We start from the raw sequence: 65,012 nt of genomic DNA on the forward strand, positions 1-65,012 counted from the left end.
ATCACATCTTCTTAAGCTAGTCATCTGTTGATGGGTACTTGTGTTGTTTGAGTGTCTTGATTACTGTAAATGGTGCTGCTATGAATGACAGTTTCTCTTCTTCTGGCTATGTTCCCAGAAGTGGAAATGCTGGATCCTATGGTAGCTATATTTGTAGCTTCCTCAAGTACTTCCATACCAATCTCCATAGTGGCTGCACCAATTTAATTCCCACCCGCAGTGTATCAAGGTCCCTTTTCTCCACACCCTCTCCAGAACTTATTATTTGTAGACTTTCTGATGATAGCCAGTCTGACCCATGTGAGGCATAACCTCATTGTGCTTCTGATTTGCATTTCCCTAATATTTACTTATGTTGAGCCTCTTTTCCAGTTCCTCTTGGAGATCTGCATCTCTTTGGAAAAATATTTAGATATTCTCCCCATTTTTTTCATTTTGTTGTTTACCTTTTGTTTTAGAGTTGTGCATTTTGGATATTAAATCCTTGACAGCCACGACATTTCAAATATTTTTCTCTCATCCCATAAGTTGTCATTTCATTTTGCTGATGGCTTCCCTTTTAAGTTTAGTTAGGTTCCATTTGTTTATCTTTGTTTCAATTTATTTTGCCTTGGGAGACTGATCTAAGAAGATATTGCTATGATTGTTTTGTCAGAGTGTTTGTTGCTTCTGGTCTCAGAATTCTAAGAGTTTATATTTAGGTCTTTAAACCATTTTGAGTTTATTTTGTATATGGTGCGAGGGGGTGTTCTAATTTCACTGATTTACATGTAGCTGTCCAGTTTTCCCAGCACCACTTGTTGGAGAGACTGTCTTTTCTCCATTGTACATTCTTGCCTCCCTTGTTGAAGATTAATTGACCATAGGTGCATGGGTTTGGGCTTGCCGGGTGGCACTAGAGGTGAAGAATCCTCCTGCAGTGCAGGAGACGTGGGTTCCATCCCCGGGTCAGGAAGATGCCCTGGCAGAGGGCATGGCAACCCACTCCAGTATTCTTGCCTGGAGAATCCATGGGCAGAGGAGCCTGGTGGGCTACAGTCCATGGGGTTGCAAAGAGTCAGACACGACTGAAGTGACTTCACACGCAGGCACACACTCGTGGGATTATGTCTGGACTCTCTACTCTGCCATTGATACATATGTCTGCTTTTGTTCCAGTATCAAGTTGCTTTGATGACTGTAGTTTCCTAGTATAGCCTGAAGTCTGGGAGGGTTATGCCTCAAGCTTTGTTCCTTAACTCAGGATTGCTTTGGTAATTCTGGGTCTTTTTGTAGTTCCATATAAATTTTTGAAATATTTGTTCTAGTTCTGTGAAAATGTAATAGGTTTTTTTTGATAAGGATTGCATTAAATATGTTGATATCTTTGGGAAGTGTAGACATGTTTAAGTGTTCTGATCTAAGATCATGGGATATCTTTTGAATTCTTTGTATTTTCTTCCAATTATTTGATCAAGGTTTTAGAGTTTTTATGTCTTGGTTAAGTTTATTCTTAGGTATTTTTGATGGCATTTTAAATGGGAGTGTTGTTTTTTTGTGTGTTTTTTTTTTTTTTTTTTGCAATCTCTTTCTGATATTTCTTTATTAGTGTGATGGAATGCAATAGATTCCTATAGATTAATCTTCTATCCTGCTACCTTGCTCCGTTCATTTCAGGGAACAGAATGTAAAAGTTAAGTAACATGACCTAGGAAACAGCATTATTAACTACTACTTCAGGATTCATAAACGGGAGTTACAAAAATGATTCAGCATTTCCCATTTTATACTTTAACTGACATTCGACATCCCAGGAAGCATCATTATTCAGTTGTTCTTTTCAAAACAATGTGAAGAACATGCAAAACACTAAAACTCATTACAAAGTATTGGATACCCTCTGCATAACAACATTAAAAGCTGTGTAAACACCTGGAGATATTATATTCACATATAGATTTCTTAAGCTATAGAGTAGGTCAATGATATCAAGAGCACACAAAAACACTTGAAAAGAAAAAAAAAAAACTATGTAAATAAGTAAGAATTAAATCATATTAAGTGAACAGGATTGTCATGATGTACCAAAAATATGATGCTATTTTTTTGCAAAGAATATATATCAGCATGGGTGTATGAGTGTGATTAAATATGTTAGTGCATTACATGCAGAGAAAAATCTGGAAAGTAGGCACCAAGAAGTTAAGAGAAACTCATGTCTCTATTTTTTCCATATGTGTTAAACAAAGAGAAGTATTAATTGGTGACTTATCAACATATTAAGAGAAAGTTTTGTAAAACAGGTTTATCAACAGCTGAGTCACAAAAGAATAGTGTAGAAATACATTCATTGACTTAGGTATTAAACAGATCTCTGTAATGATTATTCGGTGAATATGCATTGTCAAAGATAGAGGATGTTTTTATTTTATAACGTTGCCTTTCTAGGGTGTTTTCAATATATAATTTACTGAATAAAATGTTGAAAATACAAAAAATTGCACCCTGATAAAGATACAACATTCATATATTCATTGTTTCAGAAGGCGTTGAAAACAATGTATTTGACAGTTTTCTATATGTGTGTGTATTTATATGTGTTTTTTGTCTCAAATTGTTTATATCAATTATCCATACACTAATTCGTGCAGCTTTCTACTCAATTCACTAGGAGGCTGGATTTCCAGTCCCGGGCTTGACGATCCCAGCATGGGCATAAACACAGAAGGATTGCTGCCAGTGTGAAGTCTAGAAATCTTGGCCTGTGGAGGGGAATCCGTTCCATTCCACACCAATACCACGGCTCTTTCCGTCCCCCATCCTTTGCCAAACCCCCAGTTCAGACATTCACACCTGCAGTTCTGACTCTGTTCACCAGGTGGCAGCACTCTCCATTTTTCTACATATTTTTCTTTCTCTCCCTCAAGGAAAAGACATTATTTTTTTTCAAAGTAAAAAGTTTCCTAAAAGACAGAAGTAGGTACAACGGGCTTTAAGTTTCTTTGAAAATTCAGACGTGTGTAAAAAGACTAACAGGATATGCGTGTAGTTTCTATCCTGCTTCTCACTGAGGTATTATGTATACCGTGTGTGTACTATGTGGAGGGACTGTCGGTCCAATTCCTTATCTGCACCTCAGCCTCTCTGTCTTCATCCGCAGACCTGCATAACTGGAAATGCCTATAGGAAACATGATGGACGTTAGTGGCCATCCCTTGGGGATGGGGATACAACCCTCATCCCTTTGACTTCAGACTTCATTCTAAGCAACAGTAGTCCAAGCTTGACCCTGAGTCCTGGAAACTGTCATGGAAACAAGAAATGATGTAGGTGAGTGGGAGAGCTTGTAACATGGGACAATGTGGCACCTTCTAACTCAAACCTCTGTCCTTTTGCATAGGACTAATACCTACTTATTACCTTTTCTGACTGGGCATTGCTCAGAGAGTCAAGGATAAGGTGGTCAGTGTTGGTTTCAGTTTTGCTTCTTCTCACCAGATCCAGCTGCAGGTTTCCCTTTCTTTTGTTCTGTCAAAATGGTACACTTTGGAATTGGTTTGGAATTTATTACCCCTGAGGAGATAAGAGGGTGGTTCTATCCATTTAGTCATCTGACATGTCCATTTGAGATGCCATGGAATTCCTGCTTTATAAAGATGTTCTCTGCCGGTCAGGGGGAGCCTGGCATGTATCCACAAGAGATGGAAAAGAATAGAGACTGAGCTATCAAGACAAACACAGGACAGAAACTCTGGTCCAAATGCCCAATTCTATTGACTCAAAGAAATGGTTTTCCCAGATTTCTCCCATGATGGTCACTTGTTTTCTGGGTTCCTCTTATACCTGACACTCTAATATGATCCTTTGTTCTCTTTCTCCTGTCCACAAATGTACACCCCCAGTCGTTTCCTCTAGAAGCTAGTAGTTGAGAAAAGTTTTCCAAAGATGACTTCAAATCCAGAAATAGGAAGGGAAAACCATGGTAACACTCGATTCCATTAAAAATTGCATGGCAAAAAATCACATAAGCAAAGTAAAATGAAAAATTACACATTGGGGAAAATATACAACTTATCTAACCAACGAAGTTTATGTCCTTGTACAGAAAGCTTATGAAAATAAAAGGCAAATTAGAACATTCTGGAGGAGATAGTGTACTACATACAAAGAAATATTTCCAGAAAATGTGTTCCTTAAACATGTTAAAAACTATTTAACCTAACTCTTGACTAAGAGATGCAAAGAGAAAAAAAAAAAAAAAAAAACAAGATGCCTCTTCTCATCATTTACATAGTCTGTGAAGTAATATGGAGACATATACGTTGCTGGTTGTAATGTGACATGGTACAACTCCTAACCAGGGAATTTGTTATGATTTTATAAAATTACCAGGAGACTTACCATTGGAATCAGCAACCTCTTCTAAGAAATTACCCTAAAGTAACAATGTAAAAAGAAAAAAAGATTTAAGTACAAAATCATTCCTGCCAGAATAATGCATACAGCAGAAGATAAGAAACAAGACACATACAACATATATATTCAACCAGCCCCCTGTTGCGAGGGTCTGGTTGAATAAACTGTGGTCCATCTACATCCAAAAGGACTATGCAGCTATAAAAACCAATAAGAGTAAAAAAAACCAATAAGACTCTCCTTCTCTATTGCTATGGAGTCATTGCCAGGATATAATGTTCAGTGATACTAAACAACAGGTGTAGAAAAGTGTGTAGAGCTGCTGCTGTCCCATAGGATAGCCACTAGCCTCAAGTAACTACTTACAGTAAGTTAAATTAAAATTACATGGCATTAAGAATCAATCACAGTTGCCACGTTTTAGTAGCTAAATGTTCAATTCCTGAATAAAATGTTAGTTAATGACTGCCGTGTTGAACAGCACAGATACAGAATATTTTCCTCGGTCCACAGAAATTTCTATTGGATAGCACTGGTATAAAGTATGACAACTTTTACATCTGAAAGGAGAAACAAATGTATGTTATCTGTTCTTATATTCTCTAAACTGGGCAGTAAATACAATTGATGATAAAAATGTGTACCTATAAGGGGACAGAAGAGCAACCCAGGATGCATGACAATGATGTAGATTTTCTGACTATGAGATCTAGGTTTATTAGCTCTATTCGCTGAAAGGGGCAAGAAACATTGACCAATCTAGTAGCAATCAGCAACTGTAGTCCCTGCACTGAATTTTCTAAACACATTTCCCACTGAAAGGCACCAGGCTTCCTGGAGAAATGCCTGATTTCTGGTCTAGGTAAGGATTGTACAAGGTGGGTCTGGACTGAACTCTCGTAACAGAAATTATATCAAAAAGAAAAATAACCTGAGGGGCTCCCACTGACCAAAGATAGAACAATTGGACCATCAAAAACATTCATGCTTATAATGGGGACTGCAGCCATGAAATGAAAAGACGCTTGCTCCTTGGAAGAAAAGCTATGACCAACCTAGACAGCATATTAAAAAGCAGAGACATTACTTTGCCAAGAAAGGTCTGTCTAGTCAAAGCTATGGTTTATCCAGTAGTCATGTATGGATGTGAGAGCTGGACTATAAAGAAAGCTGAGTGCTGAAGAACTGATGCTTTTGAACTGTGGTTTGGAGAACACTCTTGAGAGTCCTTGGACTGCAAGGAGATCCAACTAGTCCATCCTAAAAGAAATCAGTCCTGAATATTCACTGGAAGGACTGATGCTGAGGCGGAAGCTCCAATACTTTTGGCCACCTGATGGGAAGAACCGAGTCATTGGAGAATCCCCTGATGCTGGGAAAGATTGAAGGCGGGAGGAGAAGGGGATGACAGAGGATGAGATGGTTGGATGGCATCACCAACGTAATGGACATGAGTTTGAGTAGGCTCCAGGAGTTGGTGATAGACAGGGAAGCCTGGCGTGCTGCAGTCCACGGGGTGGCAAAGAGTCGGACACGACTGAGTGACTGAACTGAACTGACGTAGGGAATCCTCAGGCTCCCAACACGGGAGTCATCTGCTGTTCCCACTCTCAGCTTCCCTCCACAAGCCTGGCCACCTGCAGCCTGTGAGAGGTGGGCCAGGCCCAACTGCAGGGAATGGGTCTTGAAGGGCAGCCTGGGGGGCCTTGCAGAAACTTGGGGTGCAGAGGAAGTTCTGGGGTCTGTCCTTTGCACTCAGACATTGAAGGTCCATTTCAGTGCACCCCTCCCCAATATCTAGAAGCTTAAATGAGGCCAAAGATCGAGGGTGTGAAGGTTTAAAATATCCCAGCTGGCTCCAGATGGGGTGGACCACAAAATTGAAGCCAGCAAGCGGGCCTAGGGGGCTCATTGCCTAGTAGCGGAGCTGTGGGGGTCTTCAAAGCCTTCAGCAGGCCACGATTGGCTGCCCCAGCCCAGGAGGCTTTGCCAAGGAAAGCTGTCACCAGCCCCCCAGTTTGAGCCTCACCTTAACACACCCCACTAACCCCCTGAACACCTGATGCCACAATTTGTTCACACGTCCCCTCGGGCCCCCAGACCACAAGATGACCACATGCTGCATGTGGGTACATTCAGCCCAGCACACTTGCCAGGAGGATCAAGCACGTAGGAGGTGCCCCAAGGAAAGGGGACACCAGGGGTCAAAGATGAGGTATACCTGCTCACACAGATAGGTAATAGTTGTGGACCCAGGAATCATTTATGACTCTGCCGTATGATCATCCCAATTGAGCAGCCTCAGGGAAATCACATGGCTAAGAGAAGGGAATCTGTCTCTAAACAAATGTTACATTCAACAGTTAGGAAGGGTCTCCACTTCCCAGCATTTTAACTAAGGTCTTGAGTTGACAGTAGTTTCTCAACATGCATCACTCTGTCCTTTCCAAATAAACTCTCTTGAAATGAAGGCAAGCTCGTGGGTTTAACCACCCAGTTAGCAAAGCAGTGAACACCACAGAGACAGGAAAGGTTGAGAGCCTTCATGAACATCCAGAGGGGCAAATGTTCAAAGGGCAGGTTTCAGGGAAAATTTAGTCCCAGGATCATTCAAAGTCCCCATAAACAGTCAACAGAGGTAAATGAAAGCACCTTTGAAGTACCTTCCTTGTTGTTGTTCAGTAATTGCTCATGTCCAGCTCTTTGCAACCCTATGGACTGCAGCACACCAGGCTTCCGGTGTCCTCCGCTATCTCCCGGAGTTTGCTCAAACTCATGTCTACTGAGTCCATGATACTATCCAACCATCTCATCTTCTGCCATCCCCTTCTCCTCCCGCTTCAATCTTTCCCAGCATCAGGGTCTTTTCCATTGAGTTGGCTCTTCACATCAGGTGGCAAAAATACTGGAGCTTCAGCTTCAGAATCAGTTCTTCCAGTGAGTATTCAGGGTTGGTTTCCTTTAGGATTGACTGGCTCCATCTCCTGCTGTCCAAGGGACTCTCGTGAGTCTTCTATAGCACCACAATTCAAAAGCATCAATTCTTTGGCGTTCAGCCTTCTTCGTGGTCCAACTGTCACATCACTGCATGACTACTGGAAAAATCATAGTATTATACGGACCTTTGTCGGCAAACTGATGTCTCTGCTTTTTAATACGCTGTCTAGGTTTGTCATAGCTTTACTTTCAAGGAGTGAATGTCTTTTAACTTCATGACTGCAGTCACCATCAGCACCAATTTTGGAGCCCAAGACTATAAAATCTAACACTGTTTTCATTTTCCCCCATATATTTGCAATAAAGTGATGGGACCAGATGCCATTATCTTCATTTTTTTGAATGTTGAGTTTTAAGCCATTTTTTTCACTCTCCTCTTTCGCCTTCATCAAGAGGCTCTTTAGTTTTTCTTTGATTTCTGCCATTAGAGTGGTATCATCTGCATATCTGAGGTTATTGATATTTCTCCCTGCAATCTAATTCCAATCTGTGATCCATCCAGCCCAGCATTTCACATGATGTACTCTGCAGATAAGTTCAATAAACAGGGTGATAAAAAATAGACTTGATGTACTCCTTTCGCACTTTGGAACCACTGCTTTGTTCCATGTCTGGTTCTAACTGTTTCTTCTTGACCTGCATACAGGTTTCCCCAGAGGCAAATAAGGTACTCTGGTATTCCTGTCTCTTTATGAATTTTCCACAGTTTGTTGTGATCCATACAGTCAAAGGCTTTAGCGTTACTTATGAAGCAGAAGTAGATGCTTTTCTCAAATTCCCATCTTCTTTCTATGATCCAACAGATGTTGGCAATTTGATCTCTGGTTCCTTTGCCAATCCAGCTTGTACATCTGGACATTCTTGGTCCTCACACTGTTGACGCCTAGCTTGAAGGATTTTGAGCATTACCTTGCTGGCATGTGAAATGAGTGCAATTGTGCCGTAGTTTGAATATTCTTTGGCATTGGCTTTCTTTGGGCTTGGAATGAAAACTGACCCTTTCCAGTCCTGTGGCTGTTGTTGAATTTTCCAAATTTGATGGCATATTGAGGCCAGGATTTTAACAGCATCATCGTTTAGGATATGAAACAGCTCAGCTGAAAGTCCATCACCCCCACTTGCTTTGTCTCTAGTAATGCTTCCTAAGGTCCACTTGACTTCACATTTCAAGATGTCTGGCTGTAGGTGAGGGACGACATTATCGCAGTTATCCAGTCATTAAGATCGTTTTTGTACAGCAGACACCTTCTTTCGGGCACCTAAAATAATCCCAGGAAAGGAAAATATACACATGCCCAACACTAGTAATACAAAATTGGGTCACCTTCAAAATTGAGGCATCCATAAAGTGACCAAAAGTCTGTGTGTTGGTCTGGATACAGGAAAACACACTCCTTTCAGTCACTGTCTTCTTCGACCAGATTGTGGCTATCAGATTTTTGCTCTGCAGAAATGGAAAATGCAAAAAAAATATGTAAATGATAGTGAAGGTGAATATTAAATTTGGAGTTACCTTGGTGTTGGAGAAGACTCTTGAGAGTCCCTTGGACTGCAAGGAGTTCCAACCAGTCCATTGTAAAGGAGATCAGTCCTGGGTGTCCATTGGAGGGACTGATGTTGAAGCTGAAACTCCAATACTTTGGCCACCTGATGCGAAGAGCTGACTCATTTGAAAAGACCCTGATGCTGGGAAAGCTTGAGGGCAGGAGGAGAAGGGGATGACAGAGGATGAGATGGTTAGATGGCATCACCGACTCAATGGACATGAGTTTGGGTAGACTCTGGGAGTTGGTGGTGGACAGGGAGGCCTGGCGTGCCGTGGTTCACGGGGTCGCAAAGAGTCGAACACGACTGAGCGGCTGAACTGAACTGAACTGTCACGGCAGTGCTGTGTTGTGATACACCTCACTGAGCTGATGAAAGGACTTGAGACAACAAAGGAGGAGAAAAGCCTGAGTGATGTCAGCGACGATGCAGAGATGGAACAAACCAGAGAGCTAGCAGGTGGACAGAATGTTCTGGCCAGGAATGTGACTCCAGGAGGCAGGTAGGACCTCACTGGCAGATGGAGTCCCTGGGGTCTGGGGTCAGAGAGAAATTAAAGAGGGTGTATATTTTCCAGATGGCATGGGGCATCTCTTACTCATGAATTCTTCCCCTTTAGGTCTGCTTCCTACTTTCAAGGAGGTTCAGGGAACTGAGTATCAGCACAGTTTCCCTACTCTCAGTGGACCTGGTCCCTCTCTGCTCCGTGGACCAGTGACAGACATGTGTCTGTCTTTACTCCTTACCATTGTTGTGACTTTTCAGTGTATGAAGGGGCTGTGTAGTGTCCATGGAAGCAAATATGGTCCTTCCCCAATCAGTCCTACACCCAGATAGCCTCAGTGCCCAGGAGTGTCCCATCAGTTACCTCTCAGCCTTATCTGTTTACCTGGGAGCCCCCACTCTTCACCCCAGGCAGTGTGGACTCCCCATCTCTTCCCTTCCATCCACCCCTCCTTTAGTCTTGCCCACTGTCCCAGGCCTGGGTCCTCTTTCAGGAATCTCTGATGGCTCCAGTGAACATCAAGATTGTTCAAGATTGTTGTCTATTCAGGATCTTTTGTTCCTTACCGATTTTAGAATTATTGGATTTGGTTCTATGAAAAATGTCATTGTCATTTTGATAGAGGTTGATTTGAATCTGTAGATTGCTTTGGTGTTATGGTCATTTTAGCAACATTAAGATTTTCAATCCATAAGATGCACTATCTTTCCATTTATTTGTGCCTCTTTCATTTTCTTTCACCAGTGTCTTACTGTTTGCACTATAGAGGTGTTTCACCTCATTTGTTAAACCTGTTTCTAGGTATTTTATTCTTCTTTATGCAATTGTAATGATATTGAGCACCTTTTCATATACATGTTGACCATTTATATATAATCTTTGGGAAAATATCTCTCTAGGTCATTTGCCAAATTTTACTCAGACTTTTCTATATTGAGTTGTGTGATTTCCTTACATATTTTGAAAATTAATTGCATGTTATATACACAGTTTACAAAGATTCTCTCCAATTCCACAGGTTACCTGTTTATTTTGTTGACTGTTTCTTTTGTTGTGCAAGATGTTTTGTTTTGTGGTCCCACTTGTTGGTTTTTGCTTTTGTTACTTGTGCATTTGTAATATATCGAAAAATCACTGCCACGACCAATGCCAAGGAGCTTTTTCTTCTATTCATAAAACCTGGGAGTTTTATGGTTTCAGGAAATAGCAACAGAACTAGAAATAGAAAAGGGACCTGAATACCTGAATGCATTTTTGCAATCTCATGATAAAACTTTAACCCCGAGGAGCTGTTTCTTATGGGAGTGAAGAAAGTGGTTTCTTGAAAGGAATCTACCCTTGGTGGAGATGCTGTGAAGATTTTTGAAATGACAATGAAGGATTTAGAATATTCCATGATTTAGAATATTAGATAAAACAGTGGCACGTTTTGAGAGGATAGACTCCAGTTTTGAAAGAAATTCTTCAGTGGGTAAAAAGCTAACAAACAACACTGCATGCTAGTTGTTTCTGAAAAAGAAGAGTCAATTGATACAGCAAACGTTAGTGTTGTTTCATTTAAAGAAGTTACCATGGCCACCCCAACCTTCAAGAGCCACCACCCTAATCAGTCAGCAGCCATCAAAACACATGCCTGACCCTCCACCAGCCAAACGATTATGGCTCTCTAAACTTTCAGATATTTGTTAGCAAGTTTCAGCAATCAAGTATTTTTAATTAAGATATGCACTTAGTTTTTTAGACAACGCTATTGTACACTTAATGGCCTACAGTACAGTATAGACATAATTTTTATAAGACATGGAGAACCAAAAAATTTATGTTATTCACTTTGTTGCCATATGGGCTTTCTTGCAATGGTGTGCAACCAATTCACAATATTTCCAGCATATACTTGTATCTATAATTGAGGCAAGGTTGAGTGAATTGGTAGGAAGAATAAAGTTTAGGTTCAGAAGACGTGGGTCCCAGTCTGGAACCAGCCAATGAGTAGGAGCATGCCGTGCGGCAGTGTAGGCCATTAAAGTAGGTCCCGAACCTCAGGTTCCCCATCCAGGGAGTGACCACTCTCTCCTTCATACGGTCCTTGTCAGGATTTACTGAAACCACAAGACAGTAAAGGTCACCCAGAGCGTTGAGTCTCAGTCAGGTCTGGCTGAGGCTCAGTTTTGTCACCTATAAGGAATGCATCACAATGTAGAGTTTGTAGTTATGTCAAAAGGATTAAATGTTATATGTAGATTAAAGATAAGCCAGTGTCATTTTATGTACATAATTAATGAGAATATAAAAATGGTGATATCTCATCAGAGGTTAATGGAACATTTTTCTTCCTTCTTTAGTTTTTTTTTTATTACTTTCAAAGCTCATTTAAATATTTTGAAATATATTTAAGAGTATTCCACAAAACAAATTATTCAAAAATTTTAAGACTTGCAATTCTACCTCAGGAAGATTCATTTGGTTTTTGCCACACAAAACCAATCCACTAAAACTGACAGACTGTCCATACATTGCTACCATGGGCTCTTTTACAGAAGGAGAAACAATCCCCAGCTGCCACAGGTTCTCAGAAATACAGAGTCTGATTTTTGTCTGAGGAACGATGCTGCAGTTCCTTTGCTGAAGTGTCCCCAGCATCCCCCTTCAAAGTGGAACAGTGAATTTTCGGTGACTCTTCAGACAAGATATTTGAAAAGTTCAGCATCTGAAGTCCACTATGTGATGCTACAGCCTCTGAAAACTGGTGCGCTCACAGCCTTCGGTCCCCATTCACATGCAAAGTGTGTCTGGAGATGACAAATGTGGTGGAGTCGTTATATGCGTGAAGTGAAGTGAAGTGAAGTCGCTCAGTCACGTCCGACTCTTTGCGACCCCATGGACTGTAGCCCACCAGGCTCCTTGGTCCGTGGGATTTTCCAGGCATGAATACTGGAGTGTGTTGCCGTTTCCTTCTCCAGGGGATCTTCCCGACCCAGGGATTGAACCCAGGTCTCCCGCTTTGTAGGCAGACGCTTTACCATCTGAGCTACCAGGGAAGCCCCCCATTATATGCCTAGTGGTAATCAAACCAGTAGGGTGTGTCTGGGACTTCTCACATGAGGTGATCTTTAAGCTGAGATCTGAGCTTAAGGAGGCTTTAGCCAGCAAAAGGGGTAAGGGTGGAGACGAGCCAAATATAACAGCAAGGACATACCCTGTAATCTGGTTCATCCCTTTGGAAAATCCAGAGTGGAAATCCCTTACCCATCAGTCTATCACTCAGGGAAAAACTTTGTGAACCTTAACAGGACAGCTGTAGAGAGATGTACATGAACCCCTTCTGCCTTCCTTGCTCCCACCTCAGGCATATACTAACCAGTTGTTCTCTAAGAGTCATATTATTACTATGATTTCTATGTGGGAAACCACAGAGAAGAAAATTGTTAGGCAAAGCAATCTGAGCATGAATTTATTTTATATATTCTCCCACTACTCGCAATGCAAAGCAACTTTTACAACATTTTTCATTCCTTTTCCCAAATAGCACTTCTCACTGGATAAAATTCAAAAACTGGAGATCTGTGCCACCTGGTGAACATATCTGGAATAAAAGCCTTGGAAGGAGGAAAGGAGCAAGATGCCCATCACTAGGAAATATCTGGTAGGATTTTATGGTAAATGAATCAGTAAGGGTGAGTCAGAGCCCATGTACATTAAATCTACTGGCAAGAACTTTTCTTCAGCCTCTCCCTCCCTGTTGTGACAGGAAACTGATATACATGTGATTAAAAGAGTAAAGAGAAAGTGTAGTGTGAAAAAAATTATCGACTCATATATAAACACAGTTAAGCCACATAAATTGTTTTTTGAAATGAAATTCACAACTAGTTCTATACTATAATGTTATAAAAATTGTCATTAATTACTTTTCTGACTTCAAATTAATATCTTTCTTTTCAAAACTAATGAAATGCAGGGATGTGTATACAATAGATAAAGTATATTTTTATGTTTTATTAATCTTTTTCCATAACACGAAATGTATTCTTGATAATTTACTTTGTTCCCCAGATATATTTCTCTGTGTACAGTATTAAATAAGTAAATTTACATGAGCATATCCGTTCTTCCACATGTTGTTCACAGTATGTATATATACTAAGTTCTGTATCTATATATCTATGTTGATATATGTATGTATGTTTATGTAAATATACATATGTAAATGTATGTACATTCATATATACTTCCAATATAACTGCTTTTGTATTTGTTTGATCTTTATATGTTTGTGAATCATAGTTCTCATTCAAGTTTTTAAGAGACTTTAAATGACCCTCTTTACTGATCAGATTTATTTGTATTATATAGTATAAACCATGTGCTCTAAAATATGTTCCTAATATTTTGCCAATAATTTGATTTATTTTGTATGTGACATTTTTGTTTGGGAGAGACATGGGCTTTTTATCACTTCACTTCAATTGCTCTAATTAATTTTGTAACAGAGTTCCAAGCTTTTCTTGCCTCTCAGATCTAGTTTTGGTTGTCCTGGTGTCAATGCCATGTTGATAGGGTCCTCAAACAACCTTCTCCCCCATGTCTTGGTCTTGAAGATAGGTGAAATCCACTCCCTGGATATAGGGCCCCAGGAATTGAAGTGTCCTGAAGGATTTGTGTGAGGCTCAGGTTGAAGCAGAGGAAATTAGACTCCATGGAGGGAAGGAAATGGTCCTTTATGGAGTTATATTAGGCCAGATGCACTTTACATGGTATCTTGTATAGGCAAACACAGATTCAAATATTTTCCCCATTATTAATCAATGTAGATTTTGGGCTAAAGCTCTTTTCCATTTTGTCATGAGGCCCTCAAGTCTTTGGATCTAGAATTCCCAGTGGACTAGTACTCAATGCAACCCTATGCATTACTCACTTTTTCAGTCATGCACGCTAAATTGCTTCAGTTGCATCTGATTCTTTGCAACCCTATGGACTACAGCCTGCCCATCTTCTCTGTCCATGGGATTCTCCATGCAAGAACAGTGGAGTGGGTTGCCATGCCCTCCTCCAAGGGAGCTTCCTGACCCAGGGGTCGAACCCGTGTCTCTTGTGTCTCCTGCATTAACAGGCAGGTTCTTTACCACTTGCACCATCTGGGAAGCCCTTTATTTTTATATTTAAAAATAACCCACGAAAATTAAAGGAATTTTTTTACTGTCAAAAGAAAAAAATGTAAAAGATTGAAAAGTTTGGAGACAACATTTCAAACAGTATTACAGCTTTTGTGTTCATGTGCAAGAGCAAACAGGATTTCTGATAATCAATAGAGAAAAGACAAAAAAAAACCCACAAATAATTCATCTAAAAAACGAAATGCTTTTCAGTAAACATCTGGAAATATGCCAAACCATGAACTGAAGAAATGAAAAGCTGAAGATGTCATATTAAATTAAAAATTAATTTGCATACATTTGCATAGGTAACTTAAAATTTTATTTTATTTATTTATTTTTGCACCTTGTGGCATGTGTGATCTTAGTTCCCCAACCTGGGATCAAGCCAGTGCCCCTGGATTGGGAGTGCAAAATCTTAACCTCTGGACCATCAGAGAAGTCCCTGTAATGGAAAATTATAAACAATATTATATCTAGAACTACATACCTACCCAAATCCTTTAAGATAGGTATATGCATTACCATAAGAGAAACACATCTGGAAAATGTGCACTAATTGTTTACATTGGATACCTTGGGTACGTGTGGGTCATGATAATGTGATCGTGTAGATGGAAGGTTGAGAATAATTTTATTTTCCAGATATACATTTTCAATGTTTGAGAATTTCTGATTAGGCTAATTTGTTAAGAGGAACACTTGAAAACAACAACTAATTGACAAAAACGTCCAATATATTTACATGTTATAAAAATGTTCACATGTGGTTGTTTAATAAAAAGTCAACTTTTTCAACTTTTGACTTGACAATGTATCCGTGTATTCGTATGTATTTGCGTCTTACATTTCCCTCACCTCAGATGTTCACACACTCAGGTGTAGATTTTCTTCATCTCTCTCAGGCGTTGTACTTCTTTCAGGGCACAGAGAGCTGGAGAGGAAGATATTAAACATTCCAGAAAATTCTAGCTCATGAACTAGAGCCCAGGCTTTTCCTTCCTTTCTTCTTTAGAAACCCTCTGATTTGAGACTTTCATATCTACAGTTCTGGCTCTAACGGAGGCAGTGTTTCAGAGAGTAAAGTGAGCAATGGAGAGCTGTGGGGAGCAGCAGATGAAGCTTCCCTTGCTCACTCCCCCTAGGCTCACCCTCTGCTGTGCAACCCAGATCCCAACAGGAGCTGCACTAGGGGATATCTGCCTACATTGGCTATTTTTTTTTTTAAAGGAAAGACTAATTTTTTTTTTTTCTACTGTCATTGCAGTGACCCACCAAGCTCTGTTTGGTATTTCCTTTTTATTTTCAAGGATTTTTGTTGTTTTGGTATGATCTCTTTGGAATGGATTAGAGTTAATTCTAGCCACCTGATTATTTTTAGAATAGTCAGGTGGTGGCTCAGACGGTAAAGCGTCTGCCTGGCAATGCGGGAGACCCGAGTTCGTTTCCTGGGTCAGGAAGATCCCCTGGAGAAGGAAATGGCAAGCCACTCCAGCACTCTTGCCTGGAAAATCCCATGGACGGAGGAGTCGGACACGACTGAGCGACTTCACTTCACTACACTTGCATAAACTTCAGAAAAACCCCTTTATTGCACCAAGTATTTAGTAAAGCTATGCTTCAAGAAGGCATCTTCCAGTCCATGGAGCTCAATTCCGGCCTGTTTCTCCCAGTAGCATCTGGATGACCCTAAACAAGTGCAGCACCTCAATAAGCCTCAGCAACCTTGGAAAGTTGATGATTCTGGTATCAACGTCCCCTTGTGAGGAATACATGAAAGAACAGATGTAATGTAGCAAGGCCCGCGCATTTCCTGCTGCTGTCCCTCCAGTTCTCTGGGTCTGCAGAATGAAGGAACACAGTGTAATGTAGCTGATGCAGCAACTGGGACAGAGGGTTCTCTGTATTTGTAGCTACAAGTATCAAGATCCCTGCTGCTGCTGCTTCTGCTAAGTCGCTTCAGACGTGTCCAATTCTGTGTGACCCCAGAGACGGCAGCCCATCAGGCTCCCCCATCCCTGGGATTCTCCAGGCAAGACACTGGAGTGGGTTGCCATTTCCTTCTCCAGTGCAGGAAAGTGAAAAGTGAAAGTGAAGTTGCTCAGTCATGTCCGACTCTTAGCGACCCCATGGACTGCAGCCTACCAGGCTCCTCCGTCCATGGGATTTTCCAGGCAAGAGTACTGGAGTGGGGTGCCATCACCAAGATCCCTAAGCCTCCTGATTCTAGCTGGCCTCCTCTGCAGGGGTGGTACTGTTGGAAACAGTTCCTTGGATGTTATGCTGGTAGCAAACTCAGAGGGCAGTAAGTACAGGAAGTTAAGTCTCCTCTGGCCCCCAAGACTCTCCTCCTCTATGACCTTGGGGAAAGGACTTCCTGTTAGGACGCCATCTTGTTTGTGTGGCTGTTAAGACGCCATCTTGTTTGTGTGGCTGTGACGAAGGTGTTTGGGGCTTGCACTCTTCTTACCTCAGCAGTTTTCCTTGATATTCTACAAGCTTCCAGCTCCAGACCCACAGATTCTCTTCCAGGGCAGTCTGTGAGGACGGTGGTGACAGATCTCTGCCTTCAGGCCACCCTATGGGTGAGTGGTCTGTGTGAGACCTTCTCTTCAGAGCCCCCCAAAGCAGGAAGGGTTCTGGGTTCCCTCCCACACCCCAAAGCACAGGACCCCCAACCAGTTGCCTGTTCCTCAGGGAAAGTGGGGAGAGAGCCCAGACTGACTATTTTCCGGTCTCTTGAGGAGATGGGCCAAGCGGGCTCTGACACACCCATCTCGATTCCATGTGGTAAACCTCCCCTCCGACGAAAATGGCTGTTGCTGACTTGAATTTTTCTCTGGCTAAGAAAAAGGCATGAGTCATGTTATCTTCTCAGGTCTAGGGTTTGGAGAGTGGCGAGGATCACCTAGGTGGAGGGTAGGATTATATAAACTAATATTCTTTGGATTTATTCTAGAGGTGGGGGAGGGGCAGAAACCCGACCGTTACTACTGGCTATTACGTTAACAGTTAGGGTAAATTGTATTAGCCCTTCGAAGCTTCTTGAGGCTTTATTGCCGGGCATGTGATATATTCTGGAATGTTTGATGAGTAGTCATGTGCATTGTTCTACGTCAATTAAATTAATTTGTTTAAGTCAGATTTTAAAATCCTCTCCCTCTAGCTGAGATTTTGGTCTGTCATTTTATGTGTCACTCAGTGGGATGTGTTAAAATTTCCCACTGTGGCTGTGGATTTGTCCATTATTTCTGTCAGTTTTTGCTTTGTATGCTGGCTTTAAGAGGCATACAAATTTAGAATGTATATTACTATCTTCTTATTGCACTGAACCTGTTATCATAAAGGAATTTCCCTTTTAAAGTGCACCTTTTCCTTTACTGATATGGTTATAGCAGTTTTCTGAGGTTAATGTGAAAAGGTGTACATTTTGCAATTTTTTTATTTTCTAATTTTCCTGATGATTAAATTTTGCATATGTCTCTTTTCAGGAGTATTTGAGGAAAGGTTTCTTGTCCAGTCTGATACAATCTGTCTTTCTATTTGGAGTGTTTCATCTGAATCTTCTAAAATAAAAATAGATATAATTTGGTTTGTGTATATCATATTATTGTGTATTTATTGTTGCCTCTTCTAAGTTCCTTTTCCTTTCTTTTCCTTTGATATGGTGAATATATTTTGACTATCAAATCATTACTTTGCATGGTTATAGAGGTAAACATTCTCTTGCTATTCTTGTAGTGTTCACCCTTCAGATTACAATGTACATTTTTGCCTTTTCACAGTCTAATATTAGTTAATTAGTTCCTAAAACTGCTCAGTTATGGGGCTTTGAGACACTTTGATTCCATAAACTGCTTCCACATTTATTGTCACGCATTTTCATACTCTCTATATATAAATCCCCGAAGGAAATTATTATCATTGTGTTATATAGTCAATACTCATTTAAATTTTCCTCCATATTCACAAATGTCATTCGTCTTTCCTGTATCTGTGTGGCTCCACCTAGGGTGATGTTTCTTCTGCCCAAAGAAGAGCCTATAATATTTCTTTAGTTTGGATCTTTAGGTCACAAATTTTCTGAGTTTTTGTTACATGATGTGGAAATGCATGTCTTTTCTTTTAAGGATGTTTTTCCGTAAAGCATATTTTTTGTCCTATTAATATAGGTATTTTTAAAAATTGATTTATTTATTTTTGGCTGTGCTGGGACTTGTTGCTGGGTGAGGGATATCTCTAGTTGCAATGAGCAGGGACTACTATCTAGTTGCAATGCACAGGATTCTCATTACCACGGCTTCTCTTGTTGCACTCTTGTTGCAGAGCACGGGTTCTAGGGCACATGTGCTTCAGTAGTTTTGGCTCATAGGCTCTAAAACACAGGTTCCGTTTCTGTGGCACAGGGCCTAAGTTGTCCTGAGGCATGTGGAATCTTCGCAGACCAGGGACCCTGGTGTCCCCTGCATTGGCAGGTGGATTCTTAATCACTGAACCACAAAGGAAGTCCTCCTATTAATATTGTTATCCTAAGTTGATATCTTGGTACATTTGGAAACTTCTCAGCCAAGTTCTCTTCAAATACCACTTCTCCCCTGTTCACTTTCCTTCTCTATGGGGCTCACATTAACCATGTATTAGGTATACTCATTGTATCACCTTTAATTCTCTTTTTTGGGGGAGGGTATTCTCCATATTATATCTCTCCAGGTTCCATCTTGGATCTTTTCATAAGACTTACCTTTCATTTCTCTAATTCTTCCTTCAGGGAGGCAGATCACCTTTGACCCTTGAACTGTCACATCAGGGTAGATTTCAGGGTAGGGTTTATTGTACTCATAGAGCAGAGCAGAGAAGTGAGACTTGGGGATAAAAAGCCACTTGTCCCAGGTCACCTAACCTGAACCAAGTAGAACACAGCCTAACATCACAGACTGCACTCTACATCCAGACCCTTTCCCTGGTTTCTTGTCTGTGACTGCTCTCGACCTCTCATTTCATGAAAAGTGGAGTCATGGTGAGGTCTCTCAGCCATTTCTTAGCTCTATGATGCATGTATGTTTAGATTATAAAGAATGATGTTTCTTCATTAGTCATATTTACTCAGGACTACTTCTGATACTGGGACCACTGATATGTTGTTGTCAATTTTAGAGCACACTGATAAAGTGAAGTCTTTACAAAGAAGAGCACAAAGCTCGGGTATTTACCGAAGGCAATACGCCTGTTGGTCTGAACCGGTCACTTCCCAGCAGCAGCAAGACAGAGATTCAAAAGAAAGTGATGCTCATATGGTCATCCAAGGAAGATAGTAAGTGACCAGTCACCATGGTTGACATGTACTAACCACTGAACAACAAAACCTTGCAGTTAAATATGTCATTCTTCTCTCCAACTTGCCAGAGTAAAAAGTGATTGGATCAGGTTGACGTTTGAGCAGTCTTTATTACAACTCTGGTATCATTTGGGAGAATGTAGAGAAGACTTTCTAAGCCTATATGGACCACTTTTTTCTTTCCACTTCCACACAGTGCTCCCTATGCCATTCCATCCCATCACTGGAGAAGCAGTTTTCAGAGAAAAGACCAAATGCATGTTAACATGGAGTCAGACCAAAAGCCTCCGGAGAGAACAATGAAAACAAATAGACAGGATGAGACCTTGGAGAGCTGGTTCAAGATTATTGTGAGTATCCTGGCTAAATGAACCTAATATGTAGAAGATGACAGAGTCGTGTTGGATTTGTGTAGAGGTGCTGGGAACTTTTCTGGGGTAGTGGTGTTGGTAATCTGTCTTGATATTACTAGGAGGTATCTTCTTAGATCATCTAAGGGCAGGTGCAGAGAAGCGGTATGAAGGAAACAGACTGACTGCAAGGAGGAGCATGGGAGAGGTTGACTGAAAGCAAAGGAGGAAGCCTACTGCCATGGAGATGGAGCATTACATACCAGATGACGCAGTTTGGCTTGAGCTGGGTGTGGGAGGAGGTTGAGTCTCTGGGGTCCGTGTCACAGTGACAGAGGTGTACCTCATGTGGATCTCCTGGAACTTTATAAAAGGAAGTACATGTGAAACATATTAAGTCAATTTTTGTTTCAGGAAGAGTATCTGAATGCAAAGAAAGTGTATATAGAAAATCCTTGTCTCATACCAAAGTTAGTGATAACAGATATTGTTTTATCTTAGGAAATTATTTAAAACCTGAAAAATGGCCCTAAAGCAAGACACAGTTGGGTCTTACCTTAATCTTGGATTCCATTGTATCCATTCTCTTTCCCATTTGTTCTCTGATTCCTAGATTCCCTTTGGTATAAAATATGATGAGAAGTGGCTGATGAATTTGATTCAGAAGAAGTGCAGTGTCCCCTTTACTGCAGTCGAAGTAAGACAGGACATGGAGATGATGCGACAAACTGGGGTAGATTGCGGGCCTAGAGAAATGGCACCGGTCTCATGTTCTGCTTCTCCTGTCACTCTCCCTACAGTTTCACTATGAGAAAATGCAGGCCCAGTTCTTTGTAGAGAATGCCAACGTTGCCTGTGCATTGAAGAATGTCAGCGGCAAGATTTTCAATGAGGATAATGAAAAGGTGTGTGTCAAGGGCTGACTAAGGGCAAGAGGGCAGGAGAGCGGCATGGTCTTGCTTGATCCCATGCACAGATTTCCTGGAGCTTACCCAGCCCTTCTTGTGTTCTATACAGATATCTATCTTTGTTGAGCCCTGTGATGCACCCCAGTCTGTGCAGAAGACACTGACATGTGAAAAGTTGGAGAAGATAAAGGTAATGCAGACTCAACACAAGCTGTGCCCTCATAGCCAGACCCACCTCTTCCCCCAACTCACCCTCAGACTCAGGCTCGCTGGACCCCATCCCTAACTCTGCAGCTCACCATGAACAAACCATACGATGCCTGCCAGCAAGCTCTTGACATCCAGAGGCTCCGCTTTGGCCCTGGTATGGCTACAGTAGTGACTGCAGGGCAGGTGAGGGTAGAGGGTCTGTCTGAGTAGAGCACTCAGAGATGGTATCATGGGGAGGGCTTGGTGCTGGAGGTGTTCCAGCTGGGACCCTCTCAGCCTGTGTTTCCCTCCTTCTAGTTTCCTGGAGACTTGATAACACGTGGTATTGGAATGACATGGAACCTTAGAAATAGCATGGCTGCTTCCCTGCACGTCTATCCAGGGATCAGGCCCATGGTGAGGACCTAGGCCCAATGTTGGGTCCAAAGGTGAGGGAGGGGGACATTGCGTAGAAGAGGCAGATGTCTCAGGTATTCTCTTTGGGGTCCTCACTCTCTTTCCTCATAGCTTTCATCTTTGTACTTGAGCAACAAGAAACTGTACTTGGTGCATGGCCTGTCCACCATTATGGAGATTTCTTCCACCATGGAGAACTTGAATCTCTCCAACACTGAGGTGAGGTGGGGCACCCAGATCCTCCTTTGAAAGGAATGTGGGAGGCCTTATGGGTGATGACAGACAAAGGAAAGTGGATTTGTAGGGAAAGGAAGGGTGTGGGTGCAGAGCCATTTGGTCCATGTGGGTGTTCCCTATAATTCTAGGTGAAGATTGCAGGGGAGATGGACACGGGTCATCAGCTGGAACCAGAAGGGATGTGTGCAGACAGAAGTGCTGTGTGCACCACCTTCCGTGATGAGTCAACCAACATGAGGTCTTCCTCTGCCTTGTCTCTACACCCCTATGTCTCTCTCATCTCTCCCCTCCTCCCTCCACTCCCTTTCTGTCTTTATTCCCCTCCCTACCTCCTGAGTCCCACCTCAATCACCTCCCTGCCATAGCACCTGGTCATCCCTGAGGTGTGTCCTGACTTGACAGCATGCTGGACTCCCAAGTGAGGTAGCAAAGCCCCGGGCTCCCATCCTCCCATATCTTCTTTTCTCTACAGCCTTCACTGGGCCCTGGAGGAAGGAAGGAAGGGATGGAGGGGAGTAAGGCCTTCAGACTGGATTTGAAGTGCTGGTCCCTGTGGCACTGCAGAAGGGAGTCAGAACAGTCTGGCTGGGAGCTACGCAGGGGAAAGGAAATGGAGGAGGAGGTTCAAGGAAGGGGTGGAGGGGACAGTCTCCCTCTTGGTCCATCCATAGAGTGGTGACCAGGGCCCTTGAATGCTAGGATACTGAGGTGTGAGGGTGCTGTTATTACTGTAAGTGACTTGCTTCCATGAGGAGGGTCACGTCCATAGTTTCACTGACATTTTTCTTTTGTCTTGATTTTGGCAGCACCCTCCTGGAGTTGTTCCCCAGGTTACTAAGCTTGGTAAGTGCATTCCTTGATCAGACGCCTCTGACTAGTGCTGACAGTGCCCTCAAACTACTCGGAAACCTGTTAGAACCTGTCCAAGTTCCGTTTTTTAGCCTGGCCCTTAAATGTCCTGGGGGAGGGGGATGTACCATTCTCTGTGGGCACCTGAAAAGGCTCTGGATCTTCAGCCATGTTCTCCACAGGCTTTGGGGACCCATGGTGATGACAGAACATGTAGTCCTGCCGCCGGCATTTCCAGGGACACTTTCTTCCCTACCCCCAGCCCATCCTGGGCCCATCCTTTTCCCTGACCATCCAGCACCACATCCTGGACTGCACTGCTGACTTCCTCTTCCCTCCCCTAGGATGGCCAGGAGACACTCTCAGGTTCTAAATGTGCTGTGGAAGCCCCCAAGTGCTTACCAATGTACAAGGTGAGGACAGAGGATCCAGCAGGGTTCCAGGTGGTACAAGAGGGTGTGTCAGCCCTTGTCCTGAGGACTGTTTTAATTCCAGGGAAGTTTCTCTGGATCTGATCAGGTGAAGAGTCAAATCCTGCAATTCCTGCAGCAGTAAGTACCGCTGGGAATCTGAACAAGGGAGGGCCGGGACAGGGGAGGCCACCCCAGCTCAGGTCTGAACATGGGAGTTTTCAAGTCTTCTTTGAGCTTCAGACCACAGAGAGAGACTCGCCTCACTTCTTCCCTCAGCTATTACTTGATCCATGACTATGGAGATCGCCAGGGACTGCTGGGCTTTTATCATGAGGAGGCCTGCTTCTTCCTGACCATTCCATTCCACTCCAAGGACTCAGGCTTGTGAGTATCACAGTGTAGACTCCTCCCCCAGGACATGTGGTTCCCCAGCAGTTGCAGGGCAGCTCCTGCTGACACCTATGCTGGCCAGACCACCAGCCCCTGTTCCTCTGTGTCTCCTAGAAGCAGTATGTGTGCGTACTTCTTGGACAACAGGAATATGAAGACACTCGAGGACCCCAGTGAGTGTGTGGTGGGAAGATTGGGCCGGAAAGGGTGGTAAGGGGGCCAGTCATAGGGTCCATGGCATGGCAGACATGACCTTTGCTTTCTTCCCCTCCCCAACAGACCCGCGTGTCCAGATGATGAAACACACAAAACATGACATTGTGCGTGCCCTCTGTGCATTACCCAAAACTCAGCATGACTTCAGCTCCTTTGAGGTGGACATGTGTTTCCACACGGTGAGCACCTGCTTCTCGCTTGGTGGTGAGGGGCAGAAAGGCGCAGGTGGGAAAGAGGATGAGGGGTGACTGAGTACCTGGTCTCTTCCTTATCAGGAAACGATGTTCTGCTTCTCTGTCAGTGGGGTGTTCAAGGAAGGTGAGTGTGTGTAGCCCGCTCCCCCGATATGCCGCCCTGCTCTCTCACTTGGTCAGGCTCCCTCCCACCAGAACTCTTCCTTCCAGATTCCCTCCCCAGCCCTCAGTCTTCCCACAGACAACCCAGGTCTGAACTGCGTCCATGTCTGCCCTGCCCACCCTGGGCACTAGGGACACAGGCTGTGGAGTTTGGTGGCTCCCGTACCAGATCCTTACACTGAGAACCTGGGCTACTACTTAACCTCACAGTTTCCTCATAATATCCATCTCTTCAGCACCTGAGAAAAATGCATCCCATGAACTTGTGAAGTGGTTGTCATGGGGACATGTCACTGGGAGCAGACATCTCCTACAGTTGCCCTCCCCATTCCTGACATGCAACTCCCCATGTGAACAGCTATCCCCTCAGCATGAGTGTCAAGTCAGACCCTGACTGGGGAATGACGTGGGAGCCTGTAAACACGTGGGGTTCTTAGGGGGTACTCTTGCTTATTGTTTGTTGTTTGTTGTTGAAGTGGAAGGCATTTCTCAGGGCTGTGTCTGTGCCTTCACCCGGACCTTCACCACTACTCCCACCAGCTCTTCCAGGTGAGAGCCATGTTGTGGGTGGGATGGCCCATCCAGCCTGGGCTCAGGGCCCTGGGCATGTGGATGCAGATCTTAGGCTGACTCAGTATTGTGGAAAGCCAGCAGGGAGATCCAAGGACCAGTCTAGCCTAGTGGTTAGGAAGAGCATGGGCTCTGGAATCAGCACATGGGTTCTCTCCTTGACCCAGTGCTCACTCTCTGTGTGATCTTGGTCAAGTCTCATCATCTGTCTGTGACTCTGTCATCTGAAAATGGGGATCAGACTGTACACTCCTGTACAGTTACTGTTCAGGGTAAATGTGAAGTTGTCCCTGGGTTGGGGAACAGACCATCCATTGAGTGAAGCTGGTAGACAATCTCTCTGAAGGTGAGCTCTGTGCGAGAGGCAGAGGAACCAGTCAAGGAGCCTGGGGACAGACACAGGAGGTTATGGAAAGGATCTAGGTGCTGAGTGTTAGTGGGAGAAGTCAGGGTTGGGGTGCAGTTGGTCCATTCATAAATTGTCCACACATGCATTTTTCCTCCAGTTTTTGTATAGTGAATGATGAGCTGTTTGTAAGGGAAGCCAGCCCCAGTGAAGCTCAGCGTCTGCATTCTCCATCCCTGTGTCAGCCACCTTCATGGTCATCCTCTCCCCCGAGTAGCAGGTAACAGTGCGGGCTTTCTCCATCCTGTTTGGAATCACCTTCAATGGTCTCAGAAGTGAGTGCTGGGTTTGCGTGGACATAGGAGGGAGCTGGGATGAGTGTAGGAGTAATTAATGGGAACTTGAAGGTAAATTGTTTTCCTTGTTTATTTCAGTTACTTTTACCCTGAACATTTCATTTTTACTACATAGGAAGCTACTAGTTGTTTTGAGCAGGCTTGAATCATTTTTAGGAGTTTAAGGAAATTTCTCCCTGTGTTAATGGACAATTGGGTGTTCAGATGTTTTTATCATGATACAATCTGCATGAGGTTCATTTCAGTGTATAATACACAGTATATGTGAAAGAGAAAAATAATTGTTCCACAACATAACACCCTAAGATAACCCTTTTGTTTTTTATCGTCATTGTATCTTCCTGAAAGTTTGCTTATGTACATATATACGTAATTGTACATGTATATATATATATATTTGTATATTTCTCTACAGAAAATGAGATCTCATCATGAAAGAGAGAAAAGGAAACCACAGAAGATACGAAGATAAAGAGAGGCTTCTGGCTGAATCGGGACCTGAAACTTGAGCAAGATTAAAAGTTAATGTGAAGGAGCCATCCCATCTCATTTTTTACCCTTAAATTTGCCCATACACTTATTTTCCTTCATAACCTCTTATTTCTATTGCTGAGTTAAGTTATATCTCAAATGGAATAGTACAAATTGTGAGCCAAATAAATATTGAGTTATTACTGCATGAAAGAATGGAGCGTTGTATTTCAGTAAAATGGTAGTACTTTTTAGTTTTTTGTCCCGCATGGAGGCAGCAGATATTGGAAATTCTGGTGTGACATGGCTGGATGTTGCATGATCTGATACCTCCTGCAGTGTTGAATGGGAGAGAGGTCCACACCGGGAGCCAGCACGGGAGTTCCCACCCATGACAAAGGTCATGCGGAGAGGCCTGATATGCAAAGGCGAGTCAGGACTCGAGGGGCCCCCTGGATCTGCTTGAGCATCTACCCCAAAACCAGAATCTGTCTGTTTTACTATTTTATGACTTTCACCAACTCCTCTGACATTAATGGGGGGCTATCCCCGACCACCTTTCTCTGAAGGAAATCAACTTAAAGCTCCAGTTAATTAGCCTCCTGGGCATAAGAGGAGTGTTTCAATCCAAACCCCTCAGATGGCTCTCTAACTTCCCTGACAGGTTTATCTGGACTCCTATAGCTACGCATATGATTGTTTACAGCCTCCCAACCGCGAGAGGCACGGGAAGCCTAAGATATTCAAATAGTATAGAGCCTCTTGGGGAGTTAGAAATTATTAGAATAGAACTGGTGGAGGATTTCATTGTTGAGCCAATGCTTGCTGCCAAGTTTCCAGATCCCCTGTATTGGGTCCTTGGGAGTATATTAATTAATATAGTTGGTATATAGAAAAAATAAGTAGTGGCCTTGGTGTTAACAACTTTAGACCCTTAAGGTAATACATTCTTTCCTTGTTGTAAGCCCACTGCACCTTTGCCCTATAGGAATGCAACTTTATCTAACACTTTCGGAGGATGGCGCCAAACTTTGAAATAATTACTCTTAGAAAAAATAAATTTTCTGGTTAACTAACCTTTATCAGAACAAAGAGTCATAAAATGTTAATAGGCCTCCTAGCCAGAAGATGATGTAAATCACCTAAAGCATTTGTATACAATACGTTTGCAGGAAAGAAAGCCTGGTCTCGATAAGGATCAAGGACTGCTGACTTTGCATGACTTTACACCTCCTATTAACCTCTATGCACACCTTAAGTTATATAAGCTCCCTTTGAAAATAAAGCTACGGGCCTTGCTCATCAGGCTTGGTCTCCCCGTGTTGTTCTTGCTTCCCTTTCTCTCCTTTTCTTCTCTGTTCTTCCTTCAGCATGACTGAATGGAGCATGGGGGCTCTCTGAGACCACTTACTGCCTGGGCTTCTAAGACCCACTCGAGAAGGTGCTTAAGGTGGGGCACCTTCAGCTATTTGGAAGGGTGCCTGCAGCCTCTGTGGTCAGAGCAAGTTCGGTGTCACGAACTTTATTGGTGTCCCACGTAAACCAGTCAGATCAAGCCTCTGTCTCTCCCCTTTTGCTATTCTTTCGCCAAAGCTGTTCTCCTGAGGATATCCCTGGATCCAACCAGTAGGTCCAGAATTTTCCTATCAGTATATTAATATAAGGAGCAGTCCAGGAGCAGCAGTTAGGCAACACCACAGCTTGCTGCCCTGTTGCCATCTCTCACTGAAACTACCAGGTGAGTTAAAGGCAAGCCTGTCTTCCCAGTGAGGGGACTGGATTAAGGTCTGCTCAGAGGCATGATGTGGGCAGCTCTTAGGAGCTTCTGAGTCTCCCAAGAGACTAGAAGTTATTCTGTCTAGAAGTTTGAACTCCAGCCATATCAGAGAGTCATTTGCATCCTTTCTAATCATATCTACCATATCATTAAGGAGAAGTGTGAGAAATGACTTTACACAGTGCCTGCCTTAGCCCCAGGCTTTCTCATTCACCCCTCAGGACAGCTCTGGGTTAGAGATGAGTTCCATTTCACAGCTATAAGCTCCTCCTCTTATAGCTTCTGTCCCCTGTCCAGATAAGTGGGAACTTGGGGTGAGGTTCTGTCCCTTGCCCTCTCTGGAGGACAATGGAGCAGCCTCCCTTTTAGACTATGGGCTAGAGAAATGGTCACTTTGCTCTCCTGTGATATAACAGGCTCAAGGGGTACTCCCTCAAAAGCCCCTATTGATGAATATAATACTGCACAGACATGTGCACATGCATTCATTACCTAAGAAAAGAATTTATTATGTTCAGTTTCATGAGGAGATGAATTAGAATTAAAACGAATTGCCAGCATATCTACGTGTGTGTGTGTGTGTATCATCGGGCTGTGTGTAGGAAATGTATAATATCATTACTTATAAAAGCACAATATGTCAGGTAAATATGTGGAGATGACATACCTCTGAGAGAAAGACATTTCCTTCTTTACCTCAGAGTCCCCTTCCCTAGTGTGCAGGACAACTTTGAGGATTGGGGAAAATGGAGTATCATTTTCATGTGGAAGTGCTTTAAGAATCAAGTCTGGAAGGTTCCACAGGGGGACCTTTTCATATATCCAGAAGCAAAGAGCAGGGAGAAGGCAATGCAAGGGCAGCTATGGTGGCCTTCAGTGGAGCAGGAGCTGAGCAGGGCAGAGTGCTTCAGCTAGGCACCTCCCTGGTAGCCCCCACGTCACCACTGTCTGCAGCTGAGAACCAGGAACGCTATTGGGTAAGAATTTTCCCTGGGTCGTTAGAGGATGGGCATAGGGCCAAGCACCCAGGGAGAGCCTAATGCTTGTCTGCAACCTTCACCTCCGCAATCTTCACTTCCTATGTACTCCACTCTCAGTTGGGTTCATCCCTAACTTCTTGCTGATTACCACCTCCACCATTCATATTTTGGCTGAGTAGTAAGAAAAAGAATAATACACATAAAACTGAAAAAAACCCCACAAAAATGATAAAAGATACCAAGCACACAGATAAATTACTAACTTATCAAGGTAAATCATTCAGCACATAATGGTTCACAGCATCAAATCCTGGTCTTCTGACTGAAAAGGCTCTGCCCATCACCTCTGTTTCTATAGTGAGTGTACTTATGCGTTAGGACTGAGGCCAACACAGGTAAGGGACTCAGCCCAGGTCCTGTGGTCAGCTGATGACTCTGGAACTGGAGATTTGCTCGATGACTTCTGTCTAGCTGACCTGTGCCTATTCTTTGCTCTCCTGTACTAATCCATCCTTGGGGCTTCAATAAGAAGTTACTTCTGGTCAAACAAGAATTTGAAAAAAGACACCAAAACGTGTGAGCAAATAGGAAGTGATGAGATGGAACCAAAGTTTACTTCTTGATTCCTCATTTCCAGATAGTTTTTCAAATTTTCTATTTAATAGCACATAGGAGACAAGCTTCCCAGGTGGCACTAGTGGTATAGAACCCACCTCCCACTGCAGGTAGACATAGGAAACTCGGGTTTGATCCATGGTTGGGGAAAATCCCCTGGAGAAGGAAATGGCAACCCACCCAGTATTCGTGCCTGGAGAATCCCATGGACAAAGGAGCCTGATGGTCTGCCGTCCATGGGGTCACACAGAGTCAGACACAACTGAAGCAACTTAGCATGCATGCACAAGGTGCAGGGTGCTGCTGCTGCTGCTAAGTCGCTTCAGTCGTGTTGGACTCTGTGCAACCCCAGAGACGGCAGCCCACCAGGCTCCCCTGTCCCTGGGATTCTCCAGGCAAGAACACTGGAGTGGGTTGCCATTTCCTTCTCCAATGCATGAAAGTGAAAAGTGAAAGGGAAGTCGCTCAGTCGTGTCTGACTCCTAGCAACCCCATGGACTGCAGCCTACCAGGCTCCTCTGTCCATGGGATTTTCCAGGCAAGAGTACTGGAGTGGGGTGCCATTGCCTTCTCCGGTGCAGGGTAGGCCAGGAGTAATACATCTCAAAGTCCCGTTGTATATGAGCTGTTCTTTGAGGTTTTCTCCTTTTCTTCTAACAAGTCTAGAAGTAGGCAGCCATAGTCCTGTTTTACAGATGGTCAACCTCAGGCTGACAGAGAAGGTAAAATTTCCAGGGTCAGATGTCTTCCCTTTGCCCTCTGCAAAGGCCAACCGGCAGCTCCATTTTACATGATGGATTTCCAGGGCTTAAAGACTGATAGTGGAAAATTCACCTGATGTAAATCTAGGTTGTGTCATGCTCCCCACTGGACATCAAGATGATAATGGGGATGAAGTCCTCCTCCCTGGGCCAGGAGGAATGGGTGTGGGGGCTACAATGAGTACCTGATTCCTGAGGTGCTGAACTGAACCCAGGAGGCAGCACAAGCTGTTACTCTTTGGAAAGAGGACCTGAATTGCTGCACGGGCACAGGAGGGCCTAGAGGAGCTATGCCACGTTGAAGGTCAGGAAGGGCCGCGCTGAGGAGATACCCCTCATCCAAGGTAAGGAGCAATGGTTTCGCTCTGCTGGAGCAGCCGTGAAGAGATACCCCACGCCCAAGGTAAGAGAAACCCAAGAAAGATGGTAGGTGTTGCAAGAGGGCGTCAGAGGGCAAACACACTGAAACCATACTCACAGAAAACTAGTCAATCTAATCACACTAGGACCACAGCCTTGTCTAACTCAATGAAACTATGCCGTGCCCGTGTGGCAACGCAAGATTGTGGGGTCATGGTGGAGAGATCTGACAGAATGTGGTCCACTGGAGAAGGGAATGGCAAACCACTTCAGTGTTCTTGCCTTGAGAACCCCATGAACAGTAATGAAAAGGCAAAATGATAGGATACAGAAAGAGAAACTCCCTAGGTCATTAGGTGCCCAATATGCTACTGCAGATCAGTGGAAAATAACTCCAGAAAGAATGAAGGGATGGAGCCAAAGCAAAAAGAATACCCAGCTGTGGATGTGACTGGTGATAGAAGAAAGGTCCAATGCTGTAAAGAGCAATATGGCATAGGAACTTGGAATGTCAGGTCCACGAATCAAGGCAAATTGGAAGTGGTCAAACAGGAGATGGCAAGTGTGAATGTCGACATTCTAGGAATCAGTGAACTCAAATGGACTGGAATGGGTGAATTTAACTCAGATGACCATTATATCTCCTACTGCAGGCAGGAATCCCTCGGAAGAAATGGAGTAGCCATCATGGTCAACAAAAGAGTTTGAAATGCAGTACTTGGATGCAATCTCAAAAACGACAGAATGATCTCTGTTCATTTCCAAGGCAAACCATTCAATATCACAGTAATCCAAGTCTATGCCCCAACCAGTAACGCTGAAGAAGCTGAAGTTGGACGGTTCTATGAAGACCTACAAGACCTTTTAGAACTAACACCCAAAAAAGATGTCCTTTTCATTATAGGGGACTGGAATGCAAAAGTAGGAAGTCAAGAAACACCTGGAGTAACAGGCAAATTTGGCCTTGGAATACACAATGAAGCAGGGCAAAGACTAATACAGTTTTGCCAAGAAAATACACTGGTCATAACAAACACCCTCTTCCAACAACACAAGAGAAGACTCTACACATGGACATCACCAGATGGTCAACACCAAAATCAGCTTGATTATATTCTTTGCAGCCAAAAATGGAGAAGCTCTATACAGTCAGCAAAAACAAGACCAGGAGCTGACTGTGGCTCAGACCATGAACTCCTTATTGCCAAATTCAGACTTAAATTGAAGAAAGTAGGGAAAACCACTAGACCATTCAGGTATGACCTAAATCAAATCCCTTATGATTATACAGTGGAAGTGAGAAATAGATTTAAGGGCCTAGATCTGATAGGTAGAGTGCCTGATGAACTATGGAATGAGGTTCGTGACATTGTACAGGAGACAGGGATCAAGACCATCCCCATGGAAAAGAAATGCAAAAAAGCAAAATGGCTGTCTGGGGAGGCCTTACAAATAGCTGTGAAAAAGAGAAGCGAAAAGCAAAGGAGAAAAGGAAAGATATAAACATCTGAATGCAGAGTTCCAAAGAATAGCAAGAAGAGATAAGAAAGCCTTCTTCAGCGACCAATGCAAAGAAATAGAGGAAAACAACAGAATGGGAAAGACTAGAGATCTCTTCAAGAAAATCAGAGATACCAAAGGAACATTCCATGCAAAGATGGGCTCGATAAAGGACAGAAATGGTATGGACCTAACAGAAGCAGAAGATATTAAGAAGAGATGGCAAGAATACACAGAACTGTACAAAAAAGAGCTTCACGACCCAGATAATCACGATGGTGTGATCACTGACCTAGAGCCAGACATCCTGGAATGTGAAGTCAAGTGGGCCTTAGAAAGCATCACTACAAACAAAGCTAGTGGAGGTGATAGAATTCCAGTTGAGCTATTCCAAATCCTGAAAGATGATGCTGTGAAAGTGCTGCCCTCCATATGCCAGCAAATTTGGAAAACTCAACAGTGGCCACAGGACTGGAAAAGGTCAGTTTTCATTCCAATCCCAAAGAAACACAGTGCCAAAGAATGCTCAAACTACCACACAGTTGCACTCATCTCACACGCTAGTAGAGTAATGCTCAAAATTCTCCAAGCCAGGCTTCAGCAATATGTGAACCGTGAACTTTCTGATGTTCAAGCTGGTTTTAGAAAAGGCAGAGGAACCAGAGATCAATTTGCCAACATCCACTGGATCATGGAAAAAGCAAGAGAGTTCCATAAAAACATCTATTTCTGCTTTATTGACTATGCCAAAGCCTTTGACTGTGTGGATCACAATAAACTGTGGAAAGTTCTTCAAGAGATGGGAATACCAGACCACCTGATCTGCCTCTTGAGAAATTTGTATGCAGGTCAGGAAGCAACAGTTAGAACTGGACATGGAACAACAGACTGGTTCCAAATAGGAAAAGGAGTTCGTCAAGGCTGTATATCGTCATCCTGTTTATTTAACTTATATGCAGGGTACATCAAGAGAAACGCTGGACTGGAAGAAACACAAGCTGGAATCAAGATTGCCCGGACAAATATCAATAACCTCAGATATGCAGATGACACCACCCTTATGGCAGAAAGTGAAGAGGAACTAAAAAGCCTCTTGATGAAAGTGAAAGAGGAGAGTGAAAAAGTTGGCTTAAAGCTCAACATTCAGAAAACAAAGTCATGGTATCTGGTCCCATCACTTCATGGGAAATAGATGGGGAAACAGTGTCAGACTTTATTTTTCTGGGCTCCCAAATCACTGCAGATGGTGACTGCAGCCATGAAATTAAAAGACGCTTACTGCTTGGAAGGAAAGTTATGACCAACCTAGAGAGCATATTCAGAAGCAGAGACATTACTTTGCCAACAAAGGTTCAGCTAGTCAAGGCTATAGTTTTTCCTGTGGTCATGTATGGATGTGAGAGTTGAACTGTGAAGAAGGCTGAGTGCCGAAGCATTGATGCTTTTGAACTGTGGTGTTGGAGATGACTCTTGAGAGTCCCCTCGACTGCAAGGAGATCCAACCAGTCCATTCTGAAGGAGATCAGCCCTGGGTTTCATTCAAAGGAATGGTGCTAAAGCTGAAACTCCAGTACTTTGGCCAACTCATGTGAAGAGTTGACTCATTGGAAAAGACTCTGATGCTGGGAGGGATTGGGGGCAAGAAGAGAAGGGGACACCAGAGGATGAGATGGCTGGATGGCATCACTGACTCGATGCATGTGAGTCTGAGTGAACTCCGGGAGTTGGTGATGGATAGGGAGGCCTGGCGTGCTGTGATTCGTGGGGTCGCAAAGAGTCGGACACGACTGACCGACTGAACTGAACTGAACTGAACATGTTCACAGCTACTATATGAAACCTGGTTTACATTTTATCTCATTCAGCCCTAATCTCTTTTCAAGGCCAATATGCACTCACAAACAGTGAGAAAGAGAGTTTTTGTGTGTGAATTTTTAAATTGAGATACAGCTGAGGTAGGGCATTATTTTCAGGTGTACAGTAAAGCAATTTGGATACATATATATATATATATATATGTATTTCAGAATATTATCCATATATTATTATAAATTAATCAGTATAATGTCGGTACCTTACTGTAATTCCTTATTGGTTACCCGTTTTGTGATAAGAGTTTGTATCTGTTAATCCCAAATTCCTATTAATTCCTGTCCCTCTCCACTCCCTATCCCCTTTGGTAATCATAAGCTCAGTTTGTCTGTCTGTGAGTCTGTTTCTGTATTGAATATAGATTCATTTGTATGATTTTTAAGATTCAACATATAAATGATATCATATCATAGTTACTTTCTCTTTCTGACTGACTTAACTAACTATAATATTCACTAGGTCTGTCTATGTTGCTGCAAATGGTAATATTTCATCCTTTTATGGCTGAGTGATGGTCCACTGTTTGTGTGACTGTGTGTGTGTGTGTGTGTGTGTATCATATCACATCTTCTTAAGCTAGTCATCTGTTGATGGGTACTTGTGTTGTTTGAGTGTCTTGATTACTGTAAATGGTGCTGCTATGAATGACAGTTTCTCTTCTTCTGGCTATGTTCCCAGAAGTGGAAATGCTGGATCCTATGGTAGCTATATTTGTAGCTTCCTCAAGTACTTCCATACCAATCTCCATAGTGGCTGCACCAATTTAATTCCCACCCGCAGTGTATCAAGGTCCCTTTTCTCCACACCCTCTCCAGAACTTATTATTTGTAGACTTTCTGATGATAGCCAGTCTGACCCATGTGAGGCATAACCTCATTGTGGTTCTGATTTGCATTTCCCTAATATTTACTTATGTTGAGCCTCTTTTCCAGTTCCTCTTGGAGATCTGCATCTCTTTGGAAAAATATTTAGATCTTCTCCCCATTTTTTCATTTTGTTGTTTACCTTTTGTTATGGAGTTGTGCATTTTGGATATTAAATCCTTGACAGCCACGACATTTCAAATATTTTTCTCTCATCCCATAAGTTGTCATTTCATTTTGCTGATGACTTCCTTTGCTGTGCAAACCCTTTTAAGTTTAGTTAGGTTCCATTTGTTTATCTTTGTTTTAATTTATTTTGCCTTGGGAGACTGATCTAAGAAGATATTGCTATGATTGTTTTGTCAGAGTGTTTGTTGCTTCTGGTCTCAGAATTCTAAGAGTTTATATTTAGGTCTTTAAACCATTTTGAGTTTATTTTGTATATGGTGTGAGGGGGTGTTCTAATTTCACTGATTTACATGTAGCTGTCCAATTTTCCCAGCACCACTTGTTGGAGAGACTGTCTTTTCTCCATTGTACATTCTTGCTTCCCTTGTTGAAGATTAATTGACCATAGGTGCATGGGTTTGGGCTTGCCGGGTGGCACTAGAGGTGAAGAATCCTCCTGCAATGCAGGAGACGTGGGTTCCATCCCCGGGTCAGGAAGATGCCCTGGCAGAGGGCATGGCAACCCACTCCAGTATTCTTGCCTGGAGAATCCATGGGCAGAGGAGCCTGGTGGGCTACAGTCCATGGGGTTGCAAAGAGTCAGACACGACTGAAGTGACTTCGCACGCAGGCACACACTCGTGGGATTATGTCTGGACTCTCTACTCTGCCATTGATACATATGTCTGCTTTTGTTCCAGTATCAAGTTGCTTTGATGACTGTAGTTTCCTAGTATAGCCTGAAGTCTGGGAGGGTTATGCCTCAAGCTTTGTTCCTTAACTCAGGATTGCTTTGGTAATTCTGGGTCTTTTTGTAGTTCCATATAAAATTTTGAAATATTTGTTCTAGTTCTGTGAAAATGTAATAGGTTGTTTTGATAAGCATTGCATTAAATATGTTGATATCTTTGGGAGGTATAGACATGTTTATAATATTAAGTGTTCTGATCTAAGATCATGGGATATCTTTTGAATTCTTTGAATTTTCTTCCAATTATTTGATCAAGGTTTTAGAGTTTTTATGTCTTGGTTAAGTTTATTCTTAGGTATTTTTTATGGCATTTTAAATGGGATTGCTGTTTTGTTTTGTTTTGTTGTTTTTGCAATCTCTTTCTGATATTTCTTTATTAGTGTAATGGAATGCAAATGATTCCTATAGATTAATCTTCTATCCTGCTACCTTGCTCAGTTCATTTCAGGAAACAGAATGTAAAAGTTAAGTAACATGACCTAGGAAACAGCATTATTAACTACTACTTCAGGATTCATAAACGGGAGTTACAAAAATGATTCAGCATTTCCCATTTTATACTTTAACTGACATTCGACATCCCAGGAAGCATCATTATTCAGTTGTTCTTTTCAAAACAATGTGAAGAACATGCAAAACACTAAAACTCATTACAAACTATTGGATACCCTCTGCATAACAACATTAAAGATGTGTAAACACCTGGAAGATATTATATTCACATATAGATTTCTTAAGCTATAGAGTAGGTCAATGATATCAAGAGCGCACAAAAACACTTGAAAAGAAAAAAAAACTATGTAAATAAGTAAGAATTAAATCATATTAAGTGAACAGGATTGTCATGATGTACCAAAAATATGATGCTTTTTTTTGCAAAGAATATATATCAGCATGGGTGTATGGGTGTGATTAAATATGTTAGTGCATTACATGCAGAGAAAAATCTGGAAAGTAGGCACCAAGAAGTTAAGAGAAACTCATGTCTCTATTTTTTCCATATGTGTTAAACAAAGAGAAGTATTAATTGGTGACTTATCAACATATTAAGAGAAAGTTTTTTAAAACGGGTTTATCAACAGCTGAGTCACAAAAGAATGGTGTAGAAATACATTCATTGACTTAGGTATTAAACAGATCTCTGTAATGATTATTCGGTGAATATGCATTGTCAAAGATAGAGGATGTTTTTATTTTATAACGTTGCATTTCTAGGGTGTTTTCAATGTGTAATTTACTGAATAAAATGTTGAAAATACAAAAAATTGCACCCTGATAAAGACAACATTCATATATTCATTGTTTCAGAAGGCGTTGAAAACAATGTATTTGACAGTTTTCTATATGTGTGTGTATTTATATGTGTTTTTTGTCTCAAATTGTTTATATCAATTATCCATACACTAATTCGTGCAGCTTTCTACTCAATTCACTAGGAGGCTGGATTTCCAGTCCCCAGGCTTGAAGATCCCAGCATGGGCATAAACACAGAAGGATTGCTGCCAGTGTGAAGTCTAGAAATCTTGGCCTGTGGAGGGGAATCCGTTCCACTCCACACCAATACCACGGCTCTTTCCGTCCCCCATCCTTTGCCAAACCCCCAGTTCAGACATTCACACCTGCAGTTCTGACTCTGTTCACCAGGTGGCAGCACTGTCAATTGTCTACATATTTTTCTTTCTCTCTCTCAAGGAAGATATTATTTTTTTCAAAGTAAAAAGTTTCCTAAAAGACAGAAGTAGGTACAACGGGCTTTAAGTTTCTTTGAAAATTCAGACGTGTGTAAAAAGACTAACAGGATATGCGTGTAGTTTCTATCCTGCTTCTCACTGAGGTATTATGTATACCGTGTGTGTACTATGTGGAGGGACTGTCGGTCCAATTCCTTATCTGCACCTCAGCCTCTCTGTCTTCATCCGTAGACCTGCATAACGGTAAATGCCTATAGGAAACATGATGGACGTTAGTGGCCATCCCTTGGGGATGGGGATACAACCCTCATCCCTTTGACTTCAGACTTCATTCTAAGCAACAGTAGTCCAAGCTTGACCCTGAGTCCTGGAAACTGTCATGGAAACAAGAAATGATGTAGGTGAGTGGGAGAGCTTGTAACATGGGACAATGTGGCACCTTCTAACTCAAACCTCTGTCCTTTTGCATAGGACTAATAGGCTATTTATTACCTTTTCTGACTGGGCATTGCTCAGAGAGTCAAGGATGAGGTGGTCAGTGTTGGTTTCAGTTTTGCTTCTTCTCACCAGATCCAGCTGCAGGTTTCCCTTTCTTTTGTTCTGTCAAAATGGTACACTTTGGAATTGGTTTGGAATTTATTACCCCTGAGGAGATAAGAGGGTGGTTCTATCCATTTAGTCATCTGACATGTCCATTTGAGATGCCATGGAATTCCAGCTTTATAAAGATGTTCTCTGCCAGTCAGGGGGAGCCTGGCATGTATCCACAAGAGATGGAAAAGAATAGAGACTGAGCTATCAAGACAAACACAGGACAGAAACTCTGGTCCAAATGCCCAATTCTATTGACTCAAAGAAATGGTTTTCCCAGATTTCTCCCATGATGGTCACTTGTTTTCTGGGTTCCTCTTATACCTGACACTCTAATATGATCCTTTGTTCTCTTTCTCCTGTCCACAAATGTACACCCCCAGTCGTTTCCTCTAGAAGCTAGTAGTTGAGAAAAGTTTTCCAAAGATGACTTCAAATCCAGAAACAGGAAGGGAAAACCATGGTAACACTCGATTCCATTAAAAATTGCATGGCAAAAAATCACATAAGCAAAGTAAAATGAAAAATTACACATTGGGGAAAATATACAACTTATCTAACCAACGAAGTTTATGTCCTTGTACAGAAAGCTTATGAAAATAAAAGGCAAATTAGAACATTCTGAAGGAGACAGTGTACTACATACAAAGAAATATTTCCAGAAAATATGTTCCTTAAACATGTTAAAAACTATTTAACCTAACTCTTGACTAAGAGATGCAAAGAGGAAAAAAAAAAAAAAAAACAAGATGCCTCTTCTCATCATTTACATAGTCTGTGAAGTAATATGGAGACATATACGTTGCTGGTTGTAATGTGACATGGTACAACTCCTAACCAGGGAATTTGTTATGATTTTATAAAATTACCAGGAGACTTACCATTGGAATCAGCAACCTCTTCTAAGAAATTACCCTAAAGTAACAATGTAAAAAGAAAAAAAGATTTAAGTACAAAATCATTCCTGCCAGAATAATGCATACAGCAGAAGATAAGAAACAAGACATATACAACATATATATTCAACCAGCCCCCTGTTGGGGGAGGGGCTGGTTGAATAAACTGTGGTCCATCTACATCCAAAAGGACTATGCAGCTATAAAAACCAATAAGAGTAAAAAAAACACCAATAAGACTCTCTTTCTCTATTGCTATGGAGTCATTGCCAGGATATAATGTTCAGTGATACTAAAAAACAGGTGCAGAAAAGTGTGTAGAGCTGCTGCTGTCCCATAGGATAGCCACTAGCCTCAAGTAACTACTTACAGTAAGTTAAATTAAAATTACATGGCATTAAGAATCAATCACAGTTGCCACGTTTTAGTAGCTAAATGTTCAATTCCTAAATAAAATGTTAGTTAATGACTGCCGTGTTGAACAGCACAGATACAGAATATTTTCCTCGCTCCACAGAAATTTCTATTGGATAGCACTGGTATAAAGTATGACAACTTTTACATCTGAAAGGAGAAACAAATGTATGTTATCTGTTCTTATATTCTCTAAACTGGGCAGTAAATACAATTGATGATAAAAATGTGTACCTATAAGGGGACAGAAGAGCAACCCAGGATGCATGACAATGATGTAGATTTTCTGACTATGAGATCTAGGTTTATTAGCTCTATTCGCTGAAAGGGGCAAGAAACATTGACCAATCTAGTAGCAATCAGCAACTGTAGTCCCTGCACTGAATTTTCTAAACACATTTCCCACTGAAAGGCACCAGGCTTCCTGGAGAAATGCCTGATTTCTGGTCTAGGTAAGGATTGTACAAGGTGGGTCTGGACTGAACTCTCGTAACAGAAATTATATCAAAAAGAAAAATAACCTGAGGGGCTCCCACTGACCAAAGATAGAACAATTGGACCATCAAAAACATTCATGCTTATAATGGGGACTGCAGCCATGAAATGAAAAGACGCTTGCTCCTTGGAAGAAAAGCTATGACCAACCTAGACAGCATATTAAAAAGCAGAGACATTACTTTGCCAAGAAAGGTCTGTCTAGTCAAAGCTATGGTTTATCCAGTAGTCATGTATGGATGTGAGAGCTGGACTATAAAGAAAGCTGAGTGCTGAAGAACTGATGCTTTTGAACTGTGGTTTGGAGAACACTCTTGAGAGTCCCTTGGACTGCAAGGAGATCCAACTAGTCCATCCTAAAGGAAATCAGTCCTGAATATTCACTGGAAGGACTGATGCTGAGGCGGAAGCTCCAATACTTTTGGCCACCTGATGGGAAGAACCGACTCATTGGAGAATCCCCTGGTGCTGCGAAAGATTGAAGGCGGGAGGAGAAGGGGATGACAGAGGATGAGATGGTTGGATGGCATCACCAACGTAATGGACATGAGTTTGAGTAGGCTCCAGGAGTTGGTGATAGACAGGGAAGCCTGGCGTGCTGCAGTCCACGGGGTGGCAAAGAGTCGGACACGACTGAGTGACTGAACTGAACTGACGTAGGGAATCCTCAGGCTCCCAACACGGGAGTCATCTGCTGTTCCCACTCTCAGCTTCCCTCCACAAGCCTGGCCACCTGCAGCCTGTGAGAGGTGGGCCAGGCCCAACTGCAGGGAATGGGTCTTGAAGGGCAGCCTGGGGGGCCTTGCAGAAACTTGGGGTGCAGAGGAAGTTCTGGGGTCTGTCCTTTGCACTCAGACATTGAAGGTCCATTTCAGTGCACCCCTCCCCAATATCTAGAAGCTTAAATGAGGCCAAAGATCGAGGGTGTGAAGGTTTAAAATATCCCAGCTGGCTCCAGATGGGGTGGACCACAAAATTGAAGCCAGCAAGCGGGCCTAGGGGGCTCATTGCCTAGTAGCGGAGCTGTGGGGGTCTTCAAAGCCTTCAGCAGGCCACGATTGGCTGCCCCAGCCCAGGAGGCTTTGCCAAGGAAAGCTGTCACCAGCCCCCCAGTTTGAGCCTCACCTTAACACACCCCACTAACCCCCTGAACACCTGATGCCACAATTTGTTCACACGTCCCCTCGGGCCCCCAGACCACAAGATGACCACATGCTGCATGTGGGTACATTCAGCCCAGCACACTTGCCAGGAGGATCAAGCACGTAGGAGGTGCCCCAAGGAAAGGGGACACCAGGGGTCAAAGATGAGGTATACCTGCTCACACAGATAGGTAATAGCTGTGGACCCAGGAATCATTTATGACTCTGCCGTATGATCATCCCAATTGAGCAGCCTCAGGGAAATCACATGGCTAAGAGAAGGGAATCTGTCTCTAAACAAATGTTACATTCAACAGTTAGGAAGGGTCTCCACTTCCCAGCATTTTAACTAAGGTCTTGAGTTGACAGTAGTTTCACAACATGCATCACTCTGTCCTTTCCAAATAAACTCTCTTGAAATGAAGGCAAGCTCGTGGGTTTAACCACTCAGTTAGCAAAGCAGTGAACACCACAGAGACAGGAAAGGTTGAGAGCCTTCATGAACATCCAGAGGGGCAAATGTTCAAAGGGCAGGTTTCAGGGAAAATTTAGTCCCAGGATCATTCAAAGTCCCCATAAACAGTCAACAGAGGTAAATGAAAGCACCTTTGAAGTACCTTCCTTGTTGTTGTTCAGTAATTGCTCATGTCCAGCTCTTTGCAACCCTATGGACTGCAGCACACCAGGCTTCCGGTGCCCTCCGCTATCTCCCGGAGTTTGCTCAAACTCATGTCTACTGAGTCCATGATACTATCCAACCATCTCATCTTCTGCCATCCCCTTCTCCTCCCGCTTCAATCTTTCCCAGCATCAGGGTCTTTTCCATTGAGTTGGCTCTTCACATCAGGTGGCAAAAATACTGGAGCTTCAGCTTCAGAATCAGTCCTTCCAGTGAGTATTCAGGGTTGGTTTCCTTTAGGATTGACTGGCTCCATCTCCTGCTGTCCAAGGGACTCTCGTGAGTCTTCTATAGCACCACAATTCAAAAGCATCAATTCTTTGGTGTTCAGCCTTCTTCGTGGTCCAACTGTCACATCACTGCATGACTACTGGAAAAACCATAGTATTATACGGACCTTTGTCGGCAAACTGATGTCTCTGCTTTTTAATACGCTGTCTAGGTTTGTCATAGCTTTACTTTCAAGGAGTGAATGTCTTTTAACTTCATGACTGCAGTCACCATCAGCACCAATTTTGGAGCCCAGGACTATAAAATCTAACACTGTTTTCATTTTCCCCCATATATTTGCAATAAAGTGATGGGACCAGATGCCATTATCTTCATTTTTTTGAATGTTGAGTTTTAAGCCATTTTTTTCACTCTCCTCTTTCGCCTTCATCAAGAGGCTCTTTAGTTTTTCTTTGATTTCTGCCATTAGAGTGGTATCATCTGCATATCTGAGGGTATCGATATTTCTCCCTGCAATCTAATTCCAGTCTGTGATCCATCCAGCCCAGCATTTCACATGATGTACTCTGCAGATAAGTTCAATAAACAGGGTGATAAAAGATAGACTTGATGTACTCCTTTCACACTTTGGAACCACTAATTTGTTCCATGTCTGGTTCTAACTGTTTCTTCTTGACCTGCATACAGGTTTCCCCAGAGGCAAATAAGGTGCTCTGGTATTCCTGTCTCTTTATAAATTTTCCACAGTTTGTTGTGATCCATACAGTCAAAGGCTTTAGCATTACTTATGAAGCAGAAGTAGATGCTTTTCTCGAATTCCCATCTTCTTTCTATGATCCAACAGATGTTGGCAATTTGATCTCTGCTTCCTTTGCCAATCCAGCTTGTACATCTGGACATTCTTGGTCCTCACACTGTTGACGCCTAGCTTGAAGGATTTTGAGCATTACCTTGCTGGCATGTGAAATGAGTGCAATTGTGCCGTAGTTTGAATATTCTTTGGCATTGGCTTTCTTTCGGATTGGAATGAAAACTGACCCTTTCCAGTCCTGTGGCTGTTGTTGAATTTTCCAAATTTGATGGCATATTGAGGGCAGGACTTTAACAGCATCATCTTTTAGGATATGAAACAGCTCAGCTGAAAGTCCATCACCCCCACTTGCTTTGTCTCTAGTAATGCTTCCTAAGGTCCACTTGACTTCACATTTCAAGATGTCTGGCTGTAGGTGAGGGACGACATTATCGCAGTTATCCAGTCATTAAGATCGTTTTTGTACAGCAGACACCTTCTTTCGGGCACCTAAAATAATCCCAGGAAAGGAAAATATACACATGCCCAACACTAGTAATACAAAATTGGGTCACCTTCAAAATTGAGGCATCCATAAAGTGACCAAAAGTCTGTGTGTTAGTCTGGATACAGGAAAACACACTCCTTTCAGTCACTGTCTTCTTCGACCAGATTGTGGCTATCAGATTTTTGCTCTGCAGAAATGGAAAATGCAAATAAAAATATGTAAATGATAGTGAAGGTGAATATTAAATTTGGAGTTACCTTGGTGTTGGAGAAGACTCTTGAGAGTCCCTTGGACTGCAAGGAGTTCCAACCAGTCCACTGTAAAGAGATCAGTCCTGGGTGTCCATTGGAGGGACTGATGTTGAAGCTGAAGCTCCAATACTTTGGCCACCTGATGAGAAGAGCTGTCTCATTTGAAAAGACCCTGATGCTGGGAAAGCTTGAGGGCAGGAGGAGAAGGGGATGACAGAGGATGAGATGGTTGGATGGCATCACCGACTCAATGGACATGAGTTTGGGTAGACTCTGGGAGTTGGTGGTGGACAGGGAGGCCTGGCGTGCTGTGGTTCACGGGGTCACAAAGAGTCGAACACGACTGAGCAGCTGAACTGAACTGAACTGAACTGTCACGGCAGTGCTGTGTTGTGATACACCTCACTGAGCTGATGAAAGGACTTGAGACAACAAAGGGGGAGAAAAGCCTGAGTGATGTCAGCGACGATGCAGAGATGGAACAAACCAGAGAGCTAGCAGGTGGACAGAATGTTCTGGCCAGGAATGTGACTCCAGGAGGCAGGTAGGACCTCACTGGCAGATGGAGTGCCTGGGGTCTGGGGACAGAGAGAAATTAAAGAGGGTGTATATTTTCCAGATGGCATGGGGCATCTCTTACTCACGAATTCTTCCCCTTTAGGTCTGCTTCCTACTTTCAAGGAGGTTCAGGGAACTGAGTATCAGCACAGTTTCCCTACTCTCAGTGGACCTGGTCCCTCTCTGCTCCGTGGACCAGTGACAGACATGTGGGGCACTTTACTCCTTACCATCGTTGTGACTTTTCAGTGTATGAAGGGGCTGTGTAGTGTCCATGGAAGCAAATATGGTCCTTCCCCAATCAGTCCTACACCCAGATAGCCTCAGTGCCCAGGAGTGTCCCATCAGTTACCTCTCAGCCTTATGTGCTCACCTGGGAGCCCCCACTCTTCACTCCAGTCAGAGTGGACTCCCCATCTCTTCCCTTCCATCCACCCCTCCTTTAGTCTTGCCCACTGTTCCAGGCCTAGTTCCTCTTTCAGGAATCTCTGATGACTCCAGTGAACATCAAGACTGTTCAAGATTGTTGTCTATTCAGGATCTTTTGTTCCCTACCGATTTTAAAATTATTGGATTTGGTTCTATGAAAAATGTCATTGTCATTTTGATAGAGGTTGATTTGAATCTGTAGATTGCTTTGGTGTTATGGTCATTTTAGCAACATTAAGATTTTCAATCCATAAGATGCACTATCTTTCCATTTATTTGTGCCTCTTTCATTTTCTTTCACCAGTGTCTTACTGTTTGCACTATAGAGGTGTTTCACCTCATTTGTTAAACCTGTTTCTAGGTATTTTATTCTTCTTTATGCAATTGTAATGATATTGAGCACCTTTTCATATACATGTTGACCATTTATATATAATCTTTGGGAAAATATCTCTCTAGGTCATTTGCCAAATTTTACTCAGACTTTTCTATATTGAGTTGTGTGATTTCCTTACATATTTTGAAAATTAATTGCATGTTATATACACAGTTTACAAAGATTCTCTCCAATTCCACAGGTTACCTGTTTATTTTGTTGACTGTTTCTTTTGTTGTGCAAGATGTTTTGTTTTGTGGTCCCACTTGTTGGTTTTTGCTTTTGTTACTTGTGCATTTGTAATATATCGAAAAATCACTGCCACGACCAATGCCAAGGAGCTTTTTCTTCTATTCATAAAACCTGGGAGTTTTATGGTTTCAGGAAATAGCAAGAGAACTAGAAATAGAAAAGGGACCTGAATACCTGAATGCATTTTTGCAATCTCATGATAAAACTTTAACCCCGAGGAGCTGTTTCTTATGGGAGTGAAGAAAGTGGTTTCTTGAAAGGAATCTACCCTTGGTGGAGATGCTGTGAAGATTTTTGAAATGACAATGAAGGATTTAGAATATTCCATGATTTAGAATATTAGATAAAACAGTGGCAGGTTTTGAGAGGATAGACTCCAGTTTTGAAAGAAATTCTTCAGTGGGTAAAAGGCTAACAAACAACACTGCATGCTAGTTGTTTCTGAAAAAGAAGAGTCAATTGATACAGCAAACGTTAGTGTTGTTTCATTTAAAGAAGTTACCATGGCCACCCCAACCTTCAACAGCCACCACCCTAATCAGTCAGCAGCCATCAAAACACATGCCTGACCCTCCACCAGCCAAACGATTATGGCTCTCTAAACTTTCAGATATTTGTTAGCAAGTTTCAGCAATCAAGTATTTTTAATTAAGATATGCACTTAGTTTTTTAGACAACGCTATTGTACACTTAATAGCCTACAGTACAGTATAGACATAATTTTTATAAGACATGGAGAACCAAAAAATTTATGTTATTCACTTTGTTGCCATATGGGCTTTCTTGCAATGGTGTGCAACCAATTCACAATATTTCCAGCATATACTTGTATCTATAATTGAGGCAAGGTTGAGTGAATTGGTAGGAAGAATAAAGTTTAGGTTCAGAAGACGTGGGTCCCAGTCTGGAACCAGCCAATGAGTAGGAGCATGCCGTGCGGCAGTGTAGGCCATTAAAGTAGGTCCCGAACCTCAGGTTCCCCATCCAGGGAGTGACCACTCTCTCCTTCATACGGTCCTTGTCAGGATTTACTGAAACCACAAGACAGTAAAGGTCACCCAGAGCGTTGAGTCTCAGTCAGGTCTGGCTGAGGCTCAGTTTTGTCACCTATAAGGAATGCATCACAATGTAGAGTTTGTAGTTATGTCAAAAGGATTAAATGTTATATGTAGATTAAAGATAAGCCAGTGTCATTTTATGTACATAATTAATGAGAATATAAAAATGGTGATATCTCATCAGAGGTTAATGGAACATTTTTCTTCCTTCTTTAGTTTTTTTTTATTACTTTCAAAGCTCATTTAAATACTTTGAAATATATTTAAGAGTATTCCACAAAACAAATTATTCAAAAATTTTAAGACTTGCAATTCTACCTCAGGAAGATTCATTTGGTTTTTGCCACGCAAAACCAATCCACTAAAACTGACAGACTGTCCATACATTGCTACCATGGGCTCTTTTACAGAAGGAGAAACAATCCCCAGCTGCCACAGGTTCTCAGAAATACAGAGTCTGATTTTTGTCTGAGGAACGATGCTGCAGTTCCTTTGCTGAAGTGTCCCCAGCATCCCCCTTCAAAGTGGAACAGTGAATTTTCGGTGACTCTTCAGACAAGATATTTGAAAAGTTCAGCATCTGAAGTCCACTATGTGATGCTACAGCCTCTGAAAACTGGTGCGCTCACAGCCTTCGGTCCCCTTTCACATGCAAAGTGTGTCTGGAGATGACAAATGTGGTGGAGTCATTATATGCGTGAAGTGAAGTGAAGTGAAGTCGCTCAGTCACGTCCGACTCTTTGCGACCCCATGGACTGTAGCCCACCAGGCTCCTTGGTCCGTGGGATTTTCCAGGCATGAATACTGGAGTGTGTTGCCGTTTCCTTCTCCAGGGGATCTTCCCGACCCAGGGATTGAACCCAGGTCTCCCGCTTTGTAGGCAGACGCTTTACCATCTGAGCTACCAGGGAAGCCCCCCATTATATGCCTAGTGGTAATCAAACCAGTAGGGTGTGTCTGGGACTTCTCACATGAAGTGATCTTTAAGCTGAGATCTGAGCTTAAGGAGGCTTTAGCCAGCAAAAGGGGTAAGGGTGGAGACGAGCCAAATATAACAGGAAGGACATACCCTGTAATCTGGTTCATCCCTTTGGAAAATCCAGAGTGGAAATCCCTTACCCATCAGTCTATCACTCAGGGAAAAACTTTGTGAACCTTAACAGGACAGCTGTAGAGAGATGTACATGAACCCCTTCTGCCTTCCTTGCTCCCACCTCAGGCATATACTAACCAGTTGTTCTCTAAGAGTCATATTATTACTATGATTTCTATGTGGGAAACCACAGAGAAGAAAATTGTTAGGCAAAGCAATCTGAGCATGAATTTATTTTATATATTCTCCCACTACTCGCAATGCAAAGCAACTTTTACAACATTTTTCATTCCTTTTCCCAAATAGCACTTCTCACTGGATAAAATTCAAAAACTGGAGATCTGTGCCACCTGGTGAACATATCTGGAATAAAAGCCTTGGAAGGAGGAAAGGAGCAAGATGCCCATCACTAGGAAATATCTGGTAGGATTTTATGGTAAATGAATCAGTAAGGGTGAGTCAGAGCCCATGTACATTAAATCTACTGGCAAGAACTTTTCTTCAGCCTCTCCCTCCCTGTTGTGACAGGAAACTGATATACATGTGATTAAAAGAGTAAAGAGAAAGTGTAGTGTGAAAAAAATTATCGACTCATATATAAACACAGTTAAGCCACATAAATTGTTTTTTGAAATGAAATTCACAACTAGTTCTATACTATAATGTTATAAAAATTGTCATTAATTACTTTTCTGACTTCAAATTAATATCTTTCTTTTCAAAACTAATGAAATGCAGGGATGTGTATACAATAGATAAAGTATATTTTTATGTTTTATTAATCTTTTTCCATAACACGAAATGTATTCTTGATAATTTACTTTGTTCCCCAGATATATTTCTCTGTGTACAGTATTAAATAAGTAAATTTACATGAGCATATCCGTTCTTCCACATGTTGTTCACAGTATGTATATATACTAAGTTCTGTATCTATATATCTATGTTGATATATGTATGTATGTTTATGTAAATATACATATGTAAATGTATGTACATTCATATATACTTCCAATATAACTGCTTTTGTATTTGTTTGATCTTTATATGTTTGTGAATCATAGTTCTCATTCAAGTTTTTAAGAGACTTTAAATGACCCTCTTTACTGATCAGATTTATTTGTATTATATAGTATAAACCATGTGCTCTAAAATATGTTCCTAATATTTTGCCAATAATTTGATTTATTTTGTATGTGACATTTTTGTTTGGGAGAGACATGGGCTTTTTATCACTTCACTTCAATTGCTCTAATTAATTTTGTAACAGAGTTCCAAGCTTTTCTTGCCTCTCAGATCTAGTTTTGGTTGTCCTGGTGTCAATGCCATGTTGATAGGGTCCTCAAACAACCTTCTCCCCCATGTCTTGGTCTTGAAGATAGGTGAAATCCACTCCCTGGATATAGGGCCCCAGGAATTGAAGTGTCCTGAAGGATTTGTGTGAGGCTCAGGTTGAAGCAGAGGAAATTAGACTCCATGGAGGGAAGGAAATGGTCATTTATGGAGTTATATTAGGCCAGATGCACTTTACATGGTATCTTGTATAGGCAAACACAGATTCAAATATTTTCCCCATTATTAATCAATGTAGATTTTGGGCTAAAGCTCTTTTCCATTTTGTCATGAGGCCCTCAAGTCTTTGGATCTAGAATTCCCAGTGGACTAGTACTCAATGCAACCCTATGCATTACTCACTTTTTCAGTCATGCACGCTAAATTGCTTCAGTTGCATCTGATTCTTTGCAACCCTATGGACTACAGCCTGCCCATCTTCTCTGTCCATGGGATTCTCCATGCAAGAACAGTGGAGTGGGTTGCCATGCCCTCCTCCAAGGGAGCTTCCTGACCCAGGGGTCGAACCCGTGTCTCTTGTGTCTCCTGCATTAACAGGCAGGTTCTTTACCACTTGCACCATCTGGGAAGCCCTTTATTTTTATATTTAAAAATAACCCACGAAAATTAAAGGAATTTTTTTACTGTCAAAAGAAAAAAATGTAAAAGATTGAAAAGTTTGGAGACAACATTTCAAACAGTATTACAGCTTTTGTGTTCATGTGCAAGAGCAAACAGGATTTCTGATAATCAATAGAGAAAAGACAAAAAAAACCCACAAATAATTCATCTAAAAAACGAAATGCTTTTCAGTAAACATCTGGAAATATGCCAAACCATGAACTGAAGAAATGAAAATCTGAAGATGTCATATTAAATTTAAAATTAATTTGCATACATTTGCATAGGTAACTTAAAATTTTATTTTATTTATTTATTTTTGCACCTTGTGGCATGTGTGATCTTAGTTCCCCAACCTGGGATCAAGCCAGTGCCCCTGGATTGGGAGTGCAAAATCTTAACCTCTGGACCATCAGAGAAGTCCCTGTAATGGAAAATTATAAACAATATTATATCTAGAACTACATACCTACCCAAATCCTTTAAGATAGGTATATGCATTACCATAAGAGAAACACATCTGGAAAATGTGCACTAATTGTTTACATTGGATACCTTGGGTACGTGTGGGTCACGATAAGGTGATCGTGTAGATGGAAGGTTGAGAATAATTTTATTTTCCAGATGTACATTTTCAATGTTTGAGAATTTCTGATTAGGCTAATTTGTTAAGAGGAACACTTGAAAACAACAACTAATTGACAAAAAGGTCCAATATATTTACATGTTATAAAAATGTTCACATGTGGTTGTTTAATAAAAAGTCAACTTTTTCAACTTTTGACTTGACAATGTATCCGTGTATTCGTATGCATTTGCGTCTTACATTTCCCTCACCTCAGATGTTCACACACTCAGGTGTAGATTTTCTTCATCTCTCTCAGGCGTTGTACTTCTTTCAGGGCACAGAGAGCTGGAGAGGAAGATATTAAACATTCCAGAAAATTCTAGCTCATGAACTAGAGCCCAGGCTTTTCCTTCCTTTCTTCTTTAGAAACCCTCTGATTTGAGACTTTCATATCTACAGTTCTGGCTCTAACGGAGGCAGTGTTTCAGAGAGTAAAGTGAGCAATGGAGAGCTGTGGGGAGCAGCAGATGAAGCTTCCCTTGCTCACTCCCCCTAGGCTCACCCTCTGCTGTGCAACCCAGATCCCAACAGGAGCTGGGGACCCCTGCACTAGGGGATATCTGCCTACATTGGCTATTTTTTTTTTTAAAGGAAAGACTAATTTTTTTTTTTCTACTGTCATTGCAGTGACCCACCAAGCTCTGTTTGGTATTTCCTTTTTATTTTCAAGGATTTTTGTTGTTTTGGTATGATCTCTTTGGAATGGATTAGAGTTAATTCTAGTCACCTGATTATTTTTAGAATAGTCAGGTGGTGGCTCAGACGGTAAAGCATCTGCCTGGCAATTCGGGAGACCCGAGTTCGTTTCCTGGGTCAGGAAGATCCCCTGGAGAAGGAAATGGCAAGCCACTCCAGCACTCTTGCCTGGAAAATCCCATGGACGGAGGAGTCGGACACGACTGAGCGACTTCACTTCACTACACTTGCATAAACTTCAGAAAAACCCCTTTATTGCACCAAGTATTTAGTAAAGCTATGCTTCAAGAAGGCATCTTCCAGTCCATGGAGCTCAATTCCGGCCTGTTTCTCCCAGTAGCATCTGGATGACCCTAAACAAGTGCAGCACCTCAATAAGCCTCAGCAACCTTGGAAAGTTGATGATTCTGGTATCAACGTCCCCTTGTGAGGAATACATGAAAGAACAGATGTAATGTAGCAAGGACCGCGCATTTCCTGCTGCTGACCCTCCAGTTCTCTGGGTCTGCAGAATGAAGGAACACAGTGTAATGTAGCTGATGCAGCAACTGGGACAGAGGGTTCTCTGTATTTGTAGCTACAAGTATCAAGATCCCTGCTGCTGCTGCTGCTGCTAAGTCGCTTCAGACGTGTCCAATTCTGTGTGACCCCAGAGACGGCAGCCCATCAGGCTCCCCCATCCCTGGGATTCTCCAGGCAAGACACTGGAGTGGGTTGCCATTTCCTTCTCCAATGCAGGAAAGTGAAAAGTGAAAGTGAAGTCGCTCAGTCATGTCCGACTCTTAGCGACCCCATGGACTGCAGCCTACCAGGCTCCTCCGTCCATGGGATTTTCCAGGCAAGAGTACTGGAGTGGGGTGCCATCACCAAGATCCCTAAGCCTCCTGATTCTAGCTGGCCTCCTCTGCAGGGGTGGTACTGTTGGAAAGAGTTCCTTGGATGTTATGCTGGTAGCAAACTCAGAGGGCAGTAAGTACAGGAAGTTAAGTCTCCTCTGGCCCCCAAGACTCTCCTCCTCTATGACCTTGGGGAAAGGACTTCCTGTTAGGACGCCATCTTGTTTGTGTGGCTGTTAAGACGCCATCTTGTTTGTGTGGCTGTGACGAAGGTGTTTGGGGCTTGCACTCTTCTTACCTCAGCAGTTTTCCTTGATATTCTACAAGCTTCCAGCTCCAGACCCACAGATTCTCTTCCAGGGCAGTCTGTGAGGACGGTGGTGACAGATCTCTGCCTTCAGGCCACCCTATGGGTGAGTGGTCTGTGTGAGACCTTCTCTTCAGAGCCCCCCAAAGCAGGAAGGGTTCTGGGTTCCCTCCCACACCCCAAAGCACAGGACCCCCAACCAGTTGCCTGTTCCTCAGGGAAAGTGGGGAGAGAGCCCAGACTGACTATTTTCCGGTCTCTTGAGGAGATGGGCCAAGCGAGCTCTGACACACCCATCTCGATTCCATGTGGTAAACCTCCCCTCCGACGAAAATGGCCGTTGCTGACTTGAATTTTTCTCTGGCTAAGGAAAAGGCATGAGTCATGTTATCTTCTCAGGTCTAGGGTTTGGAGAGTGGCGAGGGTCACCTAGGTGGAGGGTAGGATTATATAAACTAATATTCTTTGGATTTATTCTAGAGGTGGGGGAGGGGCAGAAACCCGACCGTTACTACTGGCTATTACGTTAACAGTTAGGGTAAATTGTATTAGCCCTTCGAAGCTTCTTGAGGCTTTATTGCCGGGCATGTGATATATTCTGGAATGTTTGATGAGTAGTCATGTGCATTGTTCTACGTCAATTAAATTAATTTGTTTAAGTCAGATTTTAAAATCCTCTCCCTCTAGCTGAGATTTTGGTCTGTCATTTTATGTGTCACTCAGTGGGATGTGTTAAAATTTCCCACTGTGGCTGTGGATTTGTCCATTATTTCTGTGAGTTTTTGCTTTGTATGCTGGCTTTAAGAGGCATACAAATTTAGAATGTATATTACTATCTTCTTATTGCACTGAACCTGTTATCATAAAGGAATTTCCCTTTTAAAGTGCACCTTTTCCTTTACTGATATGGTTATAGCAGTTTTCTGAGGTTAATGTGAAAAGGTGTACATTTTGCAATTTTTTTATTTTCTAATTTTCCTGATGATTAAATTTTGCATATGTCTCTTTTCAGGAGTATTTGAGGAAAGGTTTCTTGTCCAGTCTGATACAATCTGTCTTTCTATTTGGAGTATTTCATCTGAATCTTCTAAAATAAAAATAGATATAATTTGGTTTGTGTATATCATATTATTGTGTATTTATTGTTGCCTCTTCTAAGTTCCTTTTCCTTTCTTTTCCTTTGATATGGTGAATATATTTTGACTATCAAATCATTACTTTGCATGGTTATAGAGGTAAACATTCTCTTGCTATTCTTGTAGTGTTCACCCTTCAGATTACAATGTACATTTTTGCCTTTTCACAGTCTAATATTAGTTAATTAGTTCCTAAAACTGCTCAGTTATGGGGCTTTGAGACACTTTGATTCCATAAACTTCTTCCACATTTATTGTCACGCATTTTCATACTCTCTATATATAAATCCCTGAAGGAAATTATTATCATTGTGTTATATAGTCAATACTCATTTAAATTTTCCTCCATATTCACAAATGTCATTCGTCTTTCCTGTATCTGTGTGGCTCCACCTAGGGTGATGTTTCTTCTGCCCAAAGAAGAGCCTATAATATTTCTTTAGTTTGGATCTTTAGGTCACAAATTTTCTGAGTTTTTGTTACATGATGTGGAAATGCATGTCTTTTCTTTTAAGGATGTTTTTCCATAAAGCATATTTTTTGTCCTATTAATATAGGTCTTTTAAAAATTGATTTATTTATTTTTGGCTGTGCTGGGACTTGTTGCTGGGTGAGGGATATCTCTAGTTGCAATGAGCAGGGACTACTATCTAGTTGCAATGCACAGGATTCTCATTACCACGGCTTCTCTTGTTGCACTCTTGTTGCAGAGCACGGGTTCTAGGGCACATGTGCTTCAGTAGTTTTGGCTCATAGGCTCTAAAACACAGGTTCCGTTTCTGTGGCACAGGGCCTAAGTTGTCCTGAGGCATGTGGAATCTTCGCAGACCAGGGACCCTGGTGTCCCCTGCATTGGCAGGTGGATTCTTAATCACTGAACCACAAAGGAAGTCCTCCTATTAATATTGTTATCCTAAGTTGATATCTTGGTACATTTGGAAACTTCTCAGCCAAGTTCTCTTCAAATACCACTTCTCCCCTGTTCACTTTCCTTCTCTATGGGGGCTCACATTAACCATGTATTAGGTATACTCATTGTATCACCTTTACTTCTCTTTTTTGGGGGAGGGTATTCTCCATATTATATCTCTCCAGGTTCCATCTTGGATCTTTTCATAAGACTTACCTTTCATTTCTCTAATTCTTCCTTCAGGGAGGCAGATCACCTTTGACCCTTGAACTGTCACATCAGGGTAGATTTCAGGGTAGGGTTTATTGTACTCATAGAGCAGAGCAGAGAAGTGAGACTTGGGGATAAAAAGCCACTTGTCCCAGGTCACCTAACCTGAACCAAGTAGAACACAGCCTAACATCACAGACTGCACTCTACATCCAGACCCTTTCCCTGGTTTCTTGTCTGTGACTGCTCTCGACCTCTCATTTCATGAAAAGAGGAGTCATGGTGAGGTCTCTCAGCCATTTCTTAGCTCTTTGATGCATGTATGTTTAGATTATAAAGAATGATGTTTCTTCATTAGTCATATTTACTCAGGACTACTTCTGATACTGGGACCACTGATATGTTGTTCTCAATTTTAGAGCACACTGATAAAGTGAAGTCTTTACAAAGAAGAGCACAAAGCTCGGGTATTTACCGAAGGCAATACGCCTGTTGGTCTGAACCGGTCACTTCCCAGCAGCAGCAAGACAGAGATTCAAAAGAAAGTGATGCTCATATGGTCATCCAAGGAAGATAGTAAGTGACCAGTCACCATGGTTGACATGTACTAACCACTGAACAACAAAACCTTGCAGTTAAATATGTCATTCTTCTCTCCAACTTGCCAGAGTAAAAAGTGATTGGATCAGGTTGATGTTTGAGCAGTCTTTATTACAACTCTGGTATCATTTGGGAGAATGTAGAGAAGACTTTCTAAGCCTATATGGACCACTTTTTTCTTTCCACTTCCACACAGTGCTCCCTATGCCATTCCATCCCATCACTGGAGAAGCAGTTTTCAGAGAAAAGACCAAATGCATGTTAACATGGAGTCAGACCAAAAGCCTCCGGAGAGAACAATGAAAACAAATAGACAGGATGAGACCTTGGAGAGCTGGTTCAAGATTATTGTGAGTATCCTGGCTAAATGAACCTAATATGTAGAAGATGACAGAGTCGTGTTGGATTTGTGTAGAGGTGCTGGGAACTTTTCTGGGGTAGTGGTGTTGGTAATCTGTCTTGATATTACTAGGAGGTATCTTCTTAGATCATCTAAGGGCAGGTGCAGAGAAGCGGTATGAAGGAAACAGACTGACTGCAAGGAGGAGCATGGGAGAGGTTGACTGAAAGCAAAGGAGGAAGCCTACTGCCATGGAGATGGAGCATTACATACCAGATGACGCAGTTTGGCTTGAGCTGGGTGTGGGAGGAGGTTGAGTCTCTGGGGTCCGTGTCACAGTGACAGAGGTGTACCTCATGTGGATCTCCTGGAACTTTATAAAAGGAAGTACATGTGAAACATATTAAGTCAATTTTTTTTTCAGGAAGAGTATCTGAATGCAAAGAAAGTGTATATAGAAAATCCTTGTCTCATACCAAAGTTAGTGATAACAGATATTGTTTTATCTTAAGAAATTATTTAAAACCTGAAAAATGGCCCTAAAGCAAGACACAGTTGGGTCTTACCTTAATCTTGGATTCCATTGTATCCATTCTCTTTCCCATTTGTTCTCTGATTCCTAGATTCCCTTTGGTATAAAATATGATGAGAAGTGGCTGATGAATTTGATTCAGAAGAAGTGCAGTGTCCCCTTTACTGCAGTCGAAGTAAGACAGGACATGGAGATGATGCGACAAACTGGGGTAGATTGCGGGCCCAGAGAAATGGCACCGGTCTCATGTTCTGCTTCTCCTGTCACTCTCCCTACAGTTTCACTATGAGAAAATGCAGGCCCAGTTCTTTGTAGAGAATGCCAACGTTGCCTGTGCATTGAAGAATGTCAGCGGCAAGATTTTCAATGAGGATAATGAAAAGGTGTGTGTCAAGGGCTGACTAAGGGCAAGAGGGCAGGAGAGCGGCATGGTCTTGCTTGATCCCATGCACAGATTTCCTGGAGCTTACCCAGCCCTTCTTGTGTTCTCTACAGATATCTATCTTTGTTGAGCCCTGTGATGCACCCCAGTCTGTGCAGAAGACACTGACATCTGAAAAGTTGGAGCAGATAAAGGTAATGCAGACTCAACACAAGCTGTGCCCTCATAGCCAGACCCACCTCTTCCCCCAACTCACCCTCAGACTCAGGCTCGCTGGACCCCATCCCTAACTCTGCAGCTCACCATGAACAAACCATACGATGCCTGCCAGCAAGCTCTTGACATCCAGAGGCTCCGCTTTGGCCCTGGTATGGCTACAGTAGTGACTGCAGGGCAGGTGAGGGTAGAGGGTCTGTCTGAGTAGAGCACTCAGAGATGGTATCATGGGGAGGGCTTGGTGCTGGAGGTGTTCCAGCTGGGACCCTCTCAGCCTGTGTTTCCCTCCTTCTAGTTTCCTGGAGACTTGATAACACGTGGTATTGGAATGACATGGAACCTTAGAAATAGCATGGCTGCTTCCCTGCCCGTCTATCCAGGGATCAGGCCCATGGTGAGGACCTAGGCCCAATGTTGGGTCCAAAGGTGAGGGAGGGGGACATTGCGTAGAAGAGGCAGATGTCTCAGGTATTCTCTTTGGGGTCCTCACTCTCTTTCCTCATAGCTTTCATCTTTGTACTTGAGCAACAAGAAACTGTACTTGGTGCATGGCCTGTCCACCATTATGGAGATTTCTTCCACCATGGAGAACTTGAATCTCTCCAACACTGAGGTGAGGTGGGGCACCCAGATCCTCCTTTGAAAGGAATGTGGGAGGCCTTATGGGTGATGACAGACAATGGAAAGTGGATTTGTAGGGAAAGGAAGGGTGTGGGTGCAGAGCCATTTGGTCCATGTGGGTGTTCCCTATAATTCTAGGTGAAGATTGCAGGGGAGATGGACAAGGGTCATCAGCTGGAACCAGAAGGGATGTGTGCAGACAGAAGTGCTGTGTGCACCACCTTCCGTGATAAGTCAACCAACATGAGGTCTTCCTCTGCCTTGTCTCTACACCCCTATGTCTCTCTCATCTCTCCCCTCCTCCCTCCACTCCCTTTCTGTCTTTATTCCCCTCCCTACCTCCTGAGTCCCACCTCAATCACCTCCCTGCCATAGCACCTGGTCATCCCTGAGGTGTGTCCTGACTTGACAGCATGCTGGACTCCCATGTGAGGTAGCAAAGCCCCGGGCTCCCATCCTCCCATATCTTCTTTTCTCTACAGCCTTCACTGGGCCCTGGAGGAAGGAAGGAAGGGATGGAGGGGAGTAAGGCCTGCAGACTGGATTTGAAGTGCTGGTCCCTGTGGCACTGCAGAAGGGAGTCAGAACAGTCTGGCTGGGAGCTACGCAGGGGAAAGGAAATGGAGGAGGAGGTTCAAGGAAGGGGTGGAGGGGACAGTCTCCCTCTTGGTCCATCCATAGAGTGGTGACCAGGGCCCTTGAATGCTAGGATACTGAGGTGTGAGGGTGCTGTTATTACTGTAAGTGACTTGCTCCCATGAGGAGGGTCACGTCCATAGTTTCACTGACATTTTTCTTTTGTCTTGATTTTGGCAGCACCCTCCTGGAGTTGTTCCCCAGGTTACTAAGCTTGGTAAGTGCATTCCTTGATCAGACGCCTCTGACTAGTGCTGACAGTGCCCTCAAACTACTCGGAAACCCGTTAGAACCTGTCCAAGTTCCGTTTTTTAGCCTGACCGTTAAATGTCCTGGGGGAGGGGGATGTACCATTCTCTGTGGGCACCTGAAAAGGCTCTGGATCTTCAGCCATGTTCTCCACAGGCTTTGGGGACCCATGGTGATGACAGAACATGTAGTCCTGCCTCCGGCATTTCCAGGGACACTTTCTTCCCTACCCCCAGCCCATCCTGGGCCCATCCTTTTCCCTGACCATCCAGCACCACATCCTGGACTGCACTGCTGACTTCCTCTTCCCTCCCCTAGGATGGCCAGGAGACACTCTCAGGTTCTAAATGTGCTGTGGAAGCCCCCAAGTGCTTACCAATGTACAAGGTGAGGACAGAGGATCCAGCAGGGTTCCAGGTGGTACAAGAGGGTGTGTCAGCCCTTGTCCTGAGGACTGTTTTAATTCCAGGGAAGTTTCTCTGGATCTGATCAGGTGAAGAGTCAAATCCTGCAATTCCTGCAGCAGTAAGTACCCCTGGGAATCTGAACAAGGGAGGGCCGGGACAGGGGAGGCCACCCCAGCTCAGGTCTGAACATGGGAGTTTTCAAGTCTTCTTTGAGCTTCAGACCACAGAGAGAGACTCGCCTCACTTCTTCCCTCAGCTATTACTTGATCCATGACTATGGAGATCGCCAGGGACTGCTGGGCTTTTATCATGAGGAGGCCTGCTTCTTCCTGACCATTCCATTCCACTCCAAGGACTCAGGCTTGTGAGTATCACAGTGTAGACTCCTCCCCCAGGACATGTGGTTCCCCAGCAGTTGCAGGGCAGCTCCTGCTGACACCTATGCTGGCCAGACCACCAGCCCCTGTTCCTCTGTGTCTCCTAGAAGCAGTATGTGTGCGTACTTCTTGGACAACAGGAATATGAAGACACTCAAGGACCCCAGTGAGTGTGTGGTGGGAAGATTGGGCCGGAAAGGGTGGTAAGGGGGCCAGTCATAGGGTCCATGGCATGGCAGACATGACCTTTGCTTTCTTCCCCTCCCCAACAGACCCGCGTGTCCAGATGATGAAACACACAAAACATGACATTGTGCGTGCCCTCTGTGCATTACCCAAAACTCAGCATGACTTCAGCTCCTTTGAGGTGGACATGTGTTTCCACACGGTGAGCCACTGCTTCTCGCTTGGTGGTGAGGGGCAGAAAGGCGCAGGTGGGAAAGAGGATGAGGGGTGACTGAGTACCTGGTCTCTTCCTTATCAGGAAACAATGTTCTGCTTCTCTGTCAGTGGGGTGTTCAAGGAAGGTGAGTGTGTGTAGCCCGCTCCCCTGATATGCCGCCCTGCTCTCTCACTTGGTCAGGCTCCCTCCCACCAGAACTCTTCCTTCCAGATTCCCTCCCCAGCCCTCAGTCTTCCCACAGACAACCCAGGTCTGAACTGCGTCCATGTCTGCCCTGCCCACCCTGGGCACTAGGGACACAGGCTGTGGAGTTTGGTGGCTCCCATACCAGATCCTTACACTGAGAACCTGAGCTACTACTTAACCTCACAGTTTCCTCATAATATCCATCTCTTCAGCACCTGAGAAAAATGCATCCCATGAACTTGTGAAGTGGTTGTCATGGGGACATGTCACTGGGAGCAGACATCTCCTACAGTTGCCCTCCCCATTCCTGACATGCAACTCCCCATGTGAACAGCTATCCCCTCAGCATGAGTGTCAAGTCAGACCCTGACTGGGGAATGACGTGGGAGCCTGTAAACACGTGGGGTTCTTAGGGGGTACTCTTGCTTATTGTTTGTTGTTTGTTGTTGAAGTGGAAGGAATTTCTCAGGGCTGTGTCTGTGCCTTCACCCGGACCTTCACCACTACTCCCACCAGCTCTTCCAGGTGAGAGCCATGTTGTGGGTGGGATGGCCCATCCAGCCTGGGCTCAGGGCCCTGGGCATGTGGATGCAGATCTTAGGCTGACTCAGTATTGTGGAAAGCCAGCAGGGAGATCCAAGGACCAGTCTAGCCTAGTGGTTAGGAAGAGCATGGGCTCTGGAATCAGCACATGGGTTCTCTCCTTGACCCAGTGCTCACTCTCTGTGTGATCTTGGTCAAGTCTCATCATCTGTCTGTGACTCTGTCTTCTGAAAATGGGGATCAGACTGTACACTCCTGTACAGTTACTGTTCAGGGTAAATGTGAAGTTGTCCCTGGGTTGGGGAACAGACCATCCATTGAGTGAAGCTGGTAGACAATCTCTCTGAAGGTGAGCTCTGTGCGAGAGGCAGAGGAACCAGTCAAGGAGCCTGGGGACAGACACAGGAGGTTATGGAAAGGATCTAGGTGCTGAGTGTTAGTGGGAGAAGTCAGGGTTGGGGTGCAGTTGGTCCATTCATAAATTGTCCACACGTGCATTTTTCCTCCAGTTTTTGTATAGTGAATGATGAGCTGTTTGTAAGGGAAGCCAGCCCCAGTGAAGCTCAGCGTCTGCATTCTCCATCCCTGTGTCAGCCACCTTCATGGTCATCCTCTCCCCCGAGTAGCAGGTAACAGTGCGGGCTTTCTCCATCCTGTTTGGAATCACCTTCAATGGTCTCAGAAGTGAGTGCTGGGTTTGCGTGGACATAGGAGGGAGCTGGGATGAGTGTAGGAGTAATTAATGGGAACTTGAAGGTAAATTGTTTTCCTTGTTTATTTCAGTTACTTTTACCCTGAACATTTCATTTTTACTACATAGGAAGCTACTAGTTGTTTTGAGCAGGCTTGAATCATTTTTAGGAGTTTAATGAAATTTCTCCCTGTGTTAATGGACAATTGGGTGTTCAGATGTTTTTATCATGATACAATCTGCATGAGGTTCATTTCAGTGTATAATACACAGTATATGTGAAAGAGAAAAATAATTGTTCCACAACATAACACCCTAAGATAACCCTTTTGTTTTTTATCGTCATTGTATCTTCCTGAAAGTTTGCTTATGTACATATATACGTAATTGTACATGTATATATATATATATATTTGTATATTTCTCTACAGAAAATGAGATCTCATCATGAAAGAGAGAAAAGGAAACCACAGAAGATACGAAGATAAAGAGAGGCTTCTGGCTGAATCGGGACCTGAAACTTGAGCAAGATTAAAAGTTAATGTGAAGGAGCCATCCCATCTCATTTTTTACCCTTAAATTTGCCCATACACTTATTTTCCTTCATAACCTCTTATTTCTATTGCTGAGTTAAGTTATATCTCAAATGGAATAGTACAAATTGTGAGCCAAATAAATATTGAGTTATTACTGCATGAAAGAATGGAGCGTTGTATTTCAGTAAAATGGTAGTACTTTTTAGTTTTTTGTCCCGCATGGAGGCAGCAGATATTGGGAATTCTGGTGTGACATGGCTGGATGTTGCATGATCTGATACCTCCTGCAGTGTTGAATGGGAGAGAGGTCCACACCGGGAGCCAGAACAGGAGTTCCCACCCATGACAAAGGTCATGCGGAGAGGCCTGATATGCAAAGGCGAGTCAGGACTCGAGGGGCCCCCTGGATCTGCTTGAGCATCTACCCCAAAACCAGAATCTGTCTGTTTTACTATTTTACGACTTTCACCAACTCCTCTGACATTAATGGAGGGCTATCCCCGACCACCTTTCTCTGAAGGAAATCAACTTAAAGCTCCAGTTAATTAGCCTCCTGGGCATAAGAGGAGTGTTTCAATCCAAACCCCTCAGATGGCTCTCTAACTTCCCTGACAGGTTTATCTGGACTCCTATAGCTACGCATATGATTGTTTACAGCCTCCCAACCGCGAGAGGCACGGGAAGCCTAAGATATTCAAATAGTATAGAGCCTCTTGGGGAGTTAGAAATTATTAGAATAGAACTGGTGGAGGATTTCATTGTTGAGCCAATGCTTGCTGCCAAGTTTCCAGATCCCCTGTATTGGGTCCTTGGGAGTATATTAATTAATATAGTTGGTATATAGAAAAAATAAGTAGTGGCCTTGGTGTTAACAACTTTAGACCCTTAAGGTAATAAATTCTTTCCTTGTTGTAAGCCCACTGCACCTTTGCCCTATAGGAATGCAACTTTATTTAACACTTTCGGAGGATGGCGCCAAACTTTGAAATAATTACTCTTAGAAAAAATAAATTTTCTGGTTAACTAACCTTTATCAGAACAAAGAGTCATAAAATGTTAATAGGCCTCCTGGCCAGAAGATGATGTAAATCACCTAAAGCATTTGTATACAATACGTTTGCAGGAAAGAAAGCCTGGTCTCGATAAGGATCAAGGACTGCTGACTTTGCATGACTTTACACCTCCTATTAACCTCTATGCACACCTTAAGTTATATAAGCTCCCTTTGAAAATAAAGCTACGGGCCTTGCTCATCAGGCTTGGTCTCCCCGTGTTGTTCTTGCTTCCCTTTCTCTCCTTTTCTTCTCTGTTCTTCCTTCAGCATGACTGAATGGAGCATGGGGGCTCTCTGAGACCACTTACTGCCTGGGCTTCTAAGACCCACTCGAGAAGGTGCTTAAGGTGGGGCACCTTCAGCTATTTGGAAGGGTGCCTGCAGCCTCTGTGGTCAGAGCAAGTTCGGTGTCACGAACTTTATTGGTGTCCCACGTAAACCAGTCAGATCAAGCCTCTGTCTCTCCCCTTTTGCTATTCTTTCGCCAAAGCTGTTCTCCTGAGGATATCCCTGGATCCAACCGGTAGGTCCAGAATTTTCCTATCAGTATATTAATATAAGGAGCAGTCCAGGAGCAGCAGTTAGGCAACACCACAGCTTGCTGCCCTGTTGCCATCTCTCACTGAAACTACCAGGTGAGTTAAAGGCAAGCCTGTCTTCCCAGTGAGGGGACTGGATTAAGGTCTGCTCAGAGGCATGATGTGGGCAGCTCTTAGGAGCTTCTGAGTCTCCCAAGAGACTAGAAGTTATTCTGTCTAGAAGTTTGAACTCCAGCCATATCAGAGAGTCATTTGCATCCTTTCTAATCATATCTACCATATCATTAAGGAGAAGTGTGAGAAATGACTTTACACAGTGCCTGCCTTAGCCCCAGGCTTTCTCATTCACCCCTCAGGACAGCTCTGGGTTAGAGATGAGTCCCATTTCACAGCTATAAGCTCCTCCTCTTATAGCTTCTGTCCCCTGTCCAGATAAGTGGGAACTTGGGGTGAGGTTCTGTCCCTTGCCCTCTCTGGAGGACAATGGAGCAGCCTCCCTTTTAGACTATGGGCTAGAGAAATGGTCACTTTGCTCTCCTGTGATATAACAGGCTCAAGGGGTACTCCCTCAAAAGCCCCTATTGATGAATATAATACTGCACAGACATGTGCACATGCATTCATTACCTAAGAAAAGAATTTATTATGTTCAGTTTCATGAGGAGATGAATTAGAATTAAAACGAATTGCCAGCATATCTACGTGTGTGTGTGTGTGTATCATCGGGCTGTGTGTAGGAAATGTATAATATCATTACTTATAAAGGCACAATATGTCAGGTAAATATGTGGAGATGACATACCTCTGAGAGAAAGACATTTCCTTCTTTACCTCAGAGTCCCCTTCCCTAGTGTGCAGGGCAACTTTTGAGGATTCGGGAAAATAGAGTATCATTTTCATGTGGAAGTGCTTTAAGAATCAAGTCTGGAAGGTTCCACAGGGGGACCTTTTCATATATCCAGAAGCAAAGAGCAGGGAGAAGGCAATGCAAGGGCAGCTATGGTGGCCTTCAGTGGAGCAGGAGCTGAGCAGGGCAGAGTGCTTCAGCTAGGCACCTCCCTGGTAGCCCCCACGTCACCACTGTCTGCAGCTGAGAACCAGGAACGCTATTGGGTAAGAATTTTCCCTGGGTCGTTAGAGGATGGGCATAGGGCCAAGCACCCAGGGAGAGCCTAATGCTTGTCTGCAACCTTCACCTCCGCAATCTTCACTTCCTATGTACTCCACTCTCAGTTGGGTTCATCCCTAACTTCTTGCTGATTACCACCTCCACCATTCATATTTTGGCTGAGTAGTAAGAAAAAGAATAATACACATAAAACTGAAAAAACCCCACAAAAATGATAAAAGATACCAAGCACACAGATAAATTACTAACTTATCAAGGTAAATCATTCAGCACATAATGGTTCACAGCATCAAATCCTGGTCTTCTGACTGAAAAGGCTCTGCCCATCACCTCTGTTTCTATAGTGAGTGTACTTATGCGTTAGGACTGAGGCCAACACAGGTAAGGGACTCAGCCCAGGTCCTGTGGTCAGCTGATGACTCTGGAACTGGAGATTTGCTCGATGACTTCTGTCTAGCTGACCTGTGCCTATTCTTTGCTCTCCTGTACTAATCCATCCTTGGGGCTTCAAAGAAGTTACTTCTGGTCAAACGAGAATTTGAAAAAAAGACACCAAAACGTGTGAGCAAATAGGAAGTGATGAGATGGAACCAAAGTTTACTTCTTGATTCCTCATTTCCAGATAGTTTTTCAAATTTTCTACTTAATAGCACATAGGAGACAAGCTTCCCAGGTGGCACTAGTGGTATAGAACCCACCTCCCACTGCAGGTAGACATAGGAAACTCGGGTTTGATCCATGGTTGGGGAAAATCCCCTGGAGAAGGAAATGGCAACCCACCCAGTATTCGTGCCTGGAGAATCCCATGGACAAAGGAGCCTGATGGTCTGCCGTCCATGGGGTCACACAGAGTCAGACACAACTGAAGCAACTTAGCATGCATGCACAAGGTGCAGGGTGCTGCTGCTGCTGCTAAGTCGCTTCAGTCGTGTTGGACTCTGTGCAACCCCAGAGACGGCAGCCCACCAGGCTCCCCTGTCCCTGGGATTCTCCAGGCAAGAACACTGGAGTGGGTTGCCATTTCCTTCTCCAATGCATGAAAGTGAAAAGTGAAAGGGAAGTCGCTCAGTCGTGTCTGACTCCTAGCAACCCCATGGACTGCAGCCTACCAGGCTCCTCTGTCCATGGGATTTTCCAGGCAAGAGTACTGGAGTGGGGTGCCATTGCCTTCTCCGGTGCAGGGTAGGCCAGGAGTAATACATCTCAAAGTCCCGTTGTATATGAGCTGTTCTTTGAGGTTTTCTCCTTTTCTTCTAACAAGTCTAGAAGTAGGCAGCCATAGTCCTGTTTTACAGATGGTCAACCTCAGGCTGACAGAGAAGGTAAAATTTCCAGGGTCAGATGTCTTCCCTTTGCCCTCTGCAAAGGCCAACCGGCAGCTCCATTTTACATGATGGATTTCCAGGGCTTAAAGACTGATAGTGGAAAATTCACCTGATGTAAATCTAGGTTGTGTCATGCTCCCCACTGGACATCAAGATGATAATGGGGATGAAGTCCTCCTCCCTGGGCCAGGAGGAATGGGTGTGGGGGCTACAATGAGTACCTGATTCCTGAGGTGCTGAACTGAACCCAGGAGGCAGCACAAGCTGTTACTCTTTGGAAAGAGGACCTGAATTGCTGCACGGGCACAGGAGGGCCTAGAGGAGCTATGCCACGTTGAAGGTCAGGAAGGGCCGCGCTGAGGAGATACCCCTCATCCAAGGTAAGGAGCAATGGTTTCGCTCTGCTGGAGCAGCCGTGAAGAGATACCCCACGCCCAAGGTAAGAGAAACCCAAGAAAGATGGTAGGTGTT

General features: G+C 43.1%; 2 protein-coding genes across 4 annotated transcripts; both read left to right on the forward strand.

Moving 5' to 3' along the window:
* Positions 1-15,955: 15,955 nt before the first annotated feature.
* Positions 15,956-27,224, forward strand: LOC139181063 (nuclear RNA export factor 3-like). Of its 2 annotated transcripts, XM_070783808.1 has the most exons (19): positions 16,014-17,180; positions 19,750-19,906; positions 20,127-20,280; positions 20,894-20,977; positions 21,081-21,185; positions 21,298-21,378; positions 21,696-21,794; positions 21,906-22,013; positions 22,160-22,269; positions 22,838-22,874; positions 23,225-23,293; positions 23,376-23,431; positions 23,570-23,677; positions 23,798-23,856; positions 23,963-24,078; positions 24,175-24,217; positions 24,732-24,804; positions 25,332-25,451; positions 25,943-27,224. In XM_070783808.1, the coding sequence occupies exons 1-19, from the start codon at positions 17,177-17,179 to the stop codon at positions 25,947-25,949; spliced, it is 1,590 nt and encodes a 529-aa protein (XP_070639909.1). In that variant the 5' UTR covers positions 16,014-17,176; the 3' UTR covers positions 25,950-27,224. The 2 variants fall into 2 exon arrangements, with proteins under 2 accessions (XP_070639910.1, XP_070639909.1); XM_070783809.1 differs by lacking the exon at positions 19,750-19,906 and having other exon boundaries at positions 15,956-17,180.
* A 23,861-nt stretch (positions 27,225-51,085) lies between these two features.
* Positions 51,086-60,738, forward strand: LOC139180864 (nuclear RNA export factor 3-like). 2 transcript variants are annotated; one of them, XM_070783431.1, is made up of 19 exons: positions 51,093-51,625; positions 54,195-54,351; positions 54,572-54,725; positions 55,339-55,422; positions 55,526-55,630; positions 55,743-55,823; positions 56,141-56,239; positions 56,351-56,458; positions 56,605-56,714; positions 57,283-57,319; positions 57,670-57,738; positions 57,821-57,876; positions 58,015-58,122; positions 58,243-58,301; positions 58,408-58,523; positions 58,620-58,662; positions 59,177-59,249; positions 59,777-59,896; positions 60,390-60,735. In XM_070783431.1, the coding sequence occupies exons 1-19, from the start codon at positions 51,622-51,624 to the stop codon at positions 60,394-60,396; spliced, it is 1,590 nt and encodes a 529-aa protein (XP_070639532.1). In that variant the 5' UTR covers positions 51,093-51,621; the 3' UTR covers positions 60,397-60,735. The 2 variants fall into 2 exon arrangements, with proteins under 2 accessions (XP_070639533.1, XP_070639532.1); XM_070783432.1 differs by lacking the exon at positions 54,195-54,351 and having other exon boundaries at positions 51,086-51,625; positions 60,390-60,738.
* Positions 60,739-65,012: the final 4,274 nt, after the last annotated feature.

The sequence above is a fragment of the Bos indicus genome, chromosome X, assembly GCF_029378745.1.
Source record: "Bos indicus isolate NIAB-ARS_2022 breed Sahiwal x Tharparkar chromosome X, NIAB-ARS_B.indTharparkar_mat_pri_1.0, whole genome shotgun sequence".
In the NCBI taxonomy this organism is placed as follows: Eukaryota; Metazoa; Chordata; class Mammalia; order Artiodactyla; family Bovidae; genus Bos; species Bos indicus.

Bases quoted from the DNA above. Each gene is read 5' to 3' on its own strand.
- LOC139181063 (XM_070783808.1), top strand. The intron at 23,294-23,375 runs GTGAGGACAGAG...TTTTAATTCCAG, and splicing joins AGTGCTTACCAATGTACAAG to GGAAGTTTCTCTGGATCTGA. The intron at 24,218-24,731 runs GTGAGTGTGTGT...TTGTTGTTGAAG, and splicing joins CAGTGGGGTGTTCAAGGAAG to TGGAAGGCATTTCTCAGGGC.
- LOC139180864 (XM_070783431.1), top strand. The intron at 54,726-55,338 runs GTGAGTATCCTG...TCTGATTCCTAG, and splicing joins AGAGCTGGTTCAAGATTATT to ATTCCCTTTGGTATAAAATA. The intron at 56,715-57,282 runs GTCTTCCTCTGC...TGATTTTGGCAG, and splicing joins GATAAGTCAACCAACATGAG to CACCCTCCTGGAGTTGTTCC.